Genomic DNA, 72,089 nt, shown 5'->3' with positions numbered 1-72,089 from the left:
GGAACCAGATGTAAAAATGTTCTAATGAAGGACCCGTTGGCAGCACCGGAGATGATCCGTAGCCACGGGCTTCGGGTTCATCTTAGTCGAGGATAGAGGGCTCTTCTGAGAACCACCGAAAATCATCAAAAATCATCAAACCCAGAAGCCTCAAACTCCAAGGGACTCCATGTATAAACAAAGCGTGATTACAGCTGGAGGAGTGAAGCCATTATTACGTCATAATAGACTCTCGTAACCTCTCATTCGCCCAGATTTCAGCGCAGCTCTTTAAAGTAATAAGTTTAAAACATGTTCATGACAAGAGTAAGATTCTGTCACTAGAGTTGATCAGTGGTTGATCTTTACATCCTTCCACCCTGAGTCACCAGCAGCTCCTGAGGTTCTAACTTATGTCAAGCATTTTTGATGAGGATAGAACTTTTGGACCTGATCATTTTGAAAGTAGCTTGTGAAGCAGAAAAGTGTGGAACCTTTGGTTTGTATTGACATTTATATCTGAAAGATCATCATTGAGTTGTTGTTTCAGAATGAACATGTATTTCACATCATTCAATTTAAACATTTCGGTTACAATTAAAATCACAAAAATCACATTCCAGACAAATATTTCAGTTGCTGTGAGAAATTTGGAATTCAAATCCATCTCACAGCTCAAGTACACAAGGATCATTTATGTGTGGAATATATGAAAATCATTCGGGTAATGAATGACTCGTCACTGACAGGAAGTGATGCCTTTCCCTCGAGCAGTAATGTCTCATTACATCCCCGGAGGATAAATCTAGCTTTAGGAGGACAGAAGAGCTGCAGCAACATTATCCGGATCACAACTGGATTCTACATACGTGTCCTTCCTTCTGCTGCTGGTATAACAACAATTATCCAAAACATATTTAGCAGCAGAGAGAAGATTCAAGCAGTTGTGAAAAGACAATATTTTCATGAATCCATGTCAGAGCTGCACGGCATTCATTCAATTCATCTCATGGCTCCTATGTTTAGCCTAAACAATATATAAATGTATATTACTTCATTGGAACTATAATGAAACATAGCACGCAACATTGTTGACAAAAACATAAAAGTATGTTGTGGTTTAAAACTAAACACTTTGGTAAAATGTATCTAATTTGTATTGATGAGAAAAAGTTATTGTTTCATCTTGTTTATTAATTCTTTGGTTTTTCTGACTCTGGAAATAAGAGAACAAACCTTCACTGCATCACAATAATACATGTGTATTATGTGTCGACCATGACAAGGAAACAGTTCAATCAACAAGATAATCTAGAAATGAATCAAAAAGACGTATTTTCTCTATATATCTGTTATTTTCTCCTGTTTCTCTTTCACTGCTTATCAAGCTGTGTTTGCTCTGGATAATGTGACTCTGGATCTGTTGAAATAAAGTGTGTAAACAAAGGAAGCACATCTACTTTAAGAGGCTGAACAAACAAATCAACCTCTAATGAAGGAAAACCATGAAGGCTTCGTGTTTCCAGGATAGTATCAGAAATGTGACATGAATGTGTTGCTTTGGCTCTGATTCATGTTCTTAAACAACTGAAGATTCCATTGTCTCCGGAGACAATAGTTGTGTAGTTGTTGCCAGTTGTCGTGCAAACCTGGATCATTATCGGGAAGAACATTCTTTGAACAACAGGCTCATCTGTGAATATGTAATTATTCCTGGTTAAAATGGTGCCAAGATAACTGCTCTTTTTAGATAAACTTTTATTGGGATGCAAATGACAATTGTGTTTTGGATCTGTTTGGTCCTACTTTGAAACCCGTCTGATGTTACAACCGTTAGTTACTGCTCTGGCATTTTATAAAGATCGAGTTTTCTTCTCCATGTTATGCCAACTTTTCCTCTAAACTCACCTATTTCCATCTCGATGAAGGTGGCCTCCTCAGGGCGAGCCCGTGGAAGAACCCCGGGGTCACTGAAGCTGGTCCTCAGCAACATGGCCATGACGAAGAGGAAGAGCAGAGCTGCGAACACTGGGATGGCAGGGGATAGATGGAGAGCCAGGTATGGACATCTGCAGGAGAAATACAAAGTAAAAGATTAAACGTCTCATTTGAAGTCATTCAAAACACAGAAAATGTTCCTTTTTGTCAATGGTTGTGTGTGGTTGTGTGTCTTTGTGTGTGGTTGTGTGTCCTGAGACACACTGGTGTCCTGTCCAGGGTGTCCCCCACCTCTCGCCCGATGAAACTGGGATAGTCTCTAGCCCTCTGCGACCCCCAAAGGAAGCGGCAGAAAATGAATGAATGAATAGTAAAAAAATAAATGTTAGTAATATTTCTATGGATTTATACTTAATTTCTCCTACTCAATACTCGGCATGTTCAGTCCTGCCCTATATTATTCATCAGCAATGTTTGGAGGTGTTCAGCTGGACTTCCAATAGTTCCTGAGCTAAAACTGGAACTATGATGTGAAACTGAACTGCAAAACTGAAATTAAATGACTTTCTGACTCGATACAGACTCTCTCTCCCTCTCAGTGAACTCATCTCTGAAGCTGTAAGAGTTGCCAGATTGACCATCATTCTGAGATTCCAGGTATCGTTACAAAGATCTCATACACAGGACAGAGAATCTTGTAACGTGAGCATGAATTCAGTGAGGATTCAAGAGCCAGAGGCTACACAGGTCTTTCTTTTCTGCTACAGGATCAAAAATAAAAGAATTAAACCACAAAGCTGCTCAGAATGGACTGATGTGAAGGTCAAACTGAAGAACTGCAGCACCGTCCTCACACTGGGGCCCCTTTTGAGGTCAGAGTAAGACTGACCTGTAGTGTTTCGACAGCCAAATATAAACTAGTACTTTGTTCCTATTATTAATTATTTTCAACTCTAAATATGAATTGCTTAAGTGTTGTTAGAATTTCTTGTACATCTTGTATCACTTGTGTTGTCTCTGGGTCAAAGGTCAAAGAACCCCCGGCTTCCAAAAACACATATGCAGTGGTGGAGGTCGTTCACTTTGACCCACAGACAACACAAGGGATAAAAACATAAATAATAATTTGAATATAATATATTTAATGACGACTAGATTCAAATTCATTAAATTCAATAAAAACATTTTTCATTACTTGTTGTCAATTGTCACATTTTTCCGTTATATTTATGTCATGTTTCTTCAAAACAATATGAGCCTCTTGGGAAATATAACCACCTTTTCTCTGATGTGTTTTAACTGAAACTCTGTTGTGACATCAGACCAGGAAGTCAAAGCACCGACCAGGTGGTTAAGAATACCTGAGCTCTGAGAACACATGACACCTGCTCGACTGGTCGGAGCAGTTTTCATGTGTTTTTGAGTCAGTGACGCTCGATACATGGATCACATTTACATCAAAGATAACGTGTGTTGATCCCATTCATTCATTTATTTTCTCTTATTCCTTATGGGGGTCACAGGGTTGGGGGACTGGAGTGAGAGGGACACCCTGGACAGGACGCCAGCCTGTCTCAGGAAACACAAAGACACACAACATTCACACACACACTTATACCTATAGTTCTCAACCTCTGTATGTTTTTACACTGTGGGAGGAAAACCAATGTCATGAAATGATTCATTGAGTCGAGTCATCAGACTTCCACTTCCTTCCTGGACGGAACCATTTCCTGCTGGAGCAACAAGTCACTGCAGGTCAAGTCACTCCTGGTCGTCACGATCTAGTTTAAAATAAAAATGGTAAAAATTCTATTAAGATTGTTATCATGTAAGACTCTCTAAATAATAAAACTCTTATAATATACACTTGAAACTGACATTATTTCTTCATTGAACACAAGGCAGCGTCTTGGTCTCGGATGAGGAGCCAGAACGAGTGAAGAAGCTTCAGTTCAAAGGTCAAGAGAGTTCTTTAGGGTTAGAGTTCTTCAGGACCTGAACTCTGAGGGAGTTTAAGATCCAAGAGGTTTTCAACCGGGAAACAGAAACTAAAGGAAGGACAAGAAACCAAGTCACTTGTGAAAGAACAAATGTTGCAACTTTGACAGATAATATTAGGAGTCGTTCAACAGACATTGACCCTCAAGACTTTCTGTAAATCAAACCAGAGGAAGTCAAGTTGCAGCACGGACTAGTTTTTGTTGTATTACTTTGTGAAAGAAAAGATATCCGAATAGGTAAGTTTTTGAAAGCTGTTGAAAATCCTTGGCCTACAGACGAACCCCAGGTACCAGGTGCACTTGAAAGAATGAAATTGTCTTTATATTTGGATTCATTTGGATTCTTCTGACTAACCCTAAAAGAGATTAATCATCAAAAACCCAACACAGTAGATCTTGAAGCTCAACTTTGACCTCAATATTTTCATCGTACGATATGAACCGTTACCATAACAACACGGACACAAACCAGTCATCATTCCAGTGATTAAATCATGTCCAGCTGCTGATGTTGGGGTCAACAGTTTGAAGGTTAAAGTTCAACTGTGAAGGTGACATTCACACAGAGACTCAACAAAATGAGGAATGAACAAAAAAATGATTGAATTTTGTTTTATATTAATGGTTATAACTGAAAAACGTTGAGGATTCTTTTGAAAATGGTAACAATTGATTTATAACAATGTGTTTTTTTATGTGTCACAACTGAAGGTTGTACGTTATTGTGAACATGTGTAAGAAAGTCTGACTTTTTTGTTTCGCTCGCCTCGTAACCTGTGAGTTTGTTTGAAAAATGTTTGAAAAGAGACAGTGAGTCTTATAGTGCAGAAAATATGGTTTTCCTCAACAAGCACTTCTGCGAGCGATGAGGTCATTTGTCGTCTGAAGCTGTGATTCAAACATGAGTGACTTCATGCTCGACCAATGAAACGATCAGATCTGGACATGAGTCAGTGATCGTCTTTTTCAACCAGTTCAAGCTACATTTTCTTTCATATGCTTGTTTACTATTACTACAGTTTTTGGTTCATTTTGGGGGAAGACGAGTGACGTTTATTTTGAGTAAATTAGAAGTAAAAAGGTGACAAAGTTAGCTAAGTGAGAAAAAATGCTGAGTAAGTAATGTTGAATATGTTTATGCCATTTTTTCTTGGGGACACAGTTGCTGTATTATTCATATTCTTTGTGAAAAAAATACAAATTGTCAGAGAATATAAATATCTTAATAATATAATATAATAATAATAGATTGTGTTAAAAAAAAGAAAAAAAAAAGGTTAGAAATGAAATGTCTACAGAAGCCACACATTTGTTCTTGCATTCGATGATTTTCAGTCACTTCAACTATTGCTGGTCAGAGTTAGAAAGGACGATAAATCTTGTACGAACAAGCAGTTAAAGTTAAGGTAAAAATAAAACCTAGGCAATATCGTCGCTGTGCAGTCTTGAGAAAATACAGTCTCAGACTAAAAAATGACATTATTGGTTCCAGATCCTCAGAGTTCATCAGACAAAGAAACAACCTGGAGCGTGTGATTCAAGGCAGATGTTCCTCTGGAGAACTTTCAGAGAGTTGGTCTGGTTTATGGAACTCTCTACCTGAGAAGGTTAAACTGATACAACCTTCAAGGATTTCATGAAAAGATCGAAATGAAGCTTCTGAGCGCCTACAGCTGCCGACTCTAGAAGATAAGCCTGTTGTCATGAAATCTTCTTTTGTCTCTTTCTTAATTGTAAGTGTTTGCATATGGATTTTGTATTATATTGTACATTATGTTCTGTTTAATAAATGTAATTCCATTGCCTTGTTAAATCATGGCCAAGTGACTACAGATGAAAACTAGCCTTTTGGCTTATTCTGGCTTTTTAAACCTTGTGTTCTATGAAATGTTCACCTTTTAAATAAACTCATTAGTTGATGGAACTTTGGTCAAACTCCTGAATACTCAGACAGAACTTTTTCAACTTGTTTACTTAAACAAAACTTAAACTTAAATAAGACCTTTTAACATTTCATTTCAAAAGGACTTAGATTGAGATTAATTGATTTATAACGTCTACCATGGACTACAGACATAGACTTGAAAAGATCTCGTTCATTCTTCTAGAAAAGAAGAAAAGAGAACAAAGGGCTGCAGATTTTTGATGTAAACCGAGCTGCTATTGGTCGCTGAGCAGGGATGAGAAAGATCTGATTGGCTGGCAGGGCGCGGGGGTGGGATCAGCATCAGATGAAACTGATGCAGCATCCGAGCTAACATCCGTCATGAAGCTAAAAACATCCAATATGAAGCTAACAACATCCGTCATGAAGCTAACAACATCCAATATGAAGCTAACAACATCCGTCATGAAGCTAACAACATCCAATATGAAGCTAACAACATCCGTCATGAAGCTAAAAACATCCAATATGAAGCTAACAACATCCAATATGAAGCTAACAACATCCATCATGAAGTTAACAACATCAGTTTTGAAGCTAAAAACATCCGTCATGAAGCTAAAAACATCCGTCATGAAGCTAAAAACATCCAATATGAAGCTAACAACATCCAATATGAAGCTAACAACATCCGTCATGAAGCTAACAACATCCAATATGAAGCTAACAACATCCAATATGAAGCTAACAATTTTTTATAGTTGTTAAGACATTTCATGTTCAAGTCTTTCCTCGTTGTGTTCCTCAGATCTCAGGACCGACTCAAGATGTTGCTCAAGGTTCTGACTCTGAGGATCTGGAGTGAGTTTGTTCACTTGGCCTTCATCAAAGTTCTTTGTCTGCTTGACTCATGGAGGATCAATGTTTCAACTTTTCACACGAGAACTTCTTCTCGTAGTAATCAACCCTTGTTGCAATAATTGCGAATTATCGAATTGCGATTATTTTTAATATTGCGATCGCGATTTAATATGCAACTCTTTTTTCAATTTCCTTTTTTATGCATTTTTCTCTAATACAATAATAATTCCTTTTACAGTAAACTTGTGACTTTTAAGATACACTTATTAAGCCATTTTTAAGATTAAGGCAAATAAATTAAACATTGAAATAAATGAAGGTTTATTTAAGTATATTTATATATATATATATATATATTATGCTATATATGCTATATTATGTTAATAATAAATCACACAAACTTCAGTGCAGAGCAAAAACAAGTTTAAACTCATCTTCAAATGAAACTACTGTGATACAAAATAATTGATCACTTTGGATTGTGTGATTGTACAAGGTAATACACTTTGGAGTACACACACACAAACACACAAACGAAGTTTCGCCAGCAGTACACGTCTCAATTCAAATTTACAAACCGATGTCGGGAACACTTAAGGCTCAGTTCGATTCTCAGTTTGAGCCTTAAACACTCAACCCTAACCCTTCGTTCACGTGTAGGTGGAGCCGAGGCCCGATTCTACTGTAGGTGAAGTGTGAGGTAACCCTTCTAGAGGAGTGAGGTCAGAGTGTGTTTCAGTCACAAATGTGAGTGTTCTACACGACGGCCCAAAAATCAAATAAACACAATATTAATTAATAGCGCAACCTTTACAATATGAAAAATCTCATTTTTAATAATCGCGATGATATCACAAATGTGATCGTGAGTCGTAGTCCAGTCCAACATGAATGGACCTCGGTGACCCCGATCCAGACTCAGCCTCTAAATCAGAGTACCCGGAGTAAACCCACACTATATCTCTGACCACTAAAGTGTGTTTTTTGAACTGCTTCTGTTCCAGATCACAGTGAACATGAGGACGAGTGTTGAGACGAGAAACAGACGTGATGATGTCACTGAAGCTCCAGGAAGAGAAGATTCTGCAGACGAGTCCATTAGCTTCGTCACAGAGCTGAGATCAGATGTTCTGGTTCAAGGCAGGAACAAATGTAGAAGCTTTGCTTTAAAATCCAGGCTCATTATTTTAAAGACTCGAGTTCTTCTCCACTAATGACTCCATCATGTCGCGGTCGAACTGCTGATGCAGCAAAATCAGTTTTTGGTTTCCTAGGCCAGAGACGAGCGGCTCATCAAACATTCAACACCAGGAACTCCAGGCCGACGTTGACCGTCGTGCAGAAGGTAAAAGTGGAAACAAAGGATCGGCTCAAGATTCGCTCGGAGACGAGTCGGCTTTCGACTCAACCTCCCAGAATTCCCATCTTTGCCCACGAGTAACAAAGAATGAACGTCTTGCTAGCATTAGCTCAACATACAAAGTAAGAGCCTTGTTGTTCCATTCTTATCTTAAAACAGGAAACTCTTATCTTATGAAGCAGGATCACTGAACTTCTAGCCTTGAGATCAACACCTGCACAGGTTGTAAGTGTGAACAGAAATGCTCGCAGGCGTCGGTATGTTACGATAGTTGAGGAGGAAGATTACGATGTTATTTTATAAAAGTTGTGTCTTTTGTTTCAAAGCCTTTAAACTGAAACAAATTTGTGAATATGAATGTAAAATAAAAAAAGTTAATTATAGATGATTGTGAATAAAAATGATCACTACATGATTTATAAATGTGTACATAAAATATGAACTTGTACATAAACCATATAAATGTGTACATGTATTTATAAATGTTTACATAAAAAAATAATGTGTTCATTAATTTATAAATGTGTACATGTATTAATAAATATGAATTTGTACATTAATTTATAAATATGTAAATGAATTTATACATTTGTACATTTGAACACATACATGAAATAAAAAGAATGAATGAATAAATAAACAGATGAATACATTAATAAACAGAAGAATAATTAAATTAATAAACAGATGGAAAAACAGAAAGAAAGATGGATGAACAGATGAATGAAATATACGAAGAGATAAATAAAAAGAACAGTTAAATGAAATAAATAAACAGATGAATAAATTAAATAAACAGATGAATAAATAAATAAATACACAGATGGATAAGCAGAAAGAAAGATGGATGAACAGATGAATGAAATATACGAAGAGATAAATAAAAAGAACAGATAAAGATAAAGAACAGATACATTAAATAAATAAACAGATGAATAAATAAATAAATACACAGATGGATAAACAGAAAGAAAGATGGATGAACAGATGAATGAAATATACGAAGAGATAAATAAAAAGAACAGATAAATGAAATCAATAAAATAAAATAAATAAATAGATGAATAAATAAATAAACAGATGAATAAATGAAATAAAAAGAAGAATAAATAAATACACAGATAAACAGAAAGAAAGAAGGATGAACAGATGAAATAAAAAGAAGGTTCAGACTCACTCGAAGGCGAAGAAGAGCGAGCAGGTTCCCAGGATCAGGACCACCGTGAGGTAAAACACTCCCTTCTGTCGCGCCATCATCACTCGACCATCGCAACAGAACGTGTTTTTTCCCGGAAGCTTCTCCCATTTTCGCACCTTTCTTGCGATCATCACCGCAGACATGATGAAGAATCTCTCCTCACGCGCACGACGACACAGATTTGGACATTTTTCCTCCCAGACTCACATCATCTTCTGTGGATCCCACGAGCAAAACCTTCCATCGCTGGGATTCAAACCTTCATCTTTGATGGACTCACGTCACGAACAGGATCAACAATAAATGGCAGAAAAGCTTGAAGCAGTTTTTCAATGGAGGCGCAAACACGCCTTGAGCCTCTTCTTAAAGGGCCAGCGCTCCTTTTAAAGGGCCAGCGCTCCTTTTAAAGGGCCACAATGACTTCAACACTTTTAACACTTTTAACACTTTATTAATATTATCCCGAGATTTCTCAGGATTAAAAGATGAAACATTTCACAGCAATGAAGAAAAATTGTTTTTGTTTTTCTACATGTTTAATCTTATTTATACAGAGTGACTTGATGGTTGAAGAACATCTTCTTACTGCTGGATTATTGTGTTTGATGTTATTGTGTTTAATGTAATGGTGTTTGATGTTATTGTGTTTGATGTTATTGTGTTTGATGTTATTGTGTTTAATATTATTGTGTTTAATGTTATTGTGTTTAATGTTATTGTGTTTAATATTATTGTGTTTGATGTTATTGTGTTTAATGTTATTGTGTTTAATGTTATTGTTTTTAATGTTATTGTGTTTAATGTTATTGTGTTTAATGTTATTATGTTTAATGTTATTGTGTTTAATGTTATTATGTTTAATGTTATTGTGTTTGATGTTATTGTGTTTAATGTTATTGTGTTTGATGTTATTGTGTTTAATGTTATTGTGTTTAATGTTATTGCGTTTAATGTTATTATGTTTAATGTTATTGTGTTTAATGTTATTGTGTTTAATGTTATTATGTTTAATGTTATTGTGTTTGATGTTATTGTGTTTAATGTTATTGTGTTTGATGTTATTGTGTTTACTGTTATTGTGTTTAATGTAAGTGTGTTTAATGTTATTGTGTTTAATGTTATTGTGTTTACTGTTATTGTGTTTAATGTTATTGTGTTTAATGTTATTGTGTTGAATGTTATTGTGTTTAATGGTATTGTGTTTGATGTTATTGTGTTTAATGTTATTGTGTTTAATGTTATTATGTTATTATGTTATTGTGTTTGATTTTATTTACAACTTTAATGAAATGTCTGTCATGTCTTTGCGTTATTTTCACCTTGTATTCTATTAATATGTATTCTTTTCATTCTAAGCATAAACAATTGTATCTTTACAGATTTTTGATTATTTAGTATTTTTAGTTCAATATGAGACGCACTGACGACATGTTCAGGGTGTCTCACGCCTCTCGCCCGGAGTAGCTGGGACAGACATGTTGTCCTGAAGATACTCTTGACGAAGATTAAAACATTTGTTCAACGTTCTTTAAGAGAAACTCTTTTGCAACCATTCAGTGAATTATTGAATAAACATCTGCTGCAGCCACGAGCAGAAACAAAGATCAATGTAAGGAAGTCATTTGTATTTATATATATTTATATAATGTCTGAATGTTTTATATTTTCCACGAAGAAAATACTATCAATACTGTTTATTTCATGCTTGTGTAGAGGAAACTACAGTTTATTGTGTAATCATTGCAACAGAAGGTTTACCAGGTTCAACAAATAAAAAATATAGTTTCTATTTTTCTAAGAATATTAAATATGACAAAGGTTTTGGGTTTTTTTTCAGTCAAGATGGCGCCATCTACTGGCACACATTTGAACTACGTTGTGTTCATTTAGTATTTTTAAATAGCTGTGAAATAGATTAATGTATAATAAAATGTATACAACATGGTTTAATGAAATACCAATAATATTAATAATATTCATTTAATCAAAAAAGAAAAATCTATTTATCTATAAAGTGATCGTCTGATGGTGTCTCATAACAAAGACTCCGCCGGAAACACCGCAGATCGTTGTTGGTTCCTCTTCATCACAGTCCGCCTGACAGACGTCGAACTTAGACGTGAATCGTGTTTAATGGAAGAAATCTTGTGTCTTCGTGTTTCACTGCAACAAGTTCAAACTTTCAGGTAAAACCTTTATCGGATTTCGTGAAAAACGATTAGCATTTAGCATGTTAGCTTCTGTGCATTTAAAAAGAACAAACGAGTCGATCGCAGATGTTTTTGTTTTTGTTTGGTAGGAAGTGTCTCCAGGCTCGAGGTCTTTTGGACAGAAGCTCGTGTTTATTGAAGGAACCTTCAGGAACTGTTCTTCTACCAGTAGTTTGTTCTTCAGAGTCACAGCTGGACCTTCAGAGTCTCAGAGCTTCTGTGGGATCTGACAGCATCTGTGACCTGGTCTGGACTCGGGTCAGTAAACGGACGATTATCGAGATATTTCTGCAGCGGAAACGATTTAAATCTGTCTTTTCTCACAGTCTTCACGGCCGAGAAGGAACAATGGAGGAGCATGTGCTCTTGAGAGAAACCTGCAGGAGCTTCTGGACGCTTGTGGCGAGAGATGGACTGAAGAAGTTCGGAGAGATGTTCCCAGAACCTTCCAGAGACATGGAGACCTGGTGCTGCTGGGAGACCAGTGTTTCACGCTGCCCTTGTGGAAGAAAATGGGTAAATATGCTGAACGTACTGAAGCTTGAAAGCTTTGTACTAAACTTTGAATGTTTCCAGATCACAGTCTCTGGACTTTAGTCGCCAAAAGTCTCGGAGCCAAACGTGTGGCGAGGAAGAGTCGCATCTCCAGTGATGGCTTTCGATCTCCAGCAGTGACCATGTTGTTAGGAGACCACAGCTGGGTCAAGCACGTGGACAATAACATCAGGTACGAGCGCCAGACGATAGAAATAAAATATAAATCAACATTTCAATCTATTTTTGTTTCAGTTATGAGTTTGACGTCACCAAGAGTATGTTCTCCGCTGGAAACATCACAGAGAAGCTCAGAGTGGCAGGATTTGACTGCACTGGGGAGACGGTGGTTGACTTGTACGCCGGTGAGAGACTCTTGTCATCAAAGTGTTTCTTATGTCTCATGAGTCGAGCTCTAGAAGTGGTGTTTGCTCAGGTATCGGTTACTTCACGCTTCCATACCTGGTTCATGCTGGAGCTGCTCATGTTCACGCCTGTGAGTGGAATCCTGACGCAGTCACGGCTCTTCTGAAGAACCTGGAAGCCAACGGAGTGAAGGAACGCTGCACGATCCACCGCGGAGACAACAGACGAGTAACTTGATCTTTCACTTCTTCTCGGTTCATCAGTCTGTACATGTCGAGCAGATAAGATCGTGATCAGTAAAGTTCAACGTTAGAAATGTTCTTTGGTATCTTAGTACAAGTTTCACATGAAAAGATTCAAAACTAAACATTTATAAAAATGCACTTTAACATAGTAAAGAGTAAATTTGACATTTACAATAATTTTGTGTTTATAAGTCATTGCTGAGCGAAAGAAACTGTTGTGGAGGTTCTGGTTTGGATCGAGACTCCTTGAGTCAGAACTGAACCTGTTTTCAGATTCACTTGTTTTTCTTGGAGGGAAAGAAGTCGCTAAAAATAGAAATTATTGTGTGGCACAGTTTTTGTACATTTTATAACTTAACCTGAAACGATGACTTCAGATTCAGAAACGGCTTCTTTCCATCAGACTGCTGGATGAAATATAACTTTAGATATGAAATTATTAAAAAAAATATTATTTTTAGAAATTGAGACACAATATTTACTAAACTACATGTCAATACCAGCCGTGAGTAAATGTGAAAAATGAGTTATTCTACATTAGCACTAATGTGTCAATAATCAGTCAAAACATTTTTCACATGAAATCCTGAATATAACTCCCTCTAGCGGGCTTCACAGGGAGGTGCATCATTGTCAGGGTGATTTTTTTTTTTTTTACATGAGTTTCTAATGAAATGTTTGGTTATATTTACTCAGAGAAACCTTGAAACAAACATGTGATATTATCTCTCACTGTGATAATACCTCAGGTCCAGCTCAGCGACGTCGCCGACAGAGTCAACCTGGGCCTGATCCCGAGCTCCGAGGACGGCTGGTCTGTCGCCTGCCGGCTGCTCAAGAGAAGAACTGGAGGAGTTCTACACATTCACCAGAACATCTCTGGACCTTCACCGAGTGTTCGCTCGCTCGCAGCCGGTGTTTCTGGGAAGAAATCTGAGAGAGCAGCCTGGACTCTCTGGGCTGACGATGCAGCCAATCGGGTCGCCTCATTGTTACAGGAAGTGACGGCGGCGTCCTGGAGAACGTCTGTCCTGCACGTAGAACACGTGAAGTCGTACGCACCTCGTGTGCACCATGTGGTTCTGGACCTGGACTGCAGGCCAAGTTCTTAGACATGTGAACCACTGGATCCTGGGTCAGATAAAGGTTCCTAGTTTAGATGTATATTTATTTTTGAAATATAAAAGTTTGAAATAAAGATGGAAATCCTCGACTCCTTGAGCGGCTTTATGTAAATGAAAGTCTATAATTGTTTAACTCTTGATCTCAAACATTTGTATCAGTTCAGTTCTTAACTCGTCGTTACCATGACATCGATTATAATGTTGACAACTTTAGACTCACTAAACAACACACTTAACGGATCTTTATATGAGGAATGAATTATTTTTAAGTATACTTTGATATGTTTGTTTGATAATAGTCCATGATGTGTGTGTTGTTGTGATATATGACTCTATTGTATCATCAGTGTGTGTGTTGTTGTGATGTGTGACTCTATTGTATCATCAGTGTGTGTGTTGTTGTGATGTGTGACTCTATTGTATCATCAGTGTGTGTGTGTGTGTTGTTGTGATGTGTGACTCTATTGTATCATCAGTGGGTGTGTGTGTTGTTGTGATGTGTGACTCTATTGTATCATCAGTGTGTGTGTGTGTTGTGATCTGTGACTCTATTGTATCATCAGTGTGTGTGTTGTTGTGATGTGTGACTCTATTGTATCATCAGTGTGTGTGTGTTGTTGTGATGTGTGACTCTATTGTATCATCAGTGTGTGCGTGTGTTGTTGTGATCTGTGACTCTATTGTATCATCAGTGTGTGTGTTGTTGTGATGTGTGACTCTATTGTATCATCAGTGTGTGTGTGTTGTTGTGATGTGTGACTCTATTGTATCATCAGTGTGTGTGTGTGTGTTGTTGTGATCTGTGACTCTATTGTATCATCAGTGTGTGTGTGTGTGTTGTTGTGATCTGTGACTCTATTGTATCATCAGTGTGTGTGTTGTTGTGATGTGTGACTCTATTTTATCATCAGTGTGTGTGTGTTGTTGTGATGTGTGACTCTATTGTATCATCAGTGTGTGTGTGTGTTCTTGTGATGTGTGACTCTATTGTATCATCAGTGTGTGTGTTGTTGTGATGTGTGACTCTATTGTATCATCAGTGTGTGTGTTGTTGTGATCTGTGACTCTATTGTATTATCAGTGTGTGTGTTGTTGTGATGTGTGACTCTATTGTATCATCAGTGTGTGTGTGTTTTTGTGATGTGTGACTCTGTTGTATCATCAGTGTGTGTGTTGTTGTGATTTGTGACTCTATTGTATCATCAGTGTGTGTGTTGTTGTGATGTGTGACTCTATTGTATCATCAGTGTGTGTGTTGTTGTGATCTGTGACTCTATTGTATTATCAGTGTGTGTGTTGTTGTGATGTGTGACTCTATTGTATCATCAGTGTGTGTGTTGTTGTGATTTGTGACTCTATTGTATCATCAGTGTGTGTGTTGTTGTGATGTGTGACTCTATTGTATCATCAGTGTGTGTGTTGTTGTGATCTGTGACTCTATTGTATTATCAGTGTGTGTGTTGTTGTGATGTGTGACTCTATTGTATCATCAGAGTGTGTGTGTGTTTTTGTGATGTGTGACTCTGTTGTATCATCAGTGTGTGTGTGTGTGTGTGTGTTGACATCAGCAACATCAGTGACATGAGTGTCATGAAGATAACTCACAGGTACAAAATGAATCATTTCAAATCTGAGTCTTTCTTGAATAAAGAATCAAAAGCTTTTAAATATTTACAGTGAATAACCAAAAAGTAAAGTCATTCATCTCTTCTTCTCTGACATAAAAGCTGATACATGTTTAATCCTCTTGATTCAAAACAACTTCCTCAAGAAGAAAAGCAACTAAAACTTCAGAATTCAAATTTCTTGGTCCACAGTCAGATCCTGCAGAACCTCCTCCAGTCCTGTTGACTTCGGCTCAAGATTCTCGGAGCTCTCAAAGCAGCCGGAGTCCCTCGGCTCAGACTCCTCCAGCGCTGGACCCTCTGGATCCAACCCGTCTTCAGCTGAAGAAGATACATGTGTCAACACCAGATGTTCATGTTGTTCCTCAAACATCGCCCTACAGTCTCGGAGCAGTCGTGCGGTCTGAAGGATCTTGGTTCTCTTCTCTGGGTCTGTGATGTTCAGCTCGTTCAGGTGCGACTCTCTCAGACCCAGGAAGTCGTCCAGACTGTGGAAGCCGTGCATGGACAGCAGCGAAGTCAGGTCCTGCAACACGAAGACCTCACGTCACATGACAGCATGAGCTCCTGAGACTCCAAGAACAAATACTTACGGCCAGACCCAGACTGTCCAGAACCTCCTCCAGAGTCCTGGCCTTCACTCTCGATTGTGTGCTGCTGCAGCGCCTCCTCCTGGCCGGTGGAGTGTTTTCAGGGAGGAGGTTGACGTAGATGAACTTGAAGGAGCCGACTTTGTTGTTGAGTTTGCCGGTCCAAGTCCCCACGGGAGGTTTGTCCATGATGTGGATGATGTCGCCCTTCTGAGGACCAGATGGTTCCCAGCTCAGAAAAGAACTTTCAGAACATAAAACTACTTTTTATGGGTGTTATTACGAAAGGTTTTGTTGTGTATTGCATTTCCAGTTTTTGTCCCTAAGAGCTTCCGTACTTTAAGTATGTGTGTTTGTTGACGGCATTAAATGAATGAAGCTGCAACTAAATAGCTGCTCAACAAAGTCTCCTGTCATTCCTGTAACTTCCATTATATTGTGGAGCCTCAGACACTAGAAACTGGCCTCACATGGTGTTTTACTGACGGAAAGTGAGCATTTGAAGCGTCTGTATCCGTGCGGCTGAGAGTGAATCTGCTTCGGTGGATGGAATCGAAGAAAACTTCACAAGAAGATTTGGAATAAAGAGATTTCTCCTTTTTCTTGTGTTCATTGATTAATTCTCCAGCTAAATATCATCATCGGCGCATCTGACCCAAACTGTGACGACACCTGGAGTCTCACCTGCAGCTTCAGCGACTCCACATCATAAGGGCTCGGAGTGAAGTCGGTGTGAACCAGAGCTCGTCCACAGAACGGTCCGTTGTAAGAGGCGTCGTCCAGTCTGACGCTGTCTCTCTGACTGTAGCCGCTGTCCAGACTCTGCCTGTCGCTGCCTGAAGACACAACAGTCTCACAACAATCACACAACATTCTCACAACATTCTCACACACAGTCTCACAACAGTCTCACACACAGTCTCACAACATTCTCACAACAGTCTCACAACATTCTCACAACAGTCTCACAACAGTCTCACACAAAGTCTCACAACATTCTCACAACATTCTCACAACATTCTCACAACAGTCTCACAACAGTCTCACAACATTCTCACAACAGTCTCAAAACAGTCTCACAACATTCTCACAACAGTCTCACAACAGTCTCACAGCTGACGGAGCAACAGTCTCACAACAGTCTCACAACAGTCTCACAACAGTCTCACAACAGTCTCACAACAGTCTCACAACAGTCTCACAGCTCACGGAATAACAGTCTCACAACAGTCTCACAACAGTCTCCAACTCACGGAATAACAGTCTCACAACAGTCTCACAACAGTCTCACAACAGTCTCACAACAGTCTCACAGCTCACGGAATAACAGTCTCACAACAGTCTCACAACAGTCTCACAACAGTTTCACAACAGACTCACAACAGTCTCACAGCCGACGGAGCAACAGTCGAGCAAATACTCACTGGAGGTTTGTCGACTGACGGGACTGTTCACTGTGTCCTCAGACCCGGAGGAGCAGAAAGATGACCTCTGACCTGCAGCCAAATCTGGATGTCCGTCTGAGACGGGTGAAAGCTCGTCGCTGCTCTCGCCCTGAAGAAAACATTTATGACATCAAAGTCCACACACATGTGAAATCATCATATTTGATATACATTTATACATATTTTCGATCCATGAGTCCACACATGCATGTTTGTTTATTAAGAATAAAGAAGATATAAATATCTTGTATAGCAACAGGTTTGGGATGATTTCAACAGAGGTTCTCACCATCTCCTCGGCCAAAGCCTTCTGCACCATCTTGGATGTTTTGCGTGTCATCGTGAACGAGATCACGTTTCTCCATTTCTTTCCCAACTTGCTGCTGCTTTTCTCGGCTTCATCTGCCGCGTCGTCCTGAGGACATGATAGAGACGTGAAGGACGTCACAACATCAAACGTTCTGTCTTCAGTTCAGGGTCACAAAGGATTTTGTTCACATGTTTGAGTGAGAAGAGAGAGAACCACAAACATCTGCTCCTGAAGGTAGTGATGCTGATACCTCCAGATTGAAGGGTTAAGAAATGACCTTCAGATCCAAGAAAGAGTGAAACTACAGATTCAACTCAGAGCGTCTGGACTTCAGACTCATGAAGAAGTCGTTCACAGCAGGAAGTTCGTCACTTCTCCACATGATGATCTTCTCAGGTGAATGAGGAACAATCCCACACACGGAAAATCTAAACTTCCTTGTTATTCAACCGCCATTAATTCAATGTTGGAACAGGTTCACCTACGTTCTCCTCCTGAGGATCCTCTCGGCTGACGGGTGAGCTGGGCTTGTGCTTCATGAAGTCCTTGAAGCTGCTGGACCTCTGCAGGCTGAGCTGGAAGTCAACAGGAAAACTGTCAGAACAGACTCAACATTTGCTTCTCCAACACATGTCGACCCACTTGGATCATATCAGAACCAGAACCTTTATTGTCTCTGCACAAGGTACGACGAAACTATAGCAGCAACGAGTGTCGGAATAAAAAAGAAGTTTAGTTAAAAAAAGAGACATAAATAGATCAATTCTAACGCAATGATTGTAACATCTGCCGCAGGTAAAGGTGTAAGGTAAGGTAAGGTAAGGTAAAACTTTATTGATCGATTGAAAATTGTTTTTTTCCAGTAGCCAATACATACAGCAATTTTTTAATAAAAAAATCAAAAAATCAAAATAAAATAAGAACAAGAGAAATAAAGAGAAAGAACACAATTACACAATCTAAGTCTAAAGATAAAGATAAAGAACATAGATCAAAGAAAAATAACAAAGACAAAGATACAAAGACTAACATAGAACATCCAGATACTTTCACTTCTGCCCCCGAACTCACAATTTTACAATATAATAACACGAGGAATGAATGAGTCCCTGAGTCTATTAGTGTTGCATCATGGGAGGAGCATTGGTGCTTCATCTGCTTCTCTGCTCACTGATGACAGTGTTCAGAGGATGATGTCATCATCATGATGGACAGTAGTTTGTTCAATGATCTCCTCTCAGCAACTGTCACCAGTGAGTCCAGCTTCATTCCAACCACAGAGCCAGTGTGCAGTGTCTTCTGTGCTTCTGCTTCTGCTGAGGTGGCAGGAAGAGTGAAGGTCTCTGTGGGAGAAGCTTCTGATCCGTCCTGAACACTTGCTGTAGCCTCGGGTCGTTGACGAACAGTCGTGACGCAGAAGGTTAAGATGCTCTCGATGGTCGAGCCAGAGAAGACAAAGGCAGCTTCTGGCAGATGTTACTTTCCTGAGCCGTTCAGATACTTTTATTATTTATTATTTATTATTTATTATTTATTATTTATTATTTATTATTTATTATTTATTATTTATTATTTATTATTTATTATTTATTATTTATTATTTATTATTTATTATTTATCCTCCTGACAGATCAATAAAGTTCTATCTTTATATCTATTGATCCCAGAAGGAGAAATTCTTGTGTGTCTTCAGGCGCTGGTGTCGAGGGTGTAAAGCAGTGACAGCAGACACCCGTGTGTTCAGTGTGCGCTGAGGGAAGGTCGTGACCCAGTGTGAGTCTGCGGTCGGTTTGATGTGTAGATTAAATGTGTGTCTGACTCAGATATTAATCAATAACTTTTAATGAATGTGGTGTTTTAACAGTTCTAACTATTTTTTACTTATTAACTATTTATTCTCATTAATAATATTTAAAATGCAAATTTTACTTAGTAGTTCATTTTTTCTAGATTATTCGAATCTGAATATGCAAACGTTTGTTTTATCGTTTTTGTCCAAACACGTTTGTTTTTGTCACAGAAATGTCTCGAGTTCGTTATCTTGTCTCGATGCTCGATGGTTTCGACAGAAAACGTTAAACTCTTAAAAAGAAGAACAAACGACAAAATGCTTTAACAACAACAAACATCTGTTTGCACTTTGATGAAAATGATGACATGAGATACAAAATTGAAAAGAAAAATTAAACAAGGGTAGACATGAAAACATACGAACAAACACCAGCGTAGGAACAAACTCAATTTTCTGCTGTGGTGGAGAAATCAAGCCCTCCTTGTTCCAAGCAGGAAGCTCAGTTGCAGCGAAGAATCACCTGCTGCTCGACTTAAGTTCACTTTTGCTCTTTTGCATAAAGAAGTTTTTGACTTGTTTGTACTTTGGACGTATTGGAGAAGTATATCGTCTTCACTGAGTGTCTGAAGTTTCCTGAGTTGCATTATTTATTATTATTGTTAAGTATTATTAACACGTCAGAGTATAATTATACTCTGACGATGATATACGACAGTAAACTGCCAAGACCATGTTTTTGTGTTTCCAGTGAAATGCAAATGTGTTTGTTTCTCAAACATTCCTGCACGCGAGCGTCAGAGCGTCGACTGAAACCACAGGAAACTAAATCCACAGTCTTGTGAACAAATCACTTCTGTGTCGTCTTCTCACAGTACGAACGTGTATGAGTGACTCCCAGCTCCCCCCCTGTGTAGCTGGGACAATCTCCAGGCCCTGCTAGCTCATGGTCGAATTAGAGAAAAATCGTTAAAGATGAAATTCTGAGGTTAGTGATGGAGATGAAACTCATTCACTGAAAACAGCTTCAAGTCACTGACGGGTTTCAAATACAAACTGTTTGACTTTGAACTGATTCTTTCAGAACTTTTCACTTTGACATTAAGTTGGATTCTTGAGGAGTTTAAGAAGATGTTGCAACAGAAAGGAAGAAACAATAACGAGGATGAAAGCAACAGAAAGGAAGAAACAATAACGAGGATGAAAGCAACAGAAAGGAAGAAACAATAACGAGGATGGAAGTCTGACCTTCTTCTTCTGCTCGGCCTCCGAGGCGTTGGACGGACGTCGCCGCAGCATCCTGTCACTCAACTGTGAGCGTCTTCCTGGTTCTCAGCTACAGGAACCGAGAAGAGCGTCGCTGACAGGAAGTCACATGATGAGGAAACCAGAGAGAAAACTGTAGCAATAGTTCTTTAGATCGAGTTTCTTGTTTGTAATCTGATGACTGAACTCAAGAGTTTGTACTTTTGTTTCTACTTCACTGAGTCAAACTTTCTAAAGTTGAATGAAACCAACAGATGTTTGTCGAACCTTTTTCTTCTCTGAGTGTCTGTGTCTGATCATTCAAACAATCATCTATTTAATAATAGTAAAGATTAATTAAACTGATTAATTACTCTTCAGTTAGTTATTACATTTTTTTTCATTTTTCAACCATTTTAAAATAAATGTAAAAGAAATAAAATGTCACGTTTCCATCATAGGTTGAGCTGAAGAAGCTGAAAATATCTAAAGTTTTTCATGAACTACATTTTTAATAAACAAACTAATAATCACCTTTTGAAAAAACATTCAGCAACAGAATCTGACCTTTGACCTCACTGTAGAGAAGGAGGAAGTCGAGTGAGTTATTCCAGGTTGTTGACGAATCACATGACACAACAAACACTTCCTGAAAGTGTCAAGTTTGTAAAAACATCTCACTTGAATATTAAAATGACATTAATGTGTATTTTCTGAGGATCATCTTGATCAAATATATATATATATATATATATATATATATATATATATATATATTTGATCAAGATGATATATATATATATATATATATATATATATATATATATATTTGATCAAGATGATCCTCAGAAAATATATATATACTGTATATATATATATCACCATCGTTGACCTTCACCCAGAGACAACACAAGGTTAAACAATCAAACAAACAAGTGAACAAATCATGACTTTTATTGTAGTTTAGATCTTTATTAACGATCAACTCGGATGATACAATAGAGTCACACATCACAACAACACACACACTGATGATACAATAGAGTCACACATCACAACAACACACACACTGATGATACAATAGAGTCACACATCACAACAACACACACACTGATGATACAATAGAGTCACACATCACAAAAACACACACACACTGATGATACAATAGAGTCACACATCACAACAACACACACACTGATGATACAATAGAGTCACACATCACAACACCACACACCCACTGATGATACAATAGAGTCACACATCACAACAACACACACTGATGATACAATAGAGTCACACATCACAACAACACACACTGATGATACAATAGAGTCACACATCACAAGAACACACACACACACTGATGATACAATAGAGTCACACATCACAACAACACACACACACTGGTGATACAATAGAGTCACACATCACAACAACACGCACACTGATGATACAATAGAGTCACACATCACAACAACACACACACTGATGATACAATAGAGTCACACATCACAAGAACACACACTGATGATACAATAGAGTCACACATCACAACAACACACACACACTGATGATACAATAGAGTCACACATCACAAGAACACACACACACACTGATGATACAATAGAGTCACACATCACAACAACACACACACACTGATGATAAAATAGAGTCACACATCACAACAACACACACACTGATCATGATGTCGGCTGACTCTGGTAAATTCACTGTTCTGGTTCTGTTGGATCTGTCCTCAGCCTTTGACACAGTTGAACCAGATCCTGCTGAGAAGACTGAGGGATGAAGACTGTCTGGGTCTGTGTTAGAATGGTTCTCATCTTACCTTTCTGGGCGCAGTTTTAGTGTATCTGCCAATCAAATGAGGTCTGAATCGGCAGATCTGTTGTGTGGAGTCCCTCAAGGTTCTGTTCTGGGTCCTTTATTGTTTTTGCTGTGCTTGATTCCCCTCGGTAAAATCATTCAGAGATTTCCAGATGTTTCTTATCACATTTTTGCTGATGACATCCAGCTCTACTGCTCTTTTGATCCAACTGAGCCCAAGAGGCTGAACTTAGACAATTGTTGCTAGAAATCAAACAATGAGTGAAAACACTTTACAGCTAAATGTGGACAAAACTGAAACTCTGGTGATTGTTGATGATAAGATTCCAGGGTTGAGTCAGTACTTGGGTGACTTAGGTCAGTCTGTCAAACTGAGCCTGAGAAACCTGGGTGTTGTATTTGATAAAGACATGTCTCTTGTTCAACACTGAAGAAAACTGACCAGAAACTGTTTCCTTCAACTGAGAAAAATCTCTAAACTTAGGAAAATGTTGTCAGAACATGATCTGGATCTTATAATCCATGTGTTTGTTTCTTCTCGTCTGGACTATTGTAACAGTTTGTTTTCATGTCTTAACAAGAAGGATCGTCTCGTCTGCAGTTGATTCAGAACTCTGAGCTGCTCCAGTAGAAGAACTCACATTTCTCCTTCAAACTCTTCACTGGCTTCCAGTTTCTTTCAGGATCATTTAAAATTCTGGTTCTTACTTTCAGATCTATTCATGGTCAGGCTCCTCCTTACATCACTGATCTGATCCAGCCTTACACCCCAGCTCAGGCTCTGAGGTCTGTGGATCAGAATCTACTTATGGTTCCATGCACACGACTCAGGACCAGAGGAGAGAAATCTTTTCAGGCTGTTGCTCCTAAGCTTTGGAACAATCTTCTCTCTCTTTGCGCTTGATGGAGTCTACTGACTCATTTAAGAAACATCTGTGTTTGATGATCTACTGACTCCTTTAAGAAACATCTGTGTTTGATGATCTACTGACTCCTTTAAGAAACATCTGTGTTTGATGATCTACTGACTCCTTTAAGAAACATCTGTGTTTGATGATCTACTGACTCCTTCAAGAAACATCTGTGTTTGATGATCTACTGACTCCTTCAAGAAACATCTGTGTTTGATGATCTACTGACTCCTTCAAGAAACATCTGTGTTTGATGATCTACTGACTCCTTCAAGAAACATCTGTGTTTGATGATCTACTGACTCCTTCAAGAAACATCTGTGTTTGATGATCTACTGACTCCTTTAAGAAACATCTTAAGACGTTTCTATTTGTTCAGGCTTTTCCTTGAATTTCTCAAACTCCTGTGTTGTTCTCAGTATTATCTTGATCTTTAAAGTATGTACTTTTTTGAGTATTGTTTTGATTGTCTAAGCGCTTTGTGACCCTGGTCTCGAAAAGTGCTATATAAATAAATATTACTTACTTACTTTAGGATGATACAATAGAGTCACACATCACAAGAACACACACACACACTGATGATACAATAGAGTCACACATCACAACAACACACACACACTGATGATACAATAGAGTCACACATCACAACAACACGCACACTGATGATACAATAGAGTCACACATCACAACAACACACACACTGATGATACAATAGAGTCACACATCAAAAGAACACACACACACACTGATGATACAATAGAGTCACACATCACAACAACAACACACACACTGATGATAAAATAGAGTCACACATCACAACAACACACACACTGATGATACAATAGAGTCACACATCACAACAACACACACACTGATGATACAATAGAGTCACACATCACAAGAACACACACACACACTGATGATACAATAGAGTCACACATCACAAGAACACACACACACTGATGATACAATAGAGTCACACATCACAATAACACACATACACTGATGATACAATAGAGTCACACATCACAAGAACACACACACACACTGATGATACAATAGAGTCACACATCACAACAACACACACACTGATGATACAACAGAGTCACACATCACAACAACACACACACACTGATGATACAATAGAGTCACACATCACAACAACACACACACTGATGATACAATAGAGTCACACATCACAACAACACACACACTGATGATACAATAGAGTCACACATCACAACAACACACACACTGATGATACAATAGAGTCACACATCACAACACCACACACCCACTGGTGATACAATAGAGTCACACATCACAACAACACACACTGATGATACAATAGAGTCACACATCACAACAACAACACACACACTGATGATACAATAGAGTCACACATCACAACAACACACACATTGATGATACAATAGAGTAACACACAACAACACACACACACACGCTATAACTGACGTGCTGCAGAACAAAAGTCACAACAATCGTTTGTTCTTCATGTCTTCACCACAAACACTGATCTCAAGATGGAGTCACGTGTCACTTCCTGTCGTCTTCACGTGTCACTTCCTGTCGTCGTCACACAAGTGTTGGCTCAGAAGGTCTGTGACGAGTGAAGAGAAACAACATGATCGTGTTTTCAGTCACACTTGATGTTTTTGCTCTTTGTTGTTTGTTTTCCTGCTCTACACAACTATTGTGTACTTTTTAATTGTGTAAGTAGAAAACCTAGATCAGATCAGACTTTATTAATCTTCTGTAAATCTCCCTTTTTCAGTTCACACCAGACGATAGTTTCATCAAAACAAGAAGAAGAACAAAGTGCAAATATAAAGAGCATTTATCAAAGCAAATAATGAAAAGAAAAATATACAAACATAGAATAACATGTGTTTAAAACTTCTTATTCCATTTGATGCTATTCTTCTACCCTTGACTGCTACCTTTTATCTATACATATGTTATTGTTGTGTTTTAAATGTTTTATGTGTGTAACCTACGTATGGTGACCTTGATGCCAAGAAATGCGCCTTTAAATAAAATGTATTATTATTATTATTATTATAGAATAACATTATATTTTCACTTCTGTCCTCAAACTCAGAAGTTATTTGTATTTATTTAGAGCTTTTTCAGAGCAGAGTCACAAACACTTCAACTATCAAAACAAAGTAAACATTGTTATAACACAGAGTCTATGAGTGTTGCATCATGGGAGGAGCGTTGGTGCTCCATGTGTTCATGTGTCCAACAATGATTCATCCACCAATGATTCATCCGACAATGATTCATCCGACAATGATTCATCCAACAATGATTCATCCGACAATGATTCATCCGACAATGATGCATCCAACAATGATTCATCCAACAATGATTCATCCAACAATGATTCATCCAACAATGATTCATCCGACAATGATTCATCCGACAATGATGCATCCAACAATGATTCATCCAACAATGATTCATCCAACAATGATTCATCCAACAATGATGCATCCAACAATGATGCATCCAACAATGATTCATCCAACAATGATTCATCCAACAATGATGCATCCGACAATGATTCATCCGACAATGATGCATCCAACAATGATTCATCCAACAATGATTCATCCAACAATGATGCATCCAACAATGATTCATCCAACAATGATTCATCCAACAATGATTCATCCAACAATGATTCATCCAACAATGATGCATCCGACAATGATTCATCCGACAATGATTCATCCGACAATGATTCATCCGACAATGATTCATCCGACAATGATTCATCCGACAATGATTCATCCGACAATGATGCATCCAACAATGATTCATCCGACAATGATTCATCCGACAATGATGCATCCAACAATGATTCATCCGACAATGATTCATCCAACAATGATGCATCCAACAATGATTCATCCAACAATGATTCATCCAACAATGATTCATCCAACAATGATTCATCCGACAATGATTCATCCAACAATGATACATCCAACAATGATTCATCCAACAATGATTCATCCAACAATGTCAGTGTCGTCAGCAACTTCTGGACGAGACTTAGCTCAGAGTTGTAACAAGGTCTGAAGTGTAGATGGTGAAGAGGAGCCAGTACTGTCCCCTGAGGTGCTCCTGTACTATCCTGTACTGCACAGTGTCAGACGTGATGTCCTTCAGCCTGACCTACTGTGGTCCATCAGTGAGTCCAAGATCCAGGAGACCAGGCAGAGTTTGCTAAATGGTGTTAAACCTTGTCAGCAGCAGCATCTTCCCTCGACAAACCCTCGTTAGTTCATCACAGACCTGGAGTGAAGTGAAGCTGAAGGAGGAAGATGAAGATGGAGCAGGTTCTGCAGAGAAGGTGAAGTGATCGAACCTGTTGAAAAATGTATATATGTATATATTTATATATATATGTTTATATATATGTGTGTATATACATGTTTGTGTGTGTGTCTGTGAATATATGTTTGTGTGTGTGTCTGTGTGTGTATACATGTTTTTGTGTGTGTCTGTGAATATGTTTGTGTGTGTGTCTGTGTGTGTATACATGTTTGTTTGTGTGTCTGTGTGTGTGAATATATGTTTGTGTGTGTGTCTGTGTGTGTGAATATATATGTTTGTGTGTGTGTCTGTGTGTGTATACATGTTTGTTTGTGTGTGTGAATATATGTTTGTGTGTGTGTCTGTGTGTATACATGTTTTTGTGTGTGTGTCTGTGTGTATACATGTTTTTGTGTGTGTCTGTGAATATATGTTTGTGTGTGTGTCTGTGTGTGTATACATGTTTGTTTGTGTGTCTGTGAATATATGTTTGTGTGTGTGTCTGTGTGTGTGTGTATACATGTTTTTGTGTGTGTCTGTGAATATATGTTTGTGTGTGTGTCTGTGTGTGTATACATGTTTGTTTGTGTGTCTGTGAATATATGTTTGTGTGTGTGTCTGTGTGTGTATACATGTTTGTTTGTGTGTCTGTGTGTGTGAATATATGTTTGTGTGTGTGTCTGTGTGTGAATATATGTTTGTGTGTGTCTGTGTGTGTGAATATATGTTTGTTTGTGTGTATGTGTGTGTGAATATATGTTTGTTTGTGTGTCTGTGTGTGTGAATATATGTGTGTGTGTGAGTGTCTGTGTGTGTGAATATATGTTTGTGTGTGTCTGTGTGTGTGAATATATGTGTGTGTGTGTGTGTCTGTGTGTGTATACATGTTTTTGTGTGTGTCTGTGAATATATGTTTGTGTGTGTGTCTGTGAATATATGTTTGTGTGTGTGTCTGTGTGTGTGAATATATGTTTGTGTGTGTGTCTGTGTGTGTGAATATATATGTTTGTGTGTGTGTCTGTGTGTGTATACATGTTTGTTTGTGTGTCTGTGAATATATGTTTGTGTGTGTGTCTGTGTGTGTATACATGTTTTTGTGTGTGTCTGTGAATATATGTTTGTCTGTGTGTCTGTGTGTGTATACATGTTTTTTGTGTGTGTCTGTGAATATATGTTTGTGTGTGTGTCTGTGTGTGTATACATGTTTGTTTGTGTGTCTGTGAATATATGTTTGTGTGTGTGTCTGTGTGTGTATACATGTTTGTTTGTGTGTCTGTGTGTGTGAATATATGTTTGTGTGTGTGTCTGTGTGTGTGAATATATATGTTTGTGTGTGTGTCTGTGTGTGTGAATATATGTTTGTTTGTGTGTCTGTGTGTGTGAATATATGTTTGTTTGTGTGTCTGTGTGTGTGAATATATGTGTGTGTGTGAGTGTCTGTGTGTGTGAATATATGTTTGTGTGTGTGTCTGTGTGTGTGAATATATGTTTGTTTGTGTGTCTGTGTGTGTGAATATATGTTTGTTTGTGTGTCTGTGTGTGTGAATATATGTTTGTGTGTGTGTGTCTGTGTGTGTGAATATATGTTTGTTTGTGTGTCTGTGTGTGTATACATGTTTGTTTGTGTGTCTGTGTGTGTGAATATATGTTTGTTTGTGTGTCTGTGTGTGTGAATATATGTTTGTGTGTGCGTGTGAATATATGTGTATGTCTGTGTGTGTGTGTATATGTTTGTTTGTGTGTCTGTGTGTGTGAATATATGTTTGTGTGTGTGTCTGTCTGTGTGAATATATGTTTGTGTGTGTGTGTCTGTGTGTGTGAATATATGTTTGCTTGTGTGTCTGTGTGTGTATACATGTTTGTGTGTGTGTCTGTGTGTGTGTATATATCTTTTCTGTGGGTATAAATATGTATGTGTGTGTGTGTGTGTATAAATGGATGTATATATATATATATATATATATATATATAAAGTCAATTACGAGAATAGATTTGATTCAGGAGTTTACTTAAGTAAAATGTCACAGAAACCTCCTTAGAACCAGACTCTCTCAGGTGGTGACACAGAAGTCACCTGCACAGGTGAGGCCTGGAGAAGCACAAGAGTTCCTCAGATCTGGTTCTGCACCAGAACCAGAACCAGAGCCAGCAGGATCAGCGAGGAGGACGAGAACGCTCCGGATCCGGACTCTGAGAACGGCTCCGTGTTTTTCATCAGCCACGTCTTCTCCTCCTTCAGACCCTGTTTGTCGAGCTCCGGACTCACCGTCTCACGGATGCTTCGGTAGTAATTGTTGAGCCACTGCAGCTGCAGGAGGACGAGATATCAGGCTTGACACGCTTGGAAACTTCACTTTCTAAGTATTATTCTATCTTAGAGACCGAGGGTCTGGACTGAGGACCGGGGGAAGAAAAGAAGACGAGATGAAAGTTAAAAGATTACCGTATTTTCCGCACTATTAGTTTCACCGGATTATAAGATGCACCTTCAATCAATGACCTATTTTAGGTCAATTTTAGGTCAATAAGTGTTTTATAAATAGTTTGCACCGAATCATAAGTATTGCATATAATAGTTTGTATAATAGTTTGCACCGAATCCTAGAAGCATAGAATAAAAGATACAGTCAAACGTTTGACTGGGGTTGTTGTTATCATCCACGAGATAAAGCTGAGCTAAAGGGAACATCAACAAAACAATCAGATAAAGTCAAACTTTATTAAGTTTTCTGACAACTTTGTTCACTCCAATGGTTACAATGTTTAAATGATGTTTAAAACATGTTTAAAACATGTTGAACGTGTTTGTATGACATGTTGAACGTGTGCGTATGACATGTTTAACGTTTGTGTATGACATGTTGAACGCGCGTGAATGACATCTTGAACGTGTGTGTATGACATGTTGAACGTGTGTGTATGACATGTTGAACGTGTGCGTATGACATGTTGAACTTGTGCGTATGACATGTTGAACGCACGTGTATGACATGTTGAACGTGTGCGTATGATATGTTTAACGTTTGTGTATGACATGTTGAACGCGCGTGAATGACATCTTGAACGTGTGTGTATGACATGTTGAACGTGTGTGTATGACATGTTGAACGCACGCGTTTGACATGTTGAACGTGTGTGTATGACATGTTGAACGTGTGTGTATGACATGTTGAACGTGTGCGTATGACATGTTGAACGCACGTGTATGACATGTTGAACGTGTGCGTATGACATGTTGAACGTGTGCGTATGACATGTTGAACGTGTGTGTATGACATGTTGAAGGCGCGTGTATGACATGTTGAACGTGTGTGTATGACATGTTGAACGCGCGTGTATGACATGTTGAACGCACGTGTATGACATGTTGAACACGCGTATGACATGTTGAACGTGTGTGTATGACATGTTGAACGTGTGCGTATGACATGTTGAACGTGTGCTTATGACATGTTTAATGTGTGTGTATGACATGTTGAACGCACGTGTATGACATGTTGAACGTGTGTATATGACATGTTGAACGCACGTCTATGACATGTTGAACGCGCGTGTATAACATGTTAAACGCTTGTGTATGACATGTTGAAAGCATTTTGAGTCTACAACAACCAAGACACACTCGCTCAAACCGGTGGCAGTAATATCACTTCATAGCCGTCCGCCATGATATGACGTGCCTCGTTAATCCTACCTTGTGATGACGCAATGACGTAATCCCGCCCACGGCGTGTTGGCTCAGTCGGCGCAGAGTCATGAAAGTGTTTGTAAACAAGTCACCACCATGTAATGTTCATATATAAGGCTCCGGATTAAAAGGTGCACTTTCATTTTTAAGAAAATTAAAGGCTTTTAAGTGAACCTTAAAGTGCGGAAAATACGGTAAATTAATCTGTAGGATTTCAACCATTTACGCATCAAATTGAACACGTTGTCATTGAATGAAGAAATAAAATTTCATGTTCGGTCACATGTCAACGCTCATCATGGAGTTTTGGCTCTGACAATTAAAACAGGAAGTGATGTCACTGAGTTCTCACCTGTGCCGGAGACAGTAGGGAAGTGTCAATCAACTTTTTATCATATGGAACCAATGAGACGGTTTCAAAAGTCAGGAAGTCCTGCCCATACTGAAGAAAGGAACACACTTTCAATTGTTCTCATCATCATCATCATCATCATCATCATCATCATCATCATCATCATCATCATCATCATCATCATCATCATCTTAATCTTCATCTTCATCTTCATCTTCATCATCTTCTTCATCTTCATCATCTTCATCTTCATCATCTTCTTCATCTTCATCATCTTCATCATCTTCATCATCTTCATCATCATCATTATCATCATCATCATCATCATCATCATCATCATCTTCATCATCATCATCATCATCATTATCATCATCATCATCATCATCATCATCATCATCTTCATCATCATCATCATCATCATTATCATCATCTTCATCATCATCATCATCATCATCATCATCATCATCATCATCATCATCATCATCATCTTAATCTTCATCTTCATCTTCATCTTCATCTTCATCTTCATCTTCTTCATCTTCATCATCTTCATCTTCATCATCTTCTTCATCTTCATCATCTTCATCATCATCATCATCATCATCATCATCATAATCTTCATCATCTTCATCATCATCATCTTCATCATCTTCATCTTCATCTACATCATCATCATCATCTTCATCTTCATCTTCATCTTCATCTTCATCATCATCATCATCATCTTCATCATTATTTGTTCACCTTCGTCTTCATCGGAACTGTCACAACGACGTCTTCGATTCTGATGCCGAAGTCGTTCTCTTTGTAAAATCCTGGTTCTTTCAGTGGAACAAAGAGTTTGAATCGAGTTTCATCGACTGAACTGAAGAACTCACCGATAGACATGAACATTCCAGGCGTGAAAGGAATATTGTTTCCTTGAAAACCAACTGGCCCTAAAAAAAAAAAAGTGAAGACATGAGTAAAAAACATATACTTATAAAATCATATAAATAAAAACATACACTCATGAACTCCAAAGTAATTTCCAACTCCGTGTCCAGTTCCGTGTCCATAGTTTAGACCCACCTCCCAGAGCGCCCGCCGGGCCAACAGCTCCATGTTGATACCTGAGGACAGATCACCACTGAGAGATCTTGCAACAGCGCTCTCTTCTGGTCATGAAGGAAACTGCACATTTAAAACAACCCTGCATGAGGTAAAAAAAAAACTATAAAACTTACTTATGTTTATTGGGTTTTTATTTTTATGTTGATTGTTTAAGTGCTTTGTGACATTTTTCAATCAGTAGTATTTTATAAAATGTATTTAATTTGTATTCTTGAATAAAATAAAAAAAATTGTCCCTTTTTCTTTTTGCTTGAAGGTTCGTTTCAACTGTCGCAGCATAAATGTGTAACGAAACAAGAATGTTATTATTATTATTATGCTCTAAAGCAAAGTTTTATTTATTTTTATTTCATTCTTTTATTTATTCAAAAGTTTTTTTGCTCACGGTTTAAACAATAGCGCCACCTGTGGTCGTCAGGATGTTCCTGCATCTTTATCAGTATTTTCAAAGCAATACCAGAAAAAATGTTTTCTTTGTGTGACAAAAGTCCAAACTATCTAAAAGAAACTTGAAATACAAGAATGTGAAAAACTTTCTTTACCTCGTGTTCCTGAAGGAAAGATGGTTCTGGAGAGTTCGATGTTTCCCATGAGCACTCGGGTGAACGCCTCCTGCAAGATCCAGCTTTGATTCAACGTTTCTACCTTCAAACCTGAAGATGTTTCTTGAACTGAAGGATTTAAACTATAAAACTATAAACCATGATAGTAAAGTTTCCTTTTGCTTGAAGAATCCTCCTGAACATCACTGAGATCCAAACTATCAACTAACTACTACTTTGAGTTCATTGAAAGGAGCTTTAAAATAAAAGTGTATTATTGTTATATGATTATTAAAAGGATAGTTATAACCACTATTATATAGGACCAGAGGAGAGAAATCTTTTCAGGCTGTTGCTCCTAAGCTTTGGAACAATCTTCCTCTCTCTTTGCGCTTGATGGAGTCTACTGACTCCTTTAAGAAACATCTGTGTTTGATGATCTACTGACTCCTTTAAGAAACATCTGTGTTTGATGATCTACTGACTCCTTTAAGAAACATCTGTGTTTGATGATCTACTGACTCCTTCAAGAAACATCTCTGTGTTTGATGATCTACTGACTCCTTCAAGAAACATCTGTGTTTGATGATCTACTGACTCCTTCAAGAAAAATCTGTGTGTTTGATGATCTACTGACTCCTTCAAGAAACATCTGTGTTTGATGATCTACTGACTCCTTCAAGAAACATCTGTGTTTGATCTACTGACTCCTTTAAGAAACATCTGTGTTTGATGATCTACTGACTCCTTCAAGAAACATCTGTGTTTGATCTACTGACTCCTTCAAGAAACATCTGTGTTTGATCTACTGACTCCTTTAAGAAACATCTGTGTTTGATGATCTACTGACTCCTTCAAGAAACATCTGTGTTTGATCTACTGACTCCTTTAAGAAACATCTGTGTTTGATGATCTACTGACTCCTTCAAGAAACATCTGTGTTTGATGATCTACTGACTCCTTCAAGAAACATCTGTGTTTGATGATCTACTGACTCCTTCAAGAAACATCTGTGTTTGATGATCTACTGACTCCTTTAAGAAACATCTGTGTTTGATGATCTACTGACTCCTTCAAGAAACATCTGTGTTTGATGATCTACTGACTCCTTCAAGAAACATCTGTGTTTGATGATCTACTGACTCCTTCAAGAAACATCTTAAGACTAAGATCTATTTGTTCAGGCTTTTCCTTGATTTTCTGGAACTCATGTGTTGTTCTCAGTATTATCTTGATCTTTAAAGTATGTACTTTTTTGAGTATTGTTTTGATTGTTTAAGCGCTTTGTGACCCTGGTCTAGAAAAGCGCTATATAAATAAATATTACTTACTTACTTACTTACTTACTTAATTAAATGAAAAACCCTATAATCAGGACTGACTCAGACTCTGAACTTTTTTGTTTTTTCTTATATGATATAATCAATATTATACGATGAATAAAGAGATGATTTAATCAATATTATGATGAATAAAGAGATGATATAATCAATATTATATCATTTATAAAAAGATTATACAATTAATATTATATAATTAATAAAAAGATGATATAATCAATATTATGATGAATAAAGAGATGATATAATCAATATTATATGATTAATAAAAAGATGATATAAATAATTTTTATGAAGAATTAAAAGATGATCTAATCAATATTATGATGAATAAAAAAATGATATAATCAATATTATGATTAATAAATGATAATATCATAATATAATCAATATTATAAGATCAATAAATGATCATATCATAGAATCCAGACATTATTGATCGTAAACCTTCTGCCTGGATGTAGGTTCTCCCCAGTGAACTGTCCTCGTGATGTCAGTCGTTCCGTCTCTGGAGACAAACATAGACTCACTCGACATGTTCGACGCACACCTTGAGACTCACAGACTCACAAATACTGGCCTCCAGAATCCACCAAGAACATCTCGTCCACAGACAACGTTCTGCTGCTGGTGTTGGTCGGACTGAGAAGAAACTTTATTGATCAAACACGTTAACAAGAGAACTGTAGTCGTTATTAGGTTATTATTAATAACTATATAACAATTAACAATATTAACAATATTATTACTGTGTGCAGAAGTATAGGTGTGTGTGTGTGTGTGGGGGGGGGGTGTGTGTGTGTGTGTGTGTGTGTGTGTGGAAGAAGAATGAGTGTTTAGAAGTATAGGTGTGTGTGTGTAGAAGTATAGGTGTGTGTGTGTAGAAGACTAGGCGTGTGTGTGTGGAAAAAGAATGAGTGTGTAGAAGTGTGTGTAGAAGTATAGGTGTGTGTGTGTAGAATAATGAGTGTGTAGAAGTGTAATGAGTGTGTAGAAGTGTTTTTAGAAGTGTGATGACTGTGAAGAAGTGTGTGTAGAAGTGTTTTTAGAAGTGTGTGTTGAAGTGTTTTTAGAAGTGTGTGTAGAAGTGTGATGACTGTGTAGAAGTGTGTGTAGAAGTGTGTGTAGAAGTGTGATGACTGTGTAGAAGTGTGTGTAGAAGTGTGATGACTGTGTAGAAGTTTGTGTAGAAGTGTGATGACTGTGTAGAAGTGTGTGTGGAAGTGTGATGAGTGTGTAGAAGTGTGATGAATGTGTAATAGTGTGTGTATAAGTGTGATACATACAAATAGTGTGCGAGGGCAGCATTAGGTCCAGAAGCAGAGATTGTGGCGAAACTCTGTCCTTTGTTGTCTTTTTGTTTGCTGAAGGTTTTGATGATGAAACATTTTGTTTGAACTTTTGTGTTTTTCAAACTTTCTCACCTTCGACAGTCGTTGACGTAAAGAGCTGCAGTTAATTCAGTTTCTTTACCTCCAGGAACCTGTTTCTCCAGAAACATCAACAACTGCACGACTGCCACTGCGTCTCTGACCTGCACACACACACATATTTACACACACATATGTACACACACCATCATATGTACACACATACATATGTACACACACCATCATATGTACACACACACAATAACATATGTACACACACATATGTACACACACACATATGCACACACACACATATGTACACACACACACACATATGTACACACACAATCATATATACACACACACATCATATATACACACATATGTACACACACCATCATATGCACATACACACACATACCTGTACACACATCATATTGACACACACACATATGTACACACACATCATATATACACACACACATATGTACACACACACATCATATGTACACACACATTTGTACACACACACATATGTACACACACACATCATATGTACACATATATGCACAAACACATATGTACTCACACACATATGTACACACACACATCATATGTACACACACATATGTACACACACACATCATATGTACACATATATGCACAAACACATATGTACACACACACATCATATATACACACACACCATCATATGAACACAACCATCATATACACACACACATCATATGTACACACACCATCATATACACACACAACATCATATGTACACACACACATATGTACACACACACCCCTATGTACACATACACATATATACACACACACCATCATATGTACCCACACATATGCACACCATCATATGTACCCACACATATGCACACACACACATATATACACACACACATATGTATATATGTGTGTGTGTATATATGTATATGTGTATATAACCCCGTGCCACTGGGAGGGGGGGTGGCCTCGCTCTCCTCCACCGTGAAAACATCAAAGTCACTGCTGTCACAGTCCCCCATCACTCCTCCTTTGAATGTCTAGCTGTAAAACTCACAGGCCCCAAACCCACTATCATTGTCACCATATACAGACCACCAAACCCCTCTGCCGTTTTCCTCAATGAATTTTCATCACTATTAACATCTGTATGTGCAATGTCCCCCACTGTTATTCTCCTTGGTGACTTCAACATCCATATTGACAACCCATCCTGTACGCTTGCTAACGACTTCACATCACTCCTGGACTGTCTTGGCATCACACAACATGTCAACCTCCCAACCCATAACAAAGGTCACATACTGGACTTAATCTGCTGCACTGACATCACTCCCACTAACCTTGATGTCATTGATTTCCCCATTTCCGACCACAAAGCCGTACTTTTTGACATTTACACCCAACTACACAAAGCCAAGGAACAACGGACCATCTCCTTCAGGAACATCAAACATATCAACACCACAGATCTCTCCTCCCTGATCAGCTCCTACCCCAGCCCCCCCTCAGCATCCTCCCTGACTGACCTGGTGACTCACTACAACAACTGCCTCTCCTCCTCCCTCACCACCCTGGCCCCCCTGAAAACCCGCTCAGTCTCATTCACCCACACAGCTCCCTGGTTCACCCCTGAGCTCCGCCAGCTCAAAGCCACTGGCCGTCGACTGGAGCGACTCTACAAAAAGACTGCCACACCGCCAGATGTACTCGGACCACCTCCATCACTACAAGAACGCCCTCACCACTGCCAAATCCTCATACTACTCCAACCTCATCAACACCGGTACAGGTAACAGCAGAGTCCTTTTCTCAACAATCAGCCACTTACTTCAGCCTCCTAAAACCCTCCCTCCTGAAATTTCCGCCAATCAGTGCACTGCCTTCCTGGACTTCTTCAGCTCCAAGATCAACACCATTCACCAACTACTGGCCACATCTCGCACTCCCTCTGACGACCCACCGTGGATGATCACTGACCAACCTCCCATCAGCTCCCTCTCTGACTTCACCCCAGTAACAGAACTGACCGTCTCAGAACTCATCCGCAAGGCCAAAACCACCACCTGTCAGCTCGACCCTCTTCCCACCTCCCTTGTCAAAGCATGTCTTCCATTCATTTCCCCCATGATCACCAACATAATTAACTCCTCCCTCACTACAGGTACCGTACCCCCCTCCCTAAAACTGGCTGCCATCACACCAATCCTGAAAAAACCCAGTGCTGATCCTGCTGACCTCAACCACTACCGGCCCATCTCCAACCTCCCCTTCATTTCCAAAACCCTTGAAAGGGTGGTTGCCGCACAATTACAGTCCCACCTTGACACAAACAATCTCCACGAACCCTTCCAATCCGGCTTCCGTCCTAAACACAGCACTGAAACAGCCCTAGTCAAAATCACCAACGACCTCCTCCGTGCAGCTGACTCCGGATTGCTCACCATTCTCATCCTCCTCGACCTCAGCGCAGCATTCGACACCATCTCCCACCGTCAGCTCTCACCGCCTGGCTGGCATTGGGATCACCGGTGCTGCACTCTCCTGGTTCACTTCCTAACTCACCGACCGTCAACAATTTGTCCAACTAAACCACCACAAGTCTGGGCGTTCGGGTGTTTCACTGGGTGTCCCCCAGGGGTCAGTCTTGGGTCCACTCCTGTTCACCATCTACCTCCTCCCCCTGGGCAAACTCCTCCGTCACCATGGGGTCCATTTCCACTGTTACGCTGACGACACACAGGTCTACATCTCCACCAAACCCACCTTGGCCATCCCTCCCACCTCCCTCATCACCTGCCTAGAAGACATCCGGAGCTGGATGAGCAGGAACTTTTTAAAACTCAACGGCAACAAGACCGAGGCCCTGCTCATCGGCTCCAAATCAACCCTCGCCAAATCACAACAAACCCCAGCCACACCCATCATCATCGACGGATTCCCTGTACCCTTCTCCCACCAAGTCAAGAGCCTCGGCGTCATACTGGACAACACCCTCTCATTTGCACCCCATATTCAAAACATCACTCGGACCGCATTCTTCCACCTCCGCAACATTCTCCAGACTCCGCCCATCACTGACCCAATCTAGCACTGAAATCCTGGTCCACTCATTTGTCACATCACGCATCGACTACTGCAACGCCCTTCTGACCGGACTCCCCACCAAACTCATCAACAGACTGCAGATCATTCAGAACTCAGCCGCCCGGATCATCACCCGCACCAAATCATCTGACCACATCACCCCTGTTCTCATCCAACTCCACTGGCTCCCGGTTCAATACCGCATCCACTACAAAAATCTTCTCCTCACCTACAAAGCTCTCCACAACCTAGCCCCCACTTACCTCCGCGACCTTCTCCATGACTACACTCCCTCCCGTTCCCTCCGCTCCTCCTCTGCTGGACTGTTAATCACCCCCACGTCACGCCTCAGCACGATGGGTGCCCGAGCCTTCAGCTGCTCGGCACCAAAACTCTGGAACTCCCTCCCACCACACATAAGACAGTCAGACTCCATCACAACATTCACATCTCGACTTAAAACCCACCTGTTCAAACTGGCACATTCCCTATGAACCAGACACTCTGCACTGCACTTTTATCTCGATCTTTGTTTGTTCTGTTTTTTTTTTGTTTTTTTTTGTTTTTTTTTGGTGCTATGATCTGTCACTCCTGTTTTGTAAGGTGACCTTGGGTGACCTGAAAGGCGCCGCCATACAAATAAAATGTATTATTATTATTATTATTATATGAGATGGTGGAAATTGCCAGATCTGATTACATCATGAAACTAGTAGCAGCAAATAAGAAAAACCCCAAAGTGTTGTTTGACACGATTAATTCTCTTGTGTCGCCTGCTCCTCAAATCACGTCTGTCTTCTGTGATTACCAATATGGTGAACCTCTCCCTTTCCACAGGGGTTTTTCCCAATGCATTTAAACCATTGTGGAGCATCTGCTCAAAAAGCCAGACTTAGACCCGACTGACCTCAGTAATTTCAGGCCTATTTCTAAGCTCCCTTTCTTGTCCAAGATCTTGGAGAAGGTTGTGTCTGAGCAGCTGTTCCTGGATCAGAGCGACATCCATGAGAAGTTTCAGTCTGGCTTCCACAAACATCTACGGAGACAGTCTTACTGAAAGTGTCCAGTGACATCATGATGTTTTGGTTCTTGGATCTGTCCTCAGCCTTTGACACAGTTGAACCAGATCCTGCTGAGAAGACTGAGGGATGAAGACTGTCTGGGTCTATGTTCCACTGGTTCTCATCATACCTTTCTGGGCACAGTTTTAGTGTATCTGCCAATCAAATGAGGTCTGAATCGGCAGATCCGTTGTGTGGAGTCCCTCAAGGTTCTGTTCTGGGTCCTTTATTGTTTTTGCTCTACTTGATTCCCCTCGGTAAAATCATTCAGAGATTTCCTGATGTTTCTTCCACATGTTTGCTGATGACATCCAGCTCTACTGCTCTGTTGATCCAACTGAGCCCCAGAGGCTGAACTTAGACAATTGTTGCTAGAAATCAAACAATGAGTGAAAACACTTTGAAGCTAAATGTGGACAAAACTGAAACTCTGATGATTGTTGATGATAAAGTTCAGGATTGAGTCAGTACTTCAGTCAAACTGAGGAACCTAGTGTTTGACAAACGTCTCTAGTTCAACACTGAGCAAAACTGACCACAAACTGTTTCCTTCAACTGAGAAAAATCTCTAAATTTAGTAAAATGTCGTCACAACATGATCTGGATCTTATAATCCATGCGTTTGTTTCTTCTCGCCTGGACTATTGTAACAGTTTGTTTTCATGTCTAAACAAGAAGGATCTGTCTCTCCGCTCTAGAAGAAGAACTCACATTTCTCCTTCAAACTCATCATCAGTTTCTTTCAGGATCATTTTAAAATTCTGGTTCTTTCTTTCAGATCTATTCATGTTCAGACCTTCATGATCTGATCCAGACTTACACCCCAGCTCGGGCTCTGAGGTCTGTGGATCAGAATCTACTGATGGTTCCTGAACACGGCTCAGGACCAGAGGAGAGAAATCCTTCCAGACTGTTGCTCCTAAGCTTTGGAACCATCTCTGTGTTTGATGATCTACTGACTCCTTCAAGAAACATCTGTGTTTGATGATCTACTGACTCCTTCAAGAAACATCTGTGTTTGATGATGTACTGACTCCTTCAAGAAACATCTGTGTTTGATGATCTACTGACTCCTTCAAGAAACATCTGTGTGTTTGATGATCTACTGACTCCTTCAAGAAACATCTGTGTTTGATGATCTACTGACTCCTTCAAGAAACATCTGTGTGTTTGATGATCTACTGACTCCTTCAAGAAAAATCTGTGTTTGATGATCTACTGACTCCTTCAAGAAACATCTGTGTTTGATGATCTATTGACTCCTTCAAGAAACATCTGTGTTTGATGATCTACTGACTCATTTAAGAAACATCTGTGTTTGATGATCTACGGACTCCTTCAAGAAACATCTGTGTGTTTGATGATCTACTGACTCCTTCAAGAAACATCTGTGTTTGATGATATACTGACTCCTTCAAGAAACATCTGTGTTTGATGATCTACTGACTCCTTCAAGAAACATCTGTGTTTGATGATGTACTGACTCCTTCAAGAAACATCTGTGTTTGATGATCTACTGACTCCTTCAAGAAACATCTGTGTGTTTGATGATCTACTGACTCCTTCAAGAAACATCTGTGTTTGATGATCTACTGACTCCTTCAAGAAACATCTGTGTGTTTGATGATCTACTGACTCCTTCAAGAAAAATCTGTGTTTGATGATCTACTGACTCCTTCAAGAAACATCTGTGTTTGATGATCTATTGACTCCTTCAAGAAACATCTGTGTTTGATGATCTACTGACTCATTTAAGAAACATCTGTGTTTGATGATCTACGGACTCCTTCAAGAAACATCTGTGTGTTTGATGATCTACTGACTCCTTCAAGAAACATCTGTGTTTGATGATATACTGACTCCTTCAAGAAACATCTGTGTTTGATGATCTACTGACTCCTTCAAGAAACATCTGTGTGTTTGATGATCTACTGACTCCTTCAAGAAACATCTGTGTTTGATGATCTACTGACTCATTCAAGAAACATCTGTGTTTGATGATCTACTGACTCCATCAAGAAACATCTGTGTTTGATGATCTACTGACTCCTTCAAGAAACATCTGTGTTTGATGATCTACTGACTCCTTCAAGAAACATCTCTGTGTTTGATGATCTACTGACTCCATCAAGAAACATCTGTGTTTGATGATCTATTGACTCCTTCAAGAAACATCTGTGTTTGATGATCTACTGACTCCTTCAAGAAACATCTGTGTGTTTGATGATCTACTGACTCCTTCAAGAAACATCTGTGTTTGATGATCTACTGACTCCTTCAAGAAACATCTGTGTGTTTGATGATCTACTGACTCCTTCAAGAAACATCTGTGTTTGATGATCTACTGACTCCATCAAGAAACATCTGTGTTTGATGATCTACTGACTCCTTCAAGAAACATCTGTGTGTTTGATGATCTACTGACTCCTTCAAGAAACATCTGTGTGTTTGATGATCTACTGACTCCTTCAAGAAACATCTGTGTGTTTGATGATCTACTGACTCCTTCAAGAAACATCTGTGTTTGATGATCTACTGACTCCATCAAGAAACATCTGTGTTTGATGATCTACTGACTCCATCAAGAAACATCTGTGTTTGATGATCTACTGACTCCTTCAAGAAACATCTGTGTGTTTGATGATCTACTGACTCCATCAAGAAACATCTGTGTTTGATGATCTACTGACTCCTTCAAGAAACATCTGTGTTTGATGATCTACTGACTCATTTAAGAAACATCTGTGTTTGATGATCTACTGACTCCTTCAAGAAACATCTGTGTTTGATGATCTACTGACTCCTTCAAGAAACATCTGTGTTTGATGATCTACTGACTCCTTCAAGAAACATCTGTGTTTGATGATCTACTGACTCCTTCAAGAAACATCTGTGTTTGATGATCTACTGACTCCTTCAAGAAACATCTGTGTGTTTGATGATCTACTGACTCCTTCAAGAAACATCTGTGTTTGATGATCTACTGACTCCTTCAAGAAACATCTGTGTGTTTGATGATCTACTGACTCCTTCAAGAAACATCTGTGTTTGATGATCTACTGACTCCTTCAAGAAACATCTGTGTTTGATGATCTATTGACTCCTTCAAGAAACATCTGTGTTTGATGATCTACTGACTCATTTAAGAAACATCTGTGTTTGATGATCTACTGACTCCTTCAAGAAACATCTGTGTTTGATGATCTACTGACTCCTTCAAGAAACATCTGTGTTTGATGATCTACTGACTCCTTCAAGAAACATCTCTGTGTTTGATGATCTACTGACTCCATCAAGAAACATCTGTGTTTGATGATCTATTGACTCCTTCAAGAAACATCTGTGTTTGATGATCTACTGACTCCTTCAAGAAACATATGTGTTTGATGATCTACTGACTCCTCCAAGAAACATCTGTGTGTTTGATGATCTACTGACTCCTTCAAGAAACATCTGTGTTTGATGATCTACTGACTCCATCAAGAAACATCTGTGTTTGATGATCTACTGACTCCTTCAAGAAACATCTGTGTGTTTGATGATCTACTGACTCCTTCAAGAAACATCTGTGTGTTTGATGATCTACTGACTCCTTCAAGAAACATCTGTGTGTTTGATGATCTACTGACTCCTTCAAGAAACATCTGTGTTTGATGATCTACTGACTCCATCAAGAAACATCTGTGTTTGATGATCTACTGACTCCATCAAGAAACATCTGTGTTTGATGATCTACTGACTCCTTCAAGAAACATCTGTGTGTTTGATGATCTACTGACTCCATCAAGAAACATCTGTGTTTGATGATCTACTGACTCCTTCAAGAAACATCTGTGTTTGATGATCTATTGACTCCTTCAAGAAACATCTGTGTTTGATGATCTACTGACTCATTTAAGAAACATCTGTGTTTGATGATCTACTGACTCCTTCAAGAAACATCTGTGTTTGATGATCTACTGACTCCTTCAAGAAACATCTGTGTTTGATGATCTACTGACTCCTTCAAGAAACATCTGTGTTTGATGATCTACTGACTCCTTCAAGAAACATCTGTGTTTGATGATCTACTGACTCCTTCAAGAAACATCTGTGTGTTTGATGATCTACTGACTCCTTCAAGAAACATCTGTGTTTGATGATCTACTGACTCCTTCAAGAAACATCTGTGTGTTTGATGATGATCTACTGACTCCTTCAAGAAACATCTGTGTTTGATGATCTACTGACTCCATCAAGAAACATCTGTGTTTGATGATCTACTGACTCCTTGAAGAAACATCTGTGTTTGATGATCTACTGACTCCTTCAAGAAACATCTGTGTGTTTGATGATCTACTGACTCCTTCAAGAAACATCTGTGTGTTTGATGATCTACTGACTCCTTCAAGAAACATCTGTGTTTGATGATCTACTGACTCCTTCAAGAAACATCTGTGTTTGATGATCTATTGACTCCTTCAAGAAACATCTGTGTTTGATGATCTACTGACTCATTTAAGAAACATCTGTGTTTGATGATCTACTGACTCCTTCAAGAAACATCTGTGTTTGATGATCTACTGACTCCTTCAAGAAACATCTGTGTTTGATGATCTACTGACTCCTTCAAGAAACATCTGTGTGTTTGATGATCTACTGACTCCTTCAAGAAACATCTGTGTTTGATGATCTACTGACTCCTTCAAGAAACATCTGTGTGTTTGATGATCTACTGACTCCTTCAAGAAACATCTGTGTGTTTGATGATCTACTGACTCCTTCAAGAAACATCTGTGTTTGATGATCTACTGACTCCTTCAAGAAACAACTGTGTTTGATGATCTATTGACTCCTTCAAGAAACATCTGTGTTTGATGATCTACTGACTCATTTAAGAAACATCTGTATTTGATGATCTACTGACTCCTTCAAGAAACATCTGTGTTTGATGATCTACTGACTCCTTCAAGAAACATCTGTGTTTGATGATCTACTGACTCCTTCAAGAAACATCTGTGTGTTTGATGATCTACTGACTCCTTCAAGAAACATCTGTGTTTGATGATCTACTGACTCCTTCAAGAAACATCTGTGTGTTTGATGATCTACTGACTCCTTCAAGAAACATCTGTGTTTGATGATCTACTGACTCCTTCAAGAAACATCTGTGTTTGATGATCTACTGACTCCTTCAAGAAACATCTGTGTTTGATGATCTATTGACTCCTTCAAGAAAAATCTGTGTTTGATGATCTACTGACTCATTTAAGAAACATCTGTGTTTGATGATCTACTGACTCCTTCAAGAAACATCTGTGTTTGATGATCTACTGACTCCTTCAAGAAACATCTGTGTTTGATGATCTACTGACTCCTTCAAGAAACATCTGTGTTTGATGATCTACTGACTCATCAAGAAACATCTGTGTTTGATGATCTATTGACTCCTTCAAGAAACATCTGTGTTTGATGATCTACTGACTCATTTAAGAAACATCTGTGTTTGATGATCTACTGACTCCTTCAAGAAACATCTGTGTTTGATGATCTACTGACTCCTTCAAGAAACATCTGTGTTTGATGATCTACTGACTCCTTCAAGAAACATCTGTGTTTGATGATCTACTGACTCCATCAAGAAACATCTGTGTTTGATGATCTACTGACTCCTTCAAGAAACATCTGTGTTTGATGATCTACTGACTCATCAAGAAACATCTGTGTTTGATGATCTACTGACTCCTTCAAGAAACATCTGTGTTTGATGATCTACTGACTCCTTCAAGAAGTCATTTTTATTTGTTCAGGCTTTTCCTCGATTCAGTGAGACTCCTGTGTTGTTCTCAGTTTTATCTTGACCTTTAAAGTATTTATTTTATTAAGTATTGTTTTGATTGTTTAAGTTATTTGTGAAACACCATCATATGTACACACACACACCATCATATGTACTCACAAACATATGTACACACACACATATGTACACACACACACCATCGTATGTACACACAAACATCATATATACACACACACCATCATATATACACACACACACTATCATATGTACACACACACTCAATCATATGTACACACACACACATTCAATCATATGTACACAAACACACACATCATATGTATTGTTACTCTGATAAGCTTACGTGTGCAGTTGTGTTACTCTGACAAGCTTACGTGTGCAGTTGTGTTACTCTGACAAGCTTACGTGTGCAGTTGTGTTACTCTGATAAGCTTACGTGTGCAGTTGTGTTACTCTGATAAGCTTATGTGTGCAGTTGTGTTACTCTGATAAGCTTACATGTGCAGTTGTGTTACTCTGAAAGCTTACGTGTGCAGTTGTGTTACTCTGACTTACGTGTGCAGTTGTGTTACTCTGATAAACTTACGTGTGCAGTTGTGTTACTCTGACAAGCTTACGTGTGCAGTTGTGTTACTCTGACTTACGTGTGCAGTTGTGTTACTCTGATAAGCTTACGTGTGCAGTTGTGTTACTCTGATAAGCTTACGTGTGCAGTTGTGTTACTCTGATAAGCTTACATGTGCAGTTGTGTTACTCTGATAAGCTTACGTGTGCATTTGTGTTACTCTGATAAGCTTGCGTGTGCAGTTGTGTTACTCTGATAAGCTTACGTGTGCAGTTGTGTTACTCTGATAAGCTTACGTGTGCAGTTGTGTTACTCTGACTTACGTGTGCGTCCCTCAGAATCTTCTGCTCCGTCTCGTCCTTCACAGCTTTGGCGATCAACACGGGCGAGAACTTGCTCATCACGAGTGTTTCCTGCAACACAAGTGTTTCTTCACCGTCTACACAACTGTGGTCGTCACACAAGAACAACTACACACCGGGCTCAGGGTCTCGTACGCAGCATAGTTGGTGTACTCGGCTCCGACCCACACTTTGCTTCCAGGCTGCTCGACGTATGCTTTGAACTGGTCCAGGAAGGAGTCGTAGGTCTTCAGGGTCACACACAGAGGTCCGTCGCAGGAGGTCGACAGGTAGACCTTCAGCTCCTCAGACACTCGCTCCATGTGGACGAAGAGCCTGAAGAAGAAGAGGAGGAACGTGAAAATGAAAGTGTCTTCTGAGACGAGTCATGTGACTCACCAGATCTGGTCCAGGGTCAGCAGGGTGTAGGAGTAGAAGAACGGGTTGTACGGGATGTCGTGGCCGCGCATGTTGAAGATCCCTCGACACAAACATCTCGTCATCACGTGACACCTTCACAGATGCTCTTCACACAGAAGGTCTTCACACTTACAGGCCGTCTCGTCCAGAGCAGACAGAAGAAGAGCTGAAGGTTGAAGCGGCTCCTCCTTCATCACCTCACGTATCTCAACGACCTTCTCCTGCCAGCTCCGCTCTGGTGACCAAACATGACCTTTGACACTTGAGCTGTCACTCATGCTGTCACCTGACCAGGTGTGTCTCGGGCTCAGGTGTGTGAACTTTAAATGTGACAAACATTTGACAATATTTCATGATTATTTTATTTTCTCTCACACAAGATCTTTTTCATAAAACCTATTGAACCCTTAAGTGTTTCATTTATTGTGTATCATTTTTAAACATGTTGTCGATGTTTTATTGTGTAACTGTTGTTGACCTGGAGTTAGGAAAGAGGTGTTTTTGCCAAAGGAAGGAGCGATAACGGTCCCAGTGAGACAAGACTTCCTTAACATCTGGAAACAGCTGGAAACATCTGGAAACATCTGGAAACCTCTGGATCGCTGACGTACTGTACGATGACTGAGGAGTCATGTCATCGTACATCATACATCATACAAGTCGCTCCTCGTCGACGATGATATAAAATAAGAATGTTCTCCATGATTCATGTCATTGATAATAAAACAATGATCTGTTACTGATGAGCTTCAATAAAGACTTTTAATCATCCAGTCATTGATGTGTTTTCTACTTCCTCTGAACCCATCTTCATCATCATCATCTTCATCACAATCATCTTCATCATCATCATCTTCATCACCATCATCTTCATCACCATAATCTTCATCATCATCAACTTCATCATCATCATCTTCATCACCATCATCTTCATCATCATCATCTTCATCACCATCATCTTCATCACCATAATCTTCATCATCATCATCTTCATCACCATCATCTTCATCATCATCATCTTCATCATCATAATCTTCATCACCATCATCTTCATCATCATCATCTTCATCACCATCATCTTCATCATCATCATCTTCATCACCATCATCTTCATCATCATCATCTTCATCACCATCATCATCATCATCATCATCTTCATCATCTTCATCTTTATCATTATCATTATCATCTTCATCTTCATCATCTTCATCTTCATGTTCTAGTCTTTGATACATTCCTTGGTTTTCTGTTTATTCTACTAGTTTTGGCTGAACTTGTATGTTTTCTCTCAGCAAAAGACGACAAATACAGACACTCGTGGGTCGACTTCTACACAAACGTAGTCAACTTGACCTCAATGCTGTGAATCACCTGTTTTACTTTGAGTGACTTCGACTTTGTCTCTCAAAGATTGTCATTATCTCCATGGTAACGATCAAGTGTTTCAGTCTGGTTCGAAGGAACACCACAGCAAAGAGACCACTCTGGTCAATGACCTGCTAATGGCCTCTAAAGTACCAGACCTGGACTCACAGACCATTATGTTTATCCTCCTCTCCACGGGTCCATCTGTCCGTCTGCGCTCAGATGTGTTTGTTCGCTCAGTGATCGTAAAACTAGAGCTCGTTTGAGAAGCACTAACTGTCACTCAACAGTCATTGACACGATAAGTCACACGGTTAAAGTGGACCTGGTCTGTGGACACGTGGACTCACGTATGAACTGGTCTGTCGACACGTGGACTCACGTATGAACTGGTCTGTGGACACGTAGACTCACGTATGAACTGGTCTGTGGACACGTGGACTCACGTATGAACTGGTCTGTGGACACGTGGACTCACGTGTGAACTGGTCTGTGGACACGTTGACTCACGTATGAACTGGTCTGTGGACACGTGGACTCACATATGAACTGGTCTGTGGACACGTGGACTCACGTATGAACTGGTCTGTGGACACGTTGACTCACGTATGAACTGGTCTGTGGACACGTGGACTCACGTATGAACTGGTCTGTGGACACGTGGACTCACATATGAACTGGTCTGTGGACACGTGGACTCACGTATGAACTGGTCTGTGGACACGTTGGCTCACGTATGAACTGGTCTGTGGACACGTTGACTCACGTATGAACTGGTCTGTGGACACGTGGACTCACGTATGAACTGGTCTGTGGACACGTGGACTCACGTATGAACTGGTCTGTGGACACGTGGACTCACGTATGAACTGGTCTGTGGACACGTGGACTCACGTATGAACTGCTCTGTGGACAAGTGGACTCACGTATGAACTGCTCTGTGGACACGTGGACTCACGTATGAACTGCTCTGTGGACACGTGGACTCACGTATGAACTGCTCTGTGGACACGTGGACTCACGTATGAACTGGTCTGTGGACACGTGGACTCACGTATGAACTGCTCTGTGGACACGTGGACTCACGTATGAACTGGTCTGTGGACACGTGGACTCACGTATGAACTGCTCTGTGGACACGTGGACTCACGTAAGAACTGCTCTGTGGACACGTGGACTCACGTATGAACTGGTCTGTGGACACGTGGACTCACGTATGAACTGGTCTGTGGACACGTTGACTCACGTATGAACTGGTCTGTGGACACGTTGACTCACGTATGAACTGGTCTGTGGACACGTGGACTCACGTATGAACTGGTCTGTGGACACGTTGACTCACGTATGAACTGGTCTGTGGACACGTGGACTCACATATGAACTGGTCTGTGGACACGTGGACTCACGTATGAACTGGTCTGTGGACACGTGGACTCACGTATGAACTGGTCTGTGGACACGTTGACTCACGTATGAACTGGTCTGTGGACACGTGGACTCACGTATGAACTGCTCTGTGGACACGTGGACTCACGTATGAACTGGTCTGTGGACACGTGGACTCACGTATGAACTGGTCTGTGGACACGTGGACTCACGTATGAACTGCTCTGTGGACACGTGGACTCACGTATGAACTGGTCTGTGGACACGTTGACTCACGTATGAACTGGTCTGTGGACACGTGGACTCACGTATGAACTGGTCTGTGGACACGTGGACTCACGTATGAACTGGTCTGTGGACACGTGGACTCACGTATGAACTGGTCTTTGGACACGTTGACTCACGTATGAACTGGTCTGTGGACACGTTGACTCACGTATGAACTGGTCTGTGGACACGTGGACTCACGTATGAACTGGTCTGTGGACACGTTGACTCACGTATGAACTGGTCTGTGGACACGTTGACTCACGTATGAACTGGTCTGTGGACACGTGGACTCACGTATGAACTGGTCTGTGGACACGTGGACTCACGTATGAACTGGTCTGTGGACACGTGGACTCACGTATGAACTGGTCTGTGGACACGTGGACTCACGTATGAACTGGTCTGTGGACACGTTGACTCACGTATGAACTGGTCTGTGGACACGTGGACTCACGTATGAACTGGTCTGTGGACACGTGGACTCACGTATGAACTGGTCTGTGGACACGTTGACTCACGTATGAACTGGTCTGTGGACACGTTGACTCACGTATGAACTGGTCTGTGGACACGTGGACTCACGTATGAACTGGTCTGTGGACACGTGGACTCACGTATGAACTGGTCTGTGGACACGTTGACTCACGTATGAACTGGTCTGTGGACACGTTGACTCACGTATGAACTGGTCTGTGGACACGTGGACTCACGTATGAACTGGTCTGTGGACACGTGGACTCACGTATGAACTGGTCTGTGGACACGTGGAATCACGTATGAACTGGTCTGTGGACACGTTGACTCACGTATGAACTGGTCTGTGGACACGTGGACTCACGTATGAACTGGTCTGTGGACACGTGGAATCACGTATGAACTGGTCTGTGGACACGTTGACTCACGTATGAACTGGTCTGTGGACACGTGGACTCACGTATGAACTGGTCTGTGGACACGTGGACTCACGTATGAACTGGTCTGGCAGACGTGTGGGACCAGCAGGAGGAACTGGAGGTCGATCCTTCCACACGACGTCCACCAAGTTCTCAGGCACTGACTTGAGGCTGCGCTCGCTGGACTCCAGAGCGCTGGAGTAGATGTCATGGACGTCTGGAGGAGGAATGTTGGAGTGACATCACTTCTGACATGTGTCAATCAATCACCTGAAGACTTACTGAGAGAGAAGACGAAAGGATTAAATCCAACCAGACTTCCTGCTGGTAACTCAGCAACGAGCCACTTGGCGACACTCAGAGCAGAGCCTGGAGAGACGAAGCAGAAACACATATATATAAATATATATATATATATATATACACATATGTACTTGAATATAAGAAACACCTGGAAGTTTCTATAATGATGATACACATTGACAGGTCAGAGATGTATAAATAAGTATAATCATTTTCTAACCCTGAGATTAAAGTGTTTATAGCGCCCCCACATCTACAATATTCAATGTTTCAAATACTGCATGTTTTAAAGTCTGTAAACAAGATCAAAAGTGTTTTTATCTTGTACTTCATAGTAACGTTTGGTCACATGACTCACAGACATGTGTATCAAAGAGAGTTTGAATATAAATCACAGGAGCAAGAAAACGATGATGTCGAAGTTAAAAAGTTGATCTAATCTAATCTTCAACGTAAACGTTTGTTTCCAACGACGACGATGGTTTCAGTCGTTGTCATGTCAGTTTTGATTGACAGCGAACCCACCGTCTCTCTCCTAGTTTTGATTGACAGCGAACCCACCGTCTCTCTCCTAGTTTTGATTGACAGCGAACCCACCGTCTCTCTCCTTGTTTTGATTGACAGCGAACCCACCGTCTCTCTCCTTGTTTTGATTGACAGCGAACCCACCGTCTCTCTCTTAGTTTTGATTGACAGCGAACCCACCGTCTCTCTCCTAGTTTTGATTGACAGCGAACCCACCGTCTCTCTCCTAGTTTTGATTGACAGCGAACCCACCGTCTCTCTCCTTGTTTTGATTGACAGCGAACCCACCGTCTCTCTCCTTGTTTTGATTGACAGCGAACCCACCGTCTCTCTCCTTGTTTTGATTGACAGCGAACCCACCGTCTCTCTCTTAGTTTTGATTGACAGCGAACCCACCGTCTCTCTCTTAGTTTTGATTGACAGCGAACCCACCGTCTCTCTCTTAGTTTTGATTGACAGCGAACCCACCGTCTCTCTCCTAGTTTTGATTGACAGCGAACCCACCGTCTCTCTCCTAGTTTTGATTGACAGCGAACCCACCGTCTCTCTCCTAGTTTTGATTGACAGCGAACCCACCGTCTCTCTCCTAGTTTTGATTGACAGCGAACCCACCGTCTCTCTCCAGCTCCCAGTTACAATCCATCTCTCTCTCGGCCTGAAGCCAATAACGACTGTCGGTCCAGAGGACGGATCTGGTCTGAGTGACGACTGCTGTCCCTGTGGAGACGACAAGAGACACTTCATCATCATCATCATCATCATCATCTTCATCATCATCATCTTCATCATCATCATCATCATCATCATCATCATCATCATCATCATCTTCATCATCATCATCATCATCTTCATCATCATCATCATCATCATCATCATCATCTTCATCTTCATCTTCATCTTCATCTTCATCATCATCATCATCATCTTCATCATCATCATCATCATCCTCATCATCATCATCTTCATCTTCATCTTCATCTTCATCTTTATCATCATCTTCATCATCATCTTCATCATCATCATCTTTATCTTTATCTTTATCATCATCATCATCATCTTCATCATCTTCATCATCATCTTCATCATCATCATCTTTATCTTTATCTTTATCATCATCATCATCATCTTCATCATCTTCATCATCATCATCATCATCATCATCATCATCATCATCTTCATCTTCATCTTCATCTTCATCTTCATCTTCATCTTCATCTTCATCATCAGTGACTCAAATTGAAGAAATGTTTTATTGAAAAGATATTTTTAATAATCTTATTTAACTTGTTATTGAATGTCATGACATCAGTTTATATTTATTGTTATGTTTTGACTCCAGGATCTCATGGCTAACCTGGAGAAGACTCCGCACCATGTTGCCACTGAGAACCATAGACTCAGATTTGGAGGTGCTGATCCTCATCTCTGCCACTTCACCCTGGGTTGCGAACCTTCCCAGCGAGAGCTGAAGGTCATAGTGTGATGAGGTCATCAGGACCAAGACATCCACAAACAGCAGTGACTCATCCCAAGGTCACCAAACCAGACCCTCAACACCGACTACACCACAGAACTTCCTTCACATGTTCTTCACATGTTCTTCACATGTTCTTCACATGTTCTTCACATGTTCTACTGTTTCAACGTCGAAAACTTGATTAAGTTTCTTCATCAGTTCTTCATGTAGTTTGAAGGTGTTTGATGTTGTTACATGTCTTTTTGGACGAAGACAACTGAGCTCCAGTCGCTACATTAAAATGAACAAACATTTTCGTCTCTAAAAAGAACAGGTGACTCAACATTGAAATGAGGAGGAAAGTTTACCTGCGGAGCCGCTGAAGCCTGTCATGAAGGACATCCTCGCGTCACGTGGAGCGATGTACTCGCTCTAGCAGGACACAATGGATCAGCATCACACAAGTCTACACAAACATCTACACACACGTGTACACACACACACATGCACACACACGTCTACACACACATTGCACACACACATGTACACACACGTCTACACACACATGCACACACACATGCACATAAACGTCTACACACACATCTACACACACGTCTACACACACATGCACACACACATGCACACACACGTCTACACACACATCTACACACACGTCTACACACACATGCACACACACATGCACACACACGTCTACACACACATGCACACACACGTCTACACACACATCTACACACACGTGTACACACACATCTACACACACGTCTACACACATGCACACACACGTCTACACACACATGCACACACACATCTACACACGTGTACGCATACACACATCTACAAACACATCTCCACACACACATATACACACAAACATGTACACACACCTACACATACACGAACACACATGTACACATGTACACATGTACACACACAAGATAAGGAAGTGCAGATATACCAGGTGAGCATCAGTGCTTGGAATAATGTAGGCAGAAATATTCCAGGGAAGCATCAACTTTCTTAACTCCTGCAGCTGCAGAGTTGTGTTTTGTGCTGTGCTGGGGATGTACTACAAACACACACACACACACCCCCGCCCCCCCCACACACACACACACACACACACACATGTTAACTTCAATGAAGGGAAACTGGAGTCAAATGTCTTGTTATCTCTGGTTGAATCATTAACTAGTTCAGCCTCATCAGTGTTTAATTAACAACAAACTCTTAACCATCCAAAGATTGTTCTCACCGGAGGAGTCAGAGAACAGTTCCTCTCCGTCGTCTCAGCAGCAGAGCTGGAGCCTGAAATGAACACATGTCGTCTATTATTTACAAAAGAAAAACTGAAACAGTGAAAAAAAGAATCAAATGAAAAAATCTTCTTAAGGCTTTAAAATGTTAGTTTATAGAAGCTCATATCTTGAAACATTGAGAGTAAATCATGGTGGATTAGGCTTCAGATTTGGATTAGGATCCTATAGGAGACCACAGGTCAGACCCAGGACCCGCTAAAGAAACTCTTTCAGTTGGTCTGGGGGTCTTTCTTGTGGCCCCTGGAAGAGCTGGACGATGTAGCTGAACCTCGTTGAGTCTTTGAGTCAATGAGTCATTGAACCGTATAACTGTGATTCGACAGAAACATGAACCTGAAGATAAGATCAACTGAAGGATCATAAAAACAATCATAAATGTTTATCCAGCACGTTTTTAAAGAAACTACTTCATCAGCATTTTCATCAATGAACTGATCTGCTCAACAAACAGGTTTCTATCGTTCAAACAACGTCAAAATAGAATAAAGGGATAAGAGAATAAAAGGGTAAAAGGATGAGAGAATAAAAGGATAAAATGATGAGAGAATAAAATGATGAGAGAATAAAAGAATGAGAGAATATAAGGATAAGAGAATAAAAGGATAAGACAATAAAAGGATAAGATAATAAAATAATAAAAGGATAAGACAATAAAAGGATAAGATAATAAAAGATTAAAAGAATAAGAGAATAAAATGATAAAACAATAAAAGGATGAGAGAATAAAAGGATAAGATAATAAAAGAGTAAAAGAATAATAGATTAAAAGGATGAGAGAATAAGAAAATAAAAAGATAAAAGAATGAGAGAATAAAAGGGTGAGAAAATAAAAGGATGAAAGAATAAAAGAATAAAGGATGAGAGAATGAAGAATAAAAGAATAAGAGAATAAAAGGATGAGAGAATAAAAGGATGAGAGAATAAAAGGATGAGAGAGTAGTAAGTAGTAAGTAGTAATAGTAAGTAGTAAGTAGTAGGTAGTAAGTAGTAAGTAATAATATTAAGTAGTAATAGTAAGTATCCAGTAGTAATAGTAGGTATTGTAGGTTAGGTAGAACTTTATTGATCCTCAGCAGGTATCCTTCGGGAAATTGTTTTTTTCCAATTATCCACAACAAATACAGCAATTTTTCATAAAAAATAAAAAATAAATAAAAATAAAAATAAAAATAAAAATAAAATAAGAACAAGAACATAGAGAAATAAAGAGAAAGAACAAGATGATACAATCTAAGTCTAAAGATAAAGATAAAGAACATAGATCATAGAAAAATAACAAAGACAAAGACTAACATAGAACATCAAGATACTTTCACTTATGCCTCAAAACTCAGAATTGTACAATTTAATAACACGAGGAATGAATGAGTCCCTGAGTCTATTAGTGTTGCACCTGGGAAGGAGAATTCGTGCTTCATCTGCTTCTCTGCTCACTGATGACAGTGTTCAGAGGATGATGTCATCATCATGACAGTAGTTTGTTCAATGATCTCCTCTCAGTATTAAGTATTAAGTAGTAATAGTAAGTATTGAGCAGTAATAGTAAGTAGTAGGTAGTGATAGTAAGTAGTAGGTAGTGATAGTAAGTAGTAATAGTAAGTAGTAATAGTAAGTAGTAAGTTGTAATAGTAAGTAGTAATAGTAAGTAGTAATAGTAAGTAGTAATAGTAAGTAGTAATAGAAAGTAGTAAGTAGTAATAGTAAGTAGTAAGTAGTAAGTAGTAAGTAGTAAGTAATAAGTAGTAAGTAGTAAGTAGAAATAGTAATAGTAATAGTAAGTAATAATAGTAAGTTGTAATAGTAAGTAGTAATAGTAAGTAGTCATAGTAAGTAGTAAGTAGTAAGTAGTAATAGTAAGTAGTAAGTAGAAATAGTAATAGTAATAGTAAGTAATAATAGTAAGTTGTAATAGTAAGTAGTAAGTAGTAAGTAGTAAGTAGTAAGTAGAAATAGTAAGTAGTAAATAGTAAGTAGTAATAGTAAGTAGTAATAGTAAGTAGTAAGTAGTAAGTAGTAAGTAGAAATAGTAATAGTAATAGTAAGTAATAATAGTAAGTAGTAATAGTAAGTAGTAAGTAGAAATAGTAAGTAGTAAGTAGTAATAGTAAGTAGTAATAGTAAGTAGTAAGTAGTAATAGTAAGTAGTAATAGTAAGTAGAAATAGTAAGTAGTGTGTAGTAATAGTAAGTAGTAATATTAACTAGTAATAGTAAGTAGTAAGTTGTAATAGTAAGCAGTAATAGTAAGTAGTAAGTAGTTAGTAATAAGTAGTAAGTAGTAATAGTAAGTAGTAATAGTAAGTAGTAATAGTAAGTAGTAAGTAGAAATAGTAAGTAGTAATATTAAGTAGTAATAGTAAGTAGTAAGTAGTTAGTAGTAAGTAGTAATAGTAAGTAGTAAGTAGTAATAGTAAGAAGTAAGTAGTAAGTAGTAAGTAGTAAGTAGTAATAGTAAGTAGTAAGTAGTAAGTAGTAAGTAGTAATAGTAGGAAGTAAGTAGTAAGTAGTAAGTAGTAATAGTAAGTAGTAAGTAGTAAGTAGTAGTAATAGTAAGTAGTAAGTAGTAAGTAGTAAGTAGTAAGTAGTAAAAGTAAGTAGTAAGTAGTAAGTAGTAAGTAGTAATAGTAAGTAGTAAATAGTAAGTAGTTTCTACTGAAACAGGATCAAAAGTCACTCATACCTGTCAGAGAGAGTAGAACCAACAACCATCGGCAGCAAGACATGTTGACACCAACAGCTTCTAACATGCAGTGTCTGGAGAGAGACTGAGACTCTTCCTCTTCCTCCCCCTTTATCTCCTTCCTCTTCCTCCCCCTTTCTCTCTTCATCTTCCTCCCCCTTTCTCTCTTCATCTTCCTCCTCTTCCTCCCCCTTTCTCTCCTTCCTCTTCCTCCTCTTTCTCCCTCATCCTTGTCCCACCTTTTCCTCTTCCTCTCTCCTTTTTCTCCCACCCCTTCCTCCTCTTCTTCCCTCCCTCCCTCTTCATCCCCCTCTTCCTTCCACCTCGTCCTCCCCCCTTTTCCTCCCCTTCTTGAATGTTATTTTCTATTTTGACTGACAATCCGACACGCGGACGTTCAAAGTTCTTGTTGGGCTGAAGAGCAGCAATAAAACAACAATAAAACAACAATAAAACAACAATAAAACAAGATATTACCGAGATTGTAAAGTCAAGTGTTTCTGGAGATAAGAAGGAAAACTAGTCGCACACGATCACATGGTTTCAATGATTAAAGACTTTTCTGTCGTGAGGTTGTTTCTATCTCAGCGACATAATGAGACGAAAATGAGTCAAACATGAATCTTTTTATTTTATACATTTTTACAGAATCTTTTATCTCAAGATCAGAGTCAGTTGTTGTTGTTTGTTGCTCTGGACACAGTCGTGTGAAGAGATTCTTATCAATTTGATTAACTCTCGTATCTCGACCAAAAAAGGTTTTCAAAGACACATTTCGACGTGAATAGAGATGGAGGAGCAGAAGATAATGTGACGCATCTCTTTTATTATTCTTCTATTTTGGTGTTACTTTCTCTTTTCTCCCACATGGACCATCAACGGATCTGCAGAACTCTTGCTCTCCAGATAAAAGTTTCTTGTCTGTTGTTCAGTGTTTTCCTAGAATTCTTTATTTTAGTTCTTGTTTGTTATTCGCGTGTGTTTTGACATCCGTGTTTTCTTTTCTGTTTTTTCCAGGTTCCCTGTTCTTTATTTCCTCCTTTATTACCTGGTTCGTGGACGTGTTTGTACATGTGCTGGAACATTGAACTAGTTGGTTTGAGATTGAGGACTTTGATTGTTTTTGTGTAAGTTTAGTTAATATGTGAAAATATCGATTATATTCTATTGTTTCTTTGTCTGCTTGAGATTTTTCTTGGAACCCGTCCATACCGTGGTAAGAACCGTGATCAGGAATAACATGATTTAATAAAACATCTAAAGATCTTTAACTCAAGTCAAATCTCAACCAAACATTGAATGATCTTCTGCTGCTTCGATAAAAGTGTTTTAACGTCAACACTTGAGTTTGGATGAAGACATGAATCAATGAATCATGTTCTGATAAAGAAATGATCAATTTCACTGATCGATTGATTCCATTTCAGCAAAACCAGGGTGGACGGCTTCCATCTTCTTAGGAAGCTTCTTTGTCTCTTTCTCCTAAGATGGCACTTAGGAATGTGTGTCAAACAAAATTATCTTAACTCCTTCTTAACCCTCATGTTGACCTTTGACCCAGAGACAACACAAGGGTTAAGATTCTTTAAGAACTTTATTGACTCTACATACTCCCAGAATGTAGCATGTTAGCATATTGAATAAATGTTAGAATGTTGAATAACATGTTAGCATGTTAAAAACATATTGAATAACATGTTAGCATGTTAAAAAAACATGTTAGCATGTTGAATACCATGTTAAGGTAAGGTAAGGTAAAACTTTATTGTTTTTTTTCCAATAGCCACAGAAAATACAGCAATTTTTCATAAAAAAAATCAATCAAAATAAAATAAGAACAAGAACATAAAGAGAAAGAACAAGATGATACAATCGAAGTCTAAAGATAAAGACAAAGAACATAGATCAAAGAAAAACAACAAAGACAAAGATACAAAGAATACAAAGACTAACATAGAACATCCAGATACTTTCACTTCTGCCCCCGAACTCAGAATTGTACAATTTAATAGCCCGAGGAATGAATGAATCCTTGAGTCTATTAGTGTTGCATCATGGGAGGAGCATTTGTGCTTCATCTGCTTCTCTGCTCACTGATGACAGTGTTCAGAGGATGATGTCATCATCATGATGGACAGTAGTTTGTTCAATGATCTCCTCTCAGCAACTGTCACCAGTGAGTCCAGCTTCATTCCAACCACAGAGCCAGCCCTCCTGATCAACCTGTTGACCTGTTGACCTGTTGACCTGTTGACCTCCTCTTGGACACATTTCCACCCCAACACACCACAGCATAGAACAGGACACTGGCCACCACAGACTGATAGAACATGCAGAGGAGCTTCTTGCAGATGTTAAATGATCGAAGCCTCCTCAGAAAGTACTTCTACTCTGAACTTTCTTATAAACATGGTCTGTGTTGCAGGACCAGTTTACTGTCCATCCACACACCGAGGTACTTATAGTTGTCAACTATCTCCACATCGTCTCCTCCGATGGACACTGGACGTGGCTTTGTCCTGGACCTAGACCAGCTCCTTGGTGTTTGAGATGTTCAGCTGCAAGTGGTTCCTCTCACTCCAGTCCACAAAGTCACGTATCAGACTCCTGTACTCGTCTTCGCTGTTGTCCCTGATGCATCCAACAATGGCAGTGTCGTCATCAACTTCTGGACGAGACTCAGCTCTGAGTTGAAAGGTCTGAAGTGTAGATGGTGAAGAGGAGAGGGGCCAGTACTGTCCCCTGAGGTGCTCCTGTACTGCACACCACAGTGTCAGACGTGATGTCCTTCAGCCTGACATACTGTGGTCGATCAGTGAGATAATCCGTACTCCAGGAGACCAGACCAGGGTCCACATGCATCTGTGTCAATTTGTCCTGCAGCAGAGTGGGTTGGATAGTGTTGAAGGCACTAGAAAAGTCCAGGAACAGGATTCTCACTGAACCGCTTCCTTAATCCAAGTGGGAGTAGGTCCGATGCAGGAGGTGAAGGATGGCATCTTCCACACCAACTGCTGGCTGGTAGGCAAACTGCAGGGGGTCTTGCGCGTGCTGGACTTGTGGCCTGAGATGTTTGAGGACCAGCCGCTCCAGTGTCTTCATCAGCTGCTAAGTCAGTGCCACCGGTCTGTAATCGTTCAGCTCGGTCTGATCTTTTTGGGGACTGGAACGATACAGGAAGTCTTCCACAGAGTTGGTACTTTCCCCAGCCGTAGACTGAGGTTGAAGACATGCTGGAGTGGCTCAGCTAGTTCAGCAGGTCTTTAGCAGTCGAGCAGACACTTGTCAGGACCAGCAGCCTTCCCTGGACGAATCCTCCGAAGTACATCCTGTACCTGGAGTGACGTGAAGCTGGGATGACATGAATGTTAGCATGTTGAATAACATGTTAGCATGTTGAAAAACATGTTTGCATGTTGAAAAACATGTTAGCATGTTGAAAAACATGTTAGCATGTTGAATAACATGTTAGCATGTTGAATAACATGTTAGCATGTTGAAAAACATGTTAGCATGTTGAATAACATGTTAGCATGTTGAAAAACATGTTGTCATAAGCTCCGCTTATTCATGAGTGATCTTGATTCATGAGTCAAATGATTCATTAGTTGTTATTATCGTGTAATTTTGAATCATGTGAATCGACAGAAACAAAATAGTCAATATTTTCATAAATCAATGTATTTTTTGCATCGTTTTCAGGATCAAGTTTGAGTTTAACTTCCTTTAATCTCGTCATGAACTGATCTCTGCAGAAGAATCCACTCAAGCAGCTGTGGAGAGAAAACACAGTTGTTCCTCAGATGATGTTCCTCAGGTGATTTTCAGCAGGTGATGTTCCTCAGGTGATGTTCCTCAGGTGATGTTCAGCAGGTGATGTTCCTCAGGTGATGTTCCTCAGGTGATGTTCAGCAGGTGATGTTCCTCAGGTGATGTTCAGCAGGTGATGTTCCTCAGGTGATGTTCCTCAGGTGATGTTCAGCAGGTGATGTTCCTCAGGTGATGTTCCTCAGATGATGTTCCTCAGGTGATGTTCAGCAGGTGATGTTCAGCAGGTGATGTTCCTCAGATGATGTTCCTCAGGTGATGTTCAGCAGGTGATGTTCCTCAGGTGATGTTCAGCAGGTGATGTTCCTCAGGTGATGTTCTTCAGATGATGTTCCTCAGGTGATGTTCAGCAGGTGATGTTCAGCAGGTGATGTTCAGCAGGTGATGATCAGCAGGTGGTGTTCCTCAGGTGATGTTCGGCAGGTAATGTGCAGCAGGTGAGGATCAGCAGGTGATGATCAGTAGGTGATGTTCAGCAGGTGAGGATCAGCAGGTGAGGATCAGCAGGTGATGTTCAGCAGGTGATGTTCAGCAGGTGAGGATCAGCAGGTGATGTCTGCGGCGCCATCTGTCTGAGCTCGTTCAAACGTGAAGCTCTTGTTCAATAAAAGTCATGATGGATCATAAAACATCTCTAATGGAATAATAAGTGTTTGATGAACTGAAAACACTGTGAAATACATCAAACATTATTGTTTCTCTGATCGATCAAATTCATTTATTTTCGCATTAAAGAAAATCTTTTACTTCTTTCAAAATGATGCAGTGCGTCAGATCACCACTAGGGGGAAGAAGAAGGTCGTCTATAGCATTTGGAAAATGGAAAAATAAAAAATCCTTCAGTACATGTTTTTTTGGTGTTTTTTAATATGTTGAAAATATGAAACGTTTTATCTGTTTATCAATTGTGGTTAATAACATGGAGATGTACCATATCATGTTTTACCATGTATGTATGTATGTATATCTATATATATAGTAAAGTAGATACAGTATATGTATGTATGTATGTCTATATATATAGTAAAGTAGGTACAATTAAACAATTAAACAATTTCCCAAAGGAGACCTCCTGAGGGATCAATAAAGTTTTACCTTACCTTACCTTACCTTATGTATGTATATCTATATATATAGTAAAGTAGGTACAGTATATGTATGTATGTTTGTATGTATGTATATCTATTATATATATGGTAAAGTAGGTACAGCATATGTATGTATGTATGTATGTATATCTATATATATATATAGTAAAGTAGGTACATCATATGTATGTACGTATGTACTGTATGTATGTATGTATATCTATTATATATATAGTAAAGTAGGTACAGCATATGTATGTATGTATGTATGTATGTACTGTATGTATATCTATTATATATATAGTAAAGTATGTACAGCATATGTATGTATGTATGTATGTATATCTATTATATATATAGTAAGGTAGGTACAGCATATGTATGTATGTATGTATGTACAGTATGTATGTATGCGTATCTATTATACTGTATATATAGTAAAGTAGGTACAGCATAAGTATGTAGTGGCGTCTCTACCATGAAAGACGGCACAAGAGTAAAGTCTCCCCTGGATTATTTTCAAACTTTATACGAGTGTCTTTTAATGACTTTTAATAAACGTTGTTGATCAAAAGAACCATAGTTATTACACACATTATTATCAAATAAAACTTTAGAAAGATTCACACCAGGGTTGTTGTACTTTTGAGTATAAAGTATAAATGACCTTTTATTGGATCAAACTGCAGATGATGACGTTTAGTTTATCATTTTTTTCTTTCCAAAGAATCCACTTGTATTGTTCAGCTGAACCTCAGAGTGTGTCAAAGAACCACACTTCCCAGAATGCACCAGCAGCAGAAAACCAGCTGTTTCAGTCATTGGCACTAATGAGCAGCAGCTGTGAACTGTGACCTCATGGAGGTTCAGGGTCAGAGAGAGAAGATGCTCCAGGTTCTCAGTGGGTTCAGTCCAAAGACGCCAATGGTCGGTGAAATGTTTGATTTACTTTGTGTTTGAAATGCTTCTGAGACGTTCAATCGATGTTTAACTGCAGTAAACATTAGTGAAGGAACACATTGAAGCGTTTACTTTATTGATTTTGTGATTAATGGGTTTTTTACTAAAATAACATTTCATTCGAGTTTTGGAAAATTAAGGGTAAAAGATTCAAGATTAGTTCAAAATTAAATATCAGAGCTTTACTGAAAAGGTTTTGGAAAATGCATAAGATTAGATTGATTAGATTGTTATTAATTCATTTAAAATATTTAAGATGTTTAAATGAATTTAAAATGCTTGTATGTTTAAGTTAATTTAAAATGAGTTAAGAATGTTTAAATGTTTAAATTCAATTAAAATTCATTAAAAATGTTTCATTGAAGTGGATAATTAAAATGTTTTTTGTTTGTGTGTCTTTAAAGGTTTACGACCTAAATACTGAGAAGCCGAAAGAAAAATAAAAGTGAAACAACATAGTTGTCCTTTGGAACCTGAACTTGACTTTATTTAGTTTGAACTTCTTCAGTTTTGATGACATCAAGTTATGTTGGTTCACAATTTAATTGAATAACAAATGGACCTAACTTGACCAGTTTGATGTTTATCTTTATCTTCATCTTCATCACCATCATCTTCATCTTCATCCTCATCATCATCATCTTCATCATTATCATCTTCATCTTCATCCATGCTTCGATCGGTCACAGAAATATTTGAGCTCCTCGGCTGTGAACCTGAGATCAGTTCATGATCTCTACGATTGCAGCATCTCAATGTTCAATCAGGTGCTGAATGACCTTCATGTTGCCTTCAGAGGTCATGATGAGTCATCATATCTTCTCGCTTCAGTACTGTATCCATAGACGTCTGGTCGGTCTCTCGTAGATCCTCGTCTGTGCATGTTGGGACAAGTTGTCAGTTCTGTTTGGTCTGAGGTTCAGCATGATTTCTCTGCTCCTGGCTACCTTGGTTCTTGTTCTCCTCAGAAGGTCTGCTCCTGGACTCGCTAGGAGGTGGTGATGGCTTATCATTGTTGGAGTCATTTTCCCTCTCTTCCCTTCCCTATCTTCACCTCTCGGACTCAGGTGTTTGGCTGCAGTACTCCGAGGCCTCCTTAAGCCCCCTGGTGCCCACAGTGGGTGTCTGTGGATCAGATGTTTGTCACGTTGACTTCTAGCTTAGGCTCCTCAGCGTATGCCAGGTGAGCAGCACCTGAGCTTGTTCAGTGCTGACCAGTTGCTTTGCTGGCGCTGCTGAGCTGCACGTCTCCACTACTGCAGCTCCGTCCTGTTGAGAAGAACAGTGTCTGATCTTGGTTCTCCTTGAAGGACCAGGTTCTGTCGATGGTAACACCAAGTGTGGTCGCATGAGTTTGTTAACTTCCTGGATGCAGCTTCGTTGTTCAGGTGGAACGTAACATTCTCTTAATTTGTCTCTATAGGAAAATGAAAAAAACCTGCCACTGATCCTAGATCTGGTGGATCTGCCAGGTGAGGAGCCTCAGGTGTATTGATGAGCAGATTGATGGTCAAAATGAAACTGAACCACCAGATGTCACTGTTGCCTCATTCTCTCTTTTTCTTTCCTTGCGTTGATCCTCTTTCACAACCTGGACGTTTACGTGTGTTTAGGTGTTGAAGCTAATAAATCAATATCGATGAATGGTTTCCTTAGCAACAGTGGGTGAGTCAGCATAAGTCTGTTTGATAAAACCAAGAATGAATGACTGAAGTAGAAAAGTTGTTCAATCAATCTGGATATTATAGATAAAACATTGTTATGCTGATGACACTCAAGTGAACTTATCAATGAAGAAGATGAAATAAATCAGCTACACAACTACAGTCCTGTATCACACATATCAACAGCTACACAACTACAGTCCTGTATCACACATATCAACAGCTACACAACTACAGTCCTGTATCACACATATCAACAGCTACACAACTACACTCCTGTATCACACATATCAAGCTCTGGATGACTTAAAACTTCCTTTTACTGAACTCAGACAAAACTGAGGTTCTACTAGTTCGGCCACAACAACTCAGACAATCCCTTACAAATGATCTTTCGTCTGCTTTGACGAGAATTTACCATTTAACTCGTAGAACAAATCTCACGTCTACTTCCACCTTCTTAACATCTCAAAAATCAGGCACTTCCCTCATTTGGATGCTGCTGAGAAACTCATCTTTTGTTACCTCCAGACTGGACTATTGTGACTCTCTTGTGTCAGGATGTTCTCTCAGAACCTTCAGTTCATTCTCAACAGCTTGTGACTAAGACTAAGAGATATTTCTCATGTGCTGTCTTTACATTGACTTCAGTTTAAATACAATTGAACATCCTTCTCTAACCTATAAAGCTTTACATGGTCAAGATCATCTCAGATCTAATTCAAATTTATCAACCTTCTAGTTACATCTTAAACTCACATCTATTAGTTAAACCACAAATCTCTGAATGTACTGTAGATTTGGAGCCAGGGCCTTCAGACTCGAGCACCTCTGCTGTGGAACCAACTAGTGGCTTCAGTCCGGAGGACAGACACTATGTTTAAGATTCATCTTAAAACTTGACACTAGTTAAAGCCTATAATTAGGACTAACTCAGGCTCTGAACCTTTTTTTTTTTTCTTGGCTGCTATAGTCTTAGATTGTTGGAGGAGTTTTAGACTCTGAGCTCTCTCTCCTTCTTTCCTTCATTCAGTTCATCACCTGTTTGAACACTTGATCTGATCCGCTGATCTCCACCATGTTAACAGAGTTCTCTCCAGGACCTCCATGGAGGTCCTTCTTTTCTCTCACTGTATCCTCCCTCACTCTTCTCTCCTCTTTTCTCTCACTGTATTCTCCCTCACTCTTCTCTCCTCTTTTCTCTCACTGTATCCTCCCTCACTCTTCTCTCCTCTTTTCTCTCACTGTATCCTCCCTCACTATTCTCTCCTCTTTTCTCTCACTGTATTCTCCCTCACTCTTCTCTCCTCTTTTCTCTCACTGTATTCTCCCTCACTCTTCTCTCTTCTTTTCTCTCACTGTATCGTCCCTCACTCTTCTCTCCTCTTTTCTCTCACTGTATTCTCCCTCACTCTTCTCTCCTCTTTTCTCTCACTGTATTCTCCCTCACTCTTCTCTCCTCTTTTCTCTCACTGTATCCTCCCTCACTCTTCTCTCCTCTTTTCTCTCACTGTATCCTCCCTCACTATTCTCTCCTCTTTTCTCTCACTGTATTCTCCCTCACTCTTCTCTCCTCTTTTCTCTCACTGTATTCTCCCTCACTCTTCTCTCTTCTTTTCTCTCACTGTATCGTCCCTCACTCTTCTCTCCTCTTTTCTCTCATTGTATCCTCCCTCACTCTTCTCTCCATCCATCTGTCTACCCCCCATCCTTCCTCCCAGCCGGTCACAGCGGGAGTCTGGTTCTGCTCAAGGTTTCTTCTAAAAGGAAGTTTTCCTCTCCACTGTCACATGTGATTCACACAGTGTGTGAGTGTAGGTGTGTTCTTTACCAAAGCAAAGTTTATGACAAGCAGTAAAGTAAAAAATTCTTAAATAAAGTCTATGCTCAGCATTTCTGGATGATGCAAAGAAATCTCGCAGGAAATCTGACTTGAGTTTCATCTGCTGATGAATGGTCGACAAAAGCTGGCCTTGAGCTCCTGACGTCGCGGGAGCTTCTCTGGTTTATAGTCTCTTAGGTTCAGTCCAGCAGAGGTCGTGTTTAAAAGAGTCAAACCTGCTCAACTTTACAGACGCGTCGTCGATCGACTACACGTGAACTTATTCATGTCAATCAACTTCTTTTTAACCTCCTGACTGTGTTTCACTGACGCGTGATTGGTCGACGGGAATACATCACCTCTGATGTTTACCTGTGGCGGAGAATATCGCTTCATATAACTTCTACAAAGATAACTTTATTGATGGACTCCAGAAGTAGAAAACGTGTCAGGACAAACTGACGGTGAAACACTTGGAACATCAAAGTAATGGGTTGACAGACAAATATGCACAGACGTATTTTTATGCAACTGATACCAGGTGCTCAGAGATTCCTCCTCTGGTGCAGGAAAGTAAAGATGTTGCCTTTAGAGAGAAAGTGAAGAGTGATGTTGTAATGTTTAGGAATTCAAGAGAAGACCCCTGAGTTATCTAATCATAACTTCAGGCCATACGAATGGTGCAAAGCCCTCTTACAAAGCTTTGTTGAGAAAGCTCAGAGAACTTGCCCCCTTGCCCATACTGGGCGGGGAATACCAGCCACACTTCCTTCTATTGAGACTCCACGAAGAAAGGGTGGGCAGCTGGCCAACGTTAGACAGCTTTGCCCCATTCACAGAATCTGATGTTATGATTAGATAACTCGGGTTCTACTTCATGGTACTATGCCCTCTAAGACAAGGCATACAAACAAAGAACGCCCAGGTCACAGTACTGAGCAGCTCGTCCCGTGCATGAAGCAACCTAGGATTGGAGGTGCTGGTCGAGCCCCCATCCACAGAGGGAGAGGTGGAAGTTGATTTCCTTCTTTCTAAATGACTTTGAGGAATTTACCGTGAAATGAACAAGGACACTCAAGATTAAAGCGTGCATGCAAACATCCGTATGAAAGAATCCGTTTCATGTCTTTGATTGCCATAAAAATGATTTAATAGAGGTGAACAAGGAGGGAGGTCCTTACGATGATGGTGATTGTCTGGTGGTGCAGAGCTCAGTAACCCAAACTCTGCTGCTCCTGTCATGGCTGCAAACCAGATTAAGCCAATGGACCGAACTGAGCAAAAAACTCTGGTCTGGCCAAATCATAGAAATCTCTGACACAGGACCTCCTGTCAAAAACCTGCGATCTCAGGCAAAATGGGGATTAAAAAATAACCACAGGTGTTGATGTTCCAGCTGAGCGGCATCCTAGATCCTCCTCCAGGAGAGCGGATGCCTGCGTAGGCCTGAGAAGGGCAGCCACTATGGATCTCCTCCACCTAATCTGCAGTCCAGCTGGGAAGAGAAGCTGTCGAAAGCAATGCAGGAGGGCCATGTTGTTTGCAAGAGATACTCACCTAGATCACTCCTGCATATGTCATCGCCCATCTCCATGCAGGGAGACGCAGCGGTGAACAACTGTGGGAGAACCACAGCTTAAATCACCAGTCCTGAAAAGTTCCTCCTACACTCTGACGGTTGGCAGAAAGTTCCTGGATGGCCACAAAACCTGAAAGGTATGATTGGGCCCCAAGCACAAGAAAGAATACATGTACAGATGTGAACGTCAATGTCATTGTTGATCAAATATCTTGTCACACAATGTCAGGAGCTTTTCTGCTGAAATAAAATGAAGGTCGGCTGGTATTCCCGACCCTACATGGGCAAGTGGGCTGCACCCATCTTGGTGGCAAGTTACTTAAGCTTTCTTAGAGCAAAGCAGGAACTCCATGATTTACAAATAGTAAGGCTAGGTAAAAGGGCGTAGCACCATAAAGAACCATTTTTACCAAAGTCATGTTTTCACTAAATTATACATTTCTTATTATATAAGTATATAACAGCCTCATATATTAAATGTTTAAATATGTATTTGAAAAGGGTTTGAATACAACAATATGGAACAGTAACTGAATTGACTTGATCTGACATTATAACATAAGACAACAAAACAGAAAATAACATATGTTTATTCAAAGACACACACTAACTTTTCAGCTCAAAATATAGCTTATTTTACTTCAAAAGTAATTGCTTTTCACAGTGAAAACAGGCTTTCGTTAACTTATTAGCTTAGTGTGAGACCGATAACGAAACAAAATGTATCACCCTCTATTCAGTTTTTAGGGGGTTTTCCTCCATGTTCATTCACATCTGTTGTCTATGATTGTAATAGAAACTTAAATGTATTTGTGTAGCAGAGCTGTTAGCCTCGTAACTGTAATCAGCTCTGCTTTATTGTTCTTCATTTAAACAATTGAACAACTTAATTATCTTTTATTATTAAACATTTACTAAAATATATATATTAACTATAATTATTTTAAAATGTCTCATGAAAGTCAAAGTGTCTTTTCGTTCAGCATTAACCTTCCTGACATCCATCATCTCCAGTTTTCCTGACTCATCTTCTGTGGATCCCTGAGGCATCCAGAGGTCGGTGCGTTTGTATATTGCTGATGTCTGTGTTCAAGTGCTTTACAGCAGGAAGCTCATGTGCACACACTTTTAGATACATGTTAAAGATAATTGGTGGATAAGAGGTAACTTTCATTTACTTTTCCTAGATAATTCTTGACAGTTTAATTGTCCAATCAAAAGGAACACTGCTTCTGCAAGCGTTTGGGACGGCATATCCGAAGCCAGTCCAAAACCGTAAAGGAAGGGTGCTTTACCCGGCACTTCCTGTAAAACTGCTGCTTCATTCTGTGTTGCTGTTCTGCTACTTATCGAGCTGTGATGTCTGATGCAGACGATCCAGGGGAGGCTTAAGTTCACGTCCCATCATCAGAAGGGCATGAGATCTGTCTGTAGTGGTGTGTGGAGTTCCTCTTTAATGGAGCAGTGTTTCTCGGTGCTGCTGTGATAAAAGTTATTCAGCCAGGTGTGCTCTGAGCCTGTTCCTGAGGGTCTAATTGAATCTTTCTAACCTCCTGTTAGCTTGAGGGAGGTATGGAGCAGTCTTGACATGTTAAATAAACTGAAACTGAAACTGAAATGCCCCTCCCCTCCCCAAAGGTGGCAAAGTAAGCCGAGACGAACTGAGGCTTGTTGTCATTGGTTATGGTGTCTGGCACATCCCAGCGCAAGAAAGTAAGAAAAATAACCCCAGATATGGGAGGGCCGATGTAGAGCAACTCCAGCTACTTTAAGTGGAGGTCGCCACTCGTAGGAATCGCCGATGGTAAGGAACACCATGAAGCCGCTGAATGTTGGACTACAGCAACACTGACCACGGCAGAGGCCGCAAAGACTGCAAAGAAGAAACTTTCTGGGTGTAGGAGAAACTGCAGATAATGTTGGCAGAGGTCGTGCTTAAAGAAGACATTGAAGCGGTAGACTTTGGACAATGGGCAGTGGGTATTTTATCTGTAATGACAGCTTTGTTAACCTGCCTGAGGTCAACACAGGGACACAACCTCCCCCCCATCATTTTCACCACCATCAGACGTCTTGGCACCATGGTGAGACACCTGAAAGGGGAACTTTGGGAGGATTCTGGTGCTATAGCGCACTGAGAAGGCTGTCGTGCCTACCATGCCAATTTTATCACGTTTCTGTCCATATCCATACAGATCCTCTTTATTAGAATAAAGTGTGTGAAGGAGAACAAGTCTCCAGACAGCCGTCTCGCTGAGCAGGGACCCTGACGATGGAATCAAGAAGTTAGGGAAGGGAAACTACATCCAGCTCCACTTTGCCCTATTTAACTGGCTTGCCGCAGGAAACAATGAAGAGGTGGTGAATAGGGTCTCTGTTATAAGTCACTGTTAAACGTTTATGGACACTGGTGCTGTGTGACGCACTCTGGAGAAGTGGTTTGGTTTGCCGCAGAGCTGGGCAGGCTTCTGCACGAGTGGCATGGGTGGAAGAGCCACAGTTCCCACGTGCCCTCTGTTTACCTCTGTTTCTTTGCAGAAATAAGTGGGGTCGGTGTAGTGAAAAGCTGAGGACACTGCGAGGGGATGCTGTGGGGCACTAGCCTTGACACTAACTGAGCAGCAGACTTGAGACTGAAATGATAATTCTTTTGAGAGTGATCTACAGATCAGTTCTAGCCAACCCGCGGCTCCACGGTTGAGTTGAGTTTTTTCTTCAGCTGATGATTATCGCCATGACAATAATCAATTTGAAGTGTTTCAGTCCGTTTTTAGGGAACACCACAGTACAGAGACCGCCCTGGTAAAAGTTAGTAACGACCTACTGATGGCCTCTGATCAGGGCCATGTTTCAGTTCTTGTTCTTCTAGATCTCAGTGCTGCATTTGACACTGTCGACACCAAATCCTTCTACAGAGGCTAGAAAACCATTTAGGCATTCGTGGAACTGCTCTTAACTGGTTTAAATCTTACCTGTCGGATAGAACGCACTATGTACATGTCAACCACCTCTCATCGACACACACTAAGGCCAGCTATGGTGTCCCACAAGGTTCTGTTCTTGGTCCTATTCACAATATATATGTTCCACTAGACTTGATCAGAAGACACTCTATAAACTTTCACTGTTATTGTCAAGTTGAGACTCAATTACACTCCAAACCTGCAGAGGGCAAACATGTGCAAAAGACTTTGGTGGAACTAACATTCTGGCATGTGTTGCCAGTAGGACAAAATTCACCTGTGCACCCACCAGAACAGCATGGCCTAAATGTTTGGACTGAGCCCAGTCAGTCTCTCTCACCTGCTCCTGAAAACAGGACACAACCTCACCATGACCTCAGAGCTGCTGATTACCACGAAGATGCAACTGGTAGCAAAAAAAACTACTCTTAATGAGGATTATGTTTGCTCCTGAGTGCTAACGGTTGATTTAGATACTTTTGTTTAAGCTAATTTAAGCTTGCATTATGTCTTTTGTTTACACTTGAAACCGATTGTTAAAACACGTACTTAAATAATTTTGAAAGCTTTGTTTGAAAGGCAAGTTATATTAACATTTTAATTAAGAGAACGTTGACCTTTATTGAAATGTATTGAGACTAATGCATGTTTCTGTTTTAAAGGTTTTCAACCTATTCTTTAGTGACAGTTATATTCCAAACTGGAATCTTCGACTGAAATCATCAGAAGATAAAAACCAAAGAAAGAGAATCGAGTTTGTCCTTCGACAAGTGGTCGAGACGTTTAAGTTTAGGCAGAGTTGGTGTCCGAGCAGACACACAACTTGACAGTTATGCTGATGACACTCAACTGTACTTGTCAATGAAGCAGATGAAATAAATAAACTACACAACTACAGTCCTGTATCACACATATCAACAGCTACACAACTACAGTCCTGTATCACACATATCAACAGCTACACAACTACAGTCCTGTATCACACATATCAACAGCTACACAACTACACTCCTGTATCACACATATCAACAGCTACACAACTACACTCCTGTATCACACATATCAACAGCTACACACCTACAGTCCTGTATCACACATATCAACAGCTACACACCTACAGTCCTGTATCACACATATCAACAGCTACACAACTACACTCCTGTATCACACATATCAACAGCTACACACCTACAGTCCTGTATCACACATATCAACAGCTACACAACTACAGTCCTGTATCACACATATCAACAGCTACACAACTACAGTCCTGTATCACACATATCAACAGCTACACAACTACAGTCCTGTATCACACATATCCATGTCCATCAGTCTACCCCCCCATCCTGCCTCCCAGCCACTCACAGCAGGAGGCTGTCCTGAGTCTGGTTCTGCTCCAGGTTTCTTCTAAAATGAAGTTTTTCCTCGTCAACACAACACTGTACTTTACT

The 72,089-nt window shown here is 39.7% G+C and overlaps 4 protein-coding genes and 1 pseudogene across 5 annotated transcripts in view; 2 read left to right on the top strand and 3 right to left on the bottom strand.

The window, feature by feature from the left end:
• zdhhc9 (zDHHC palmitoyltransferase 9) overlaps positions 1-9,561 on the bottom strand; it is an 18,589-nt gene extending 9,028 nt beyond the window's left edge. The window contains exons 1-4 of one of the 2 annotated variants that reach the window (XM_087798812.1): positions 9,204-9,342; positions 3,799-3,968; positions 3,536-3,701; positions 1,888-2,048 (exon numbers count right to left, since the gene is read on the bottom strand). In XM_087798812.1, coding sequence (XP_087654938.1) covers positions 1,888-1,978 — 91 coding nt within the window. In that variant the 5' untranslated portion in view covers positions 1,979-2,048; positions 3,536-3,701; positions 3,799-3,968; positions 9,204-9,342. Of the gene's footprint in view, positions 1-1,887; positions 2,049-3,535; positions 3,702-3,798; positions 3,969-9,203 lie in introns of both variants that reach the window. The other variant, XM_087798811.1, reaches the window with a different exon arrangement.
• A 1,747-nt stretch (positions 9,562-11,308) lies between these two features.
• tyw2 (tRNA wybutosine-synthesizing protein 2) lies at positions 11,309-13,792 on the top strand. Its single transcript, XM_087798947.1, has 7 exons — positions 11,309-11,410; positions 11,524-11,692; positions 11,761-11,950; positions 12,011-12,161; positions 12,224-12,333; positions 12,405-12,562; positions 13,329-13,792. Exons 1-7 carry the CDS (start codon positions 11,358-11,360, stop codon positions 13,689-13,691), a joined length of 1,194 nt encoding a protein of 397 aa, XP_087655073.1. The 5' UTR covers positions 11,309-11,357; the 3' UTR covers positions 13,692-13,792.
• Positions 13,793-15,322: 1,530 nt separating this feature from the next.
• On the bottom strand, positions 15,323-20,792 carry sash3 (SAM and SH3 domain containing 3). The gene is made up of 8 exons (XM_087798750.1): positions 20,711-20,792; positions 18,159-18,248; positions 17,653-17,778; positions 17,343-17,472; positions 16,603-16,754; positions 15,922-16,128; positions 15,710-15,854; positions 15,323-15,649 (listed from the first exon to the last, which is right to left on the bottom strand). The coding sequence occupies exons 1-8, from the start codon at positions 20,759-20,761 to the stop codon at positions 15,501-15,503; spliced, it is 1,050 nt and encodes a 349-aa protein (XP_087654876.1). The 5' UTR covers positions 20,762-20,792; the 3' UTR covers positions 15,323-15,500.
• An 8,035-nt stretch (positions 20,793-28,827) lies between these two features.
• Positions 28,828-56,867, bottom strand: xpnpep2 (X-prolyl aminopeptidase (aminopeptidase P) 2, membrane-bound). Its single transcript, XM_087798757.1, has 21 exons — positions 56,732-56,867; positions 53,989-54,041; positions 53,692-53,802; positions 53,084-53,147; positions 51,872-51,976; positions 50,714-50,800; positions 50,505-50,648; positions 46,651-46,752; positions 46,497-46,578; positions 46,235-46,433; positions 46,080-46,169; positions 35,274-35,383; positions 35,136-35,213; positions 34,420-34,491; positions 34,297-34,357; positions 32,510-32,579; positions 31,862-31,966; positions 31,733-31,792; positions 31,599-31,675; positions 30,855-30,944; positions 28,828-29,122 (listed from the first exon to the last, which is right to left on the bottom strand). Exons 1-21 carry the CDS (start codon positions 56,796-56,798, stop codon positions 28,925-28,927), a joined length of 2,025 nt encoding a protein of 674 aa, XP_087654883.1. The 5' UTR covers positions 56,799-56,867; the 3' UTR covers positions 28,828-28,924.
• Positions 36,404-39,172, top strand: LOC148072561 (uncharacterized; annotated as a pseudogene).
• Positions 56,868-72,089: the final 15,222 nt, after the last annotated feature.

Source organism: Callionymus lyra, chromosome 9 (assembly GCF_982586985.1).
Source record: "Callionymus lyra chromosome 9, fCalLyr1.hap1.1, whole genome shotgun sequence".
NCBI lineage: Eukaryota > Metazoa > Chordata > Actinopteri > Syngnathiformes > Callionymidae > Callionymus > Callionymus lyra.
The sequence above is the reverse complement of the archived record's forward strand: the minus strand, read 5'-3'. Positions and strand labels throughout refer to the sequence as shown.

Excerpts from the sequence above, each read along its gene's own strand:
- tyw2 (XM_087798947.1), top strand. The coding sequence starts at position 11,358 with ATGGAAGAAATCTTGTGTCTTCGTGTTTCACTGCAACAAGTTCAAACT. Across the intron at positions 11,693-11,760 it reads GTGACCTGGTCTGGACTCGG|TCTTCACGGCCGAGAAGGAA; the intron begins GTCAGTAAACGG and ends CTTTTCTCACAG. Across the intron at positions 12,334-12,404 it reads GGTGGTTGACTTGTACGCCG|GTATCGGTTACTTCACGCTT; the intron begins GTGAGAGACTCT and ends GTGTTTGCTCAG.
- sash3 (XM_087798750.1), bottom strand. The coding sequence starts at position 20,761 with ATGCTGCGGCGACGTCCGTCCAACGCCTCGGAGGCCGAGCAGAAGAAG. Across the intron at positions 18,249-20,710 it reads AGGCCGAGCAGAAGAAGAAG|CTCAGCCTGCAGAGGTCCAG; the intron begins GTCAGACTTCCA and ends GTTGACTTCCAG. Across the intron at positions 17,779-18,158 it reads AGGATCCTCAGGAGGAGAAC|GACGACGCGGCAGATGAAGC; the intron begins GTAGGTGAACCT and ends TCATGTCCTCAG.
- xpnpep2 (XM_087798757.1), bottom strand. The coding sequence starts at position 56,798 with ATGTTAGAAGCTGTTGGTGTCAACATGTCTTGCTGCCGATGGTTGTTG. Across the intron at positions 50,801-51,871 it reads CTGGGAGCTGGAGAGAGACG|GCTCTGCTCTGAGTGTCGCC; the intron begins GTGGGTTCGCTG and ends TCGTCTCTCCAG. Across the intron at positions 31,967-32,509 it reads CTTTCCTTCAGGAACACGAG|GTATCAACATGGAGCTGTTG; the intron begins GTAAAGAAAGTT and ends ATCTGTCCTCAG.